At 45.6% G+C, this 72,089-nt stretch overlaps 2 protein-coding genes and 1 pseudogene across 2 annotated transcripts; 1 reads left to right on the top strand and 2 right to left on the bottom strand.

Moving 5' to 3' along the window:
* The first annotated feature begins 48,745 nt into the window (after positions 1-48,745).
* LOC109774875 (protein ALP1-like) lies at positions 48,746-50,291 on the top strand. The gene is made up of 2 exons (XM_073498999.1): positions 48,746-49,177; positions 49,250-50,291. The coding sequence occupies exons 1-2, from the start codon at positions 48,942-48,944 to the stop codon at positions 50,289-50,291; spliced, it is 1,278 nt and encodes a 425-aa protein (XP_073355100.1). The 5' UTR covers positions 48,746-48,941.
* Positions 50,292-50,361: 70 nt separating this feature from the next.
* LOC109774874 (uncharacterized) lies at positions 50,362-51,644 on the bottom strand (annotated as a pseudogene).
* A 2,120-nt stretch (positions 51,645-53,764) lies between these two features.
* On the bottom strand, positions 53,765-55,849 carry LOC109774872 (uncharacterized). The gene has a single exon (XM_020333640.4). It carries the CDS (start codon positions 55,296-55,298, stop codon positions 54,351-54,353), a length of 948 nt encoding a protein of 315 aa, XP_020189229.1. The 5' UTR covers positions 55,299-55,849; the 3' UTR covers positions 53,765-54,350.
* Positions 55,850-72,089: the final 16,240 nt, after the last annotated feature.

Raw genomic sequence — 72,089 nt, 5'->3', positions numbered from 1 at the left:
TGATCGGGGGATGACGTGGTGAGTACCCCCTAGTCCAGGACACCGTCAGCCGCCAGCCCACCGTCGACCGCCGGGATCATCACCCGCTCCTCCACCGCCACCCGAAGGAGGGAGGCGGAGGTGGAGGCCCGCACATGCGTCGGCGACCTTGCGCGCTACATCGAGTTCCTGCGGGAGGAGGAGGAGTGCCTCATCGAGCACGCAAAGAGCCTTACCGCAGCCGTGGCCACAGCACACGCCGACGCAGAGGCGAGGAATCAGGAGGTCTACGAGCAGTTCGGCCGCTTCGAGAGGGATCGACTGGAGCGGCAGTGGGCGTACGAGCTGGCGAGCGTCGCTGAACGTGCGGCAGCAGCAGGCACCGTATTGCATTTGTCCAGTTCGTCGGTAGGCTCCTGCTCCTCCTCTGCCTCTTACTGAGCGCGCTCGGCATAGGAGAGGCTGCCGGAAGTAACACAAAGCCCCTCCGTGGTAGTTGTAGTATTTAGGGGCTATTTTGTTTAGTTCATCTGACGATAAATGTGTGGTCGAACTATATAACGTACTTAAAATTAGCTAGTATATATAGTTGAACTAGCTATTGATGCCGCTCCATGATAGCATGACAAGTTTCATGAATTTCAGACGAGTTTTGGATTTACTAGAATTTAAAAACCAGGCATCTCAATGTTTTGCCCGCAATCAACAGTGCCCTGGTGTTTGAAATTCATTCCCATTTCTTGCATGGGACCTAAGCATGCACCCAAGGACACAGATTTGATTTTTCAACCAATTTATATGCACTCGAGCATGTGCATGTAGTTCAAATTTGAATTATGCACATAAATGCATTGACAGTTAAAGCATAAAAATGTCCAAACAAACCCCGAAAAATCACAAAAATTCACACAACACTCGTGTTGTTCTATGTTGACACGAGAAAAAAAATGAAAGCAATAGGAGGCAATGGATATCATTTCGTCCCCAAAGGTGGGACGTTCCCTACCGAAAACCATCATGCTTGTTGTGAGAAGCTCCGGTTTGTGAGAAGCATATACCCAAACCTGCCCCAAATGGGACAAAATTTGTACCACGGCATGTTGATGCCGCTCCATGATAGCATGCCAAGTTTCATGAATTTCAGACGAGTTTTGGATTTACTAGAATTTAAAAACTAGGCATCTCAATGTTTTGCCGGCAATCAATGGTGCCCTGGTGTTTGAAATTCATTCCCATTTCTTGCATGGGACCTAAGCATGCACCCAAGGACACAGATTTGATTTTTCAACCAATTTATATGCACTGGAGCATGTGCATGTAGTTCAAATTTGAATTATGCACATAAATGCATTGAAAACTCAGTTAATGCATAAAAATGTCCAAACGAACCCCGAAAAATCACAAAAATTCACACAACACTCCTGTTGTTCTATGTTGACACGAGAAAAGTATTTGAAAGCAATAAGAGGCAATGGATATCGTTTCGTCCCCAAAGGTGGGACGTTCCCTACCAAAAACCATCATGCTTGTTGTGAGAAGCTCCGGTTTGTGAGAAGCATATACCCAAACCTGCCCCAAATGGGACAAAATTTGTACCACGGCATGTTGATGCTGCTCCATGATAGCATGCCAAGTTTCATAAATTTCAGACGAGTTTTGGATTTACTAGAATTTAAAAACCAGGCATCTCAATGTTTTGCCGGCAATCAACGGTGCCCTGGTGTTTGAAATTCATTCTCATTTCTTGCATGGGACCTAAGCATGCACCCAAGGAAACAGATTTGATTTTTCAACCAATTTATATGCATTGGAGCATGTGCATGTATTTCAATTTTGAATTATACACATAAATGCATTGAAAACCCAGTTAATGTATAAAAGTGTCCAAACAAACCCCGAAAAATTCCAAAATTGAACACAACACTCTTGTTGTTCTATGTTGACACTCGAAATTTTTTGAAAGCAATAAGAGGCAACGGATATCGTTTCGTCCCCAAAGGTGGCATGTTCCCTACCGAAACCATCACGCTTGTTGTGAGAAGCTCTGGTTTGTGAGAAGCTTATACCCAAACATGTCCCAAATGGGACAAATTTTTTACCATGGCATGTTGATGCCGCTACATGATAGCATGCCAAGCTTCATGAATTTTAGACGAGTTTTGGATTTACTAGAATTTAAACACCAGGTATCTCAATGTTTGCGGCTGAGTGACGGTGGCAGGGTGTTTGAAATTCATTCCCATTTCTTGCATGGGACCTAAGCATGCAACCAAGGACACATATTTGATTTTTCAATAAGTTTATATGCACTAGAGCATGTGCATGTAGTTCAAATTTGAATTATGCTCATAAAATGTCTGGAAAACCCAGTTAATGTATAAAAATGTACAAACGAACCCTGAATAATTCCATTTTTTGATGACACATCTATAGTTGCATGTTCATTGCAGATAAAAGTTCTAACAATTCAAACACCATCCTTTCTAGCTGTGACCCCATTACGTAATTCAAATGATCAAGACGATAAATCAAGTAGATCGCACACAGTTTATTATCACCAACCGTGTGAGATGCAACACAAAATATCTTGGAGCACCATCGGTGTATAGTACGCCCATGGCTTACAAGAGAAGGTGCGTCGGCTACAGTCCATAGCCGGCGTGTCAGGCACACTAGCTCACTCCCCAAATATCATTCACTGTTCATTCATCGCCGGTGAAAGATGGGGACGTGGACCCACGTCATGAGGGCAACTTCGGCGGCCCACTCCGGCGAGAGCGCGGCCGCAGCCGCTCTGCGCGTGCTAACAAGCTTCGTGAGGCCGACCGCAGTCTGCATCCGGGCGGCCAAGGAAGCCCAAACGGCCGCTGTTGCTTCTCAGGCGGCGGCAGCAGCATCTGCCTGGGGGATGGCAACTGGCGAGAGCGGCGCAGCAGCTGTCCGTTCCGCAGCGGCGGCCTTAGCCCTGCTGAAGGCCGCCCACTACCATGTCGAGGCCGTCCACGCCCAGCTCGTGGTGGTCACTGCACACATATCGAACGAAGCTTCTCCGACAACGGTCGGCAACCCACGGTCGAAGAGCTGGCAATCGCCGAGAGAGTTCGAGCAGCCGTCCGTTCCTGTGTGGCATACCTTGCCACGACGGAGCCCGCCAGAGCCCAGATCGCGGCCGCCCACGCCCAGCTTGTGGCGGCCCATTCCAAAGATATGGCGGACGCGGATGGCGAGATGCTTGGCGAGTATGGTGCAATTGATGCCATGGAGCCCCTTCCCCGGGAGACCGTCGGGCGCTAGCTGGACATGGAGGCGGCAGCGGAGATCGACGAGCACCGGCCGTAGTAGTACTCTTTATTTTGTTTAATTAAGAGCGTCGGTCTTTAATTTATTAGAGTAATGTTTAGGTCAGCTAGCTCTATTTAATTGCTGAACTTGCTCGATTAAGAAGTTAGTCTCCTTTGTGTACCCAAATTATGCAATGACGTGGATGACCACTGTAACCAGGGAAATTCGAACCAAAATTTTAACGTTCAAACTCAACACACACGGGTTAAGCTATCTAAATCATTTGTGATGACACTTTGCGCGCCAGTTTTTTGGCTGAAGCGATTCCAAATTTTCGGCTTCCGCGGAAATGTCTACCTCCCCGCCCCCTCGCCCTTACCAATAGCCACATTTCCCCTCTTTTCGCCTTCCTTTCCAAGTTGAAACCTTCACTCCTTGCTTGCAGCGCCGCCGCCTCCTCGCCGGCGACCCTCCTTCACGCTCCTCGGCCTCGCCTATCCAGGTAGGTAATCCACACCCGACCCCCATCCTCCTCCTCCTTCCACATCCCACATGCCCCTACCGCCGGCGCGAGCACGACACCTTCCATCCAAATCACCGACCCCTCCACCAAATAAGCGCCGGCCTAAGCCATGGTGCACGCAGTATAGCCAGAACCTCAAGGAGCATTTGGCAGCGGAGAAGCAAATCACGGCCGCACACGCGGATGAGGTCGCGATGGCTGCCATTCGTGCCGACCCCCAGATCTTGAAGGAGCACCTTGCCATTTGCTAGCTACGCCAGTTAAGAATGCTCGGTTTACCCGTTGCGTGTGCTGCTCTTGCCTTTCCTTCACAAATTCTAGTGAATTGTGCTATCTAATTTTACCATGCAATCTTTTGCTCTAGTGTATATGTTCTATATGTCGTGCAGTGTGGTGCTCACTTATTAAATGTTTTGTTAATTAGTTGTCGTCTTCAGTTAACTGTTTGGTTCAATTCTGCAAATGTGATGTTCAATTCTTCAGGCTGCAATTTTGTATTGTCTTCCATGTGAGAAATAAATCAAATTTATCTATACAAAATTGTGGGTGCATTCTGTTATTGTATACCATGAGAGGAATAAATTGAATTTGGCTGTAGTAAATACATGAGAAACAAATACAATTGCTACAATTGGCTGTAGTTAACTGTTTGGTTAACTGTCTGATCTTCTATTAGGAGTATGTTATATTGTGCAATGTGGTGCTGAGTTAATGTTTGGTTCATTTTTTGTGGTGTTTAGTTAATTGCTTGGTTCAATTCTGCAATGCGATGTCCAATTGTCGTGGGTAGAATTTTGTATTGTTGTGCATGTGAGGAATAAATCGAATTTGGCTGCACTTAATACATGGGAAACATATACAAGTGCTATATTTCCTAGTTCTTAATCATGCTTGGTTTGGATAAATGGGTTTCCTTGTGGCTTGAATTAATCTAATGAATCTGCAATGTGATTATTTTTCATCAACATATTTTACTGATAGCATGCGAACCCTTACTTAACCTGATGACTAACTACCTTATATGTGTTGCAGTGAAACAATGGGAAGCACTGAGGTTTACAATCGAGGTTGCAATGGTCCGTTGTCTAATAGCACATTATTGTGCAATTGCGGGAACCATTATAATATTTAGGTTTTTAACAATTTGGTCTTGCACATGTAGGTCCTGGTGTCAGAGGTTTTGACCCACTGTTCGACCCTTTTTGCATATGGGGAAATGAGTTGTCCATGAATATCAGTCAAGTCAAGAAACTCAGAAAGATTGTTAGGATAAAGAAATTAGCGACAAAAAACAACAAGATCTTTGTCTGCACAATGAAGAAGACATCAGTTCACTACAGGATGGTACTAACTATTATACCTTGCCTCTTTTTTATTCCTTTGCCCCATTTCCAATATAGAGAAGATATTTATGCACATCCTTGTTTTCAGGCCTTTCCAAAGCAGTTCACTGATGATTACCTCTCAAACCACCTGTATGGTCAGGAGGCGAGGAAGGTATTCATACAACACCCACGGTTCAATATTGAAGTGTTCCTGAAGAGGACGAAGGATGGACGGTTAATCATCCACAGGCATTGGCCTAAAGTTACAAAGACCTTCAACATCAATGAAGGCTCAATATTCGCCTTCTGCTTCAGCAGTTTTCCAGATGAGATACATCTGTCTATGTACCGTCTATGATGCTAAATTCGAAAGGTTATAGATGTTGCATGTGAAACTTGGTCCTGGTGTAGTTGTGTAATGGGGTAGCTGAGTGTTGAAGCTATATGATGTTGTACTCTGATGTATTTCAATTATGAAAGTGAAATATATTGTGTGCTTAATATGAACTGTCAATAAGATTAATAAATGGATTATGAATAATTGGATAATTAGCCTGCTAGTGGCGAATTAGCCTGCTAATTGGGTTTTGCTATTGCAAACGGTTGTTGAAAACATACCGTGGGCGATGACCTCACGCAATGCACATAGTTTCTAGGAATAAACCGTGTTGGATCAATGAACAATCACACACGACTTTCTCTTGAAAACTGCTTGCATTAGGACACCTTGCGCAAACGTTTACCACATGAAAACTGTGTGTGATGGACAGCCTTTGCCACACAGTTTCTTCCATGGACCATGTGTGATATATTCAATAACGCAAGTGATTTAACGAGAAAAATTGTGTGTGATGTACCTGTGAATGGAAACGTTTTCCTTGGAGCGACTGTGTGGGATGTACATACGACCGGAAACGTTTAGCGGGGACTGACTGTGTGGGATGTACTTGCGACCGGAAACAATTTCGTCGTATAAAATAATTTTTTGCTCTACTGTACGTATTTCCGTATTTGAGTGCTCGCCAGTCGCACACGACCTCATTTTGCCGAACGTGTGTGCCAGGAGGGCATATCCCCGACGGTTTCTGGTCGTGTGGGAAGGACCCCCCTATCGCCCACACTCACTTGGCGCCGGTTCCAAATGCCGTCGCAGAAAGGGGTTAAAAACCGTTTGTTTAGGAGCTCGTTGTACTAGTGTATGAAGTTGAGTAAGACTCAAAACCCGACCACGGCAGAAGATAGAGAGAGAATGAAAGTCATTCCCTATGCCTCGGCCATAGGTTCTATAAAGTATGCCATGTTGTATACTAGACCTATTGTGTACCTTGCCATGAGTTTGGCAATGGGGTACAATAGTGATCCAGGAGTAGATCACTGGACAGCGGCCAAAATTATCCTTAGAGGACTAAGGAAATATTTCTCTGTTGTGGAGGTCATAAAGAGTTCATCGTAAAGAGTTACGTCAATGCAAGCCTTAACACTGATCTGGATGACTCTGAGTCTCAATCTGGATACATATTGAAAGTGGGAGCAATTAGCTAGAGTATCTCCATGCAGAGCATTATAGACATAGAAATTTGCAAAATACATACGGATCTGAATGTGGCAGACCCGTTGACTAAACTTCTCTCACAAACAAAACATGATCACACCTTAGTACTCTTTGGGTGTTAATCACATGGGGATGTGAACTAGATTATTGACTCTAGTAAACCCTTTGGGTATTGGTCACATGGCGATGTGAACTATGGGTGTTAATCACATAAAGATGTGAACTATTGGTGTTAAATCACATGGCGAGGTGAACTAGATTATTGACTCTAGTGCGAGTGGGAGACTGAAGGAAATATGCCCTAGAGGCAATAATAAAGATGTTATTTATATTTCCTTATATCATGATAAATTTTTATTATTCATGCTACAATTGTATTAACCGGAAACTTGATACATGTGTGGACACAAAGACAACACACAGTGTCCCTAGTAAGCATCTACTAGACTAGCTCGTTAATCAAAGATGGTTAAGTTTCCTAACCATAGACATGTGTTGTCATTTGATGAATGAGATCACATCATTAGGAGAATGATGTGATGGACAAGACCCATCCGTTAGCTTAACATAATGATCGTTAAGTTTTATTGCTATTGGTTTCTTCATGACTTATACATGTTCCTTTGAATATGAGATTATGCAACTCCCGAATACTGGAGGAATACCTTGTGTGCTATCAAATGTCACAACGTAAAAGGGTGATTATAAAGATGCTCTATAGGTATCTCCGAAGGTGTTTTGTTGGGTTGGCATAGATCAAGATTAGGATTTGTCACTCCGAGTATCGGAGAGGTATCTCTGGGCCCTCTCGGTAATGCACATCACTATAAGTGAAGGAAATATGCCCTAGAGGCAATAATAAAGTATTATTTATTTCCTTATATCATGATAAATGTTTATTATTCATGCTAGAATTGTATTAACCGGAAACATAATACATGTGTGAATACATAGACAAACAGAGTGTCACTAGTATGCCTCTACTTGACTAGCTCGTTAATCAAAGATGGTTATGTTTCCTAGCCATAGACATGAGTTGTCATTTGATTAACGGGATCACCTCATTAGGAGAATGACGTGATTGACTTGACCCATTCCGTTAGCTTAGCACTTAATCGTTTAGTATGTTGCTATTGCTTTCTTCATAACTTATACATGTTCCTATGACTATGAGATTATGCAACTCCCGTTTACCGGAGGAACACTTTGTGTGCTAACAAACGTCACAACGTAACTGGGTGATTATAAAGGTGCTCTACAGGTGTCTCCAAAGGTACTTGTTGGGTTGGCGTATTTCGATATTAGGATTTGTCACTCCGATTGTCGGAGAGGTATCTCTAGGCCCACTCAGTAATGCACATCACTATAAGCCTTGCAAGCATTGTAACTAATGAGTTAGTTGTGGGATGATGTATTACGGAACGAGTAAAGAGACTTGCCGGTAACGAGATTGAACTAGGTATTGAGATACCGACGATCGAATCTCGGGCAAGTAACATACCGATGACAAAGGGAACAACGTATGTTGTTATGCGGTCTGACCGATAAAGATCTTCGTAGAATATGTAGGAACCAATATGAGCATCCAGGTTCCGCTATTGGTTATTGACCGGAGAGGTGTCTCGGTCATGTCTACATAGTTCTCGAACCCGTAGGGTCCGCACGCTTAACGTTACGATGACGGTTATATTATGAGTTTATGTGTTTTGATGTACCGAAGGAGTTCGGAGTCCCGGATGAGATCAGGGACATGACGAGGAGTCTCGAAATGGCCGAGACGTAAAGATCGATATATTGGACGACTATATTCGGACTTCGGAAAGGTTCCGAGTGATTCGGGTATTTTTCGGAGTACCGGAGAGTTACGGGAATTCGTATTGGGCCTTAATGGGCCATACGGGAAAGGAGAGAAAGGCCCCAAAAGGTGGCCGCACCCCTCCACATGGACTAGTCCGAATTGGACTAGGAAGGGGGGGCGCCCCCTTCCTTCTTTCTCCTTCTCCCTTCCCTTCTCCTATTCCAACAAGGAAAGGAGGAGTCCTACTCCCGGTGGGAGTAGGACTCCCCCCTTGGCGCGCCCTCCTCCTTTGCCGGCGGCCTCCCCCTTGCTCCTTTATATACGGGGGCAGGGGGCACCCCATAGACAATTGATATACGATATTTTAGCCGTGTGCGGTGCCCCCCTCCACCATATTACACCTCGATAATATCGTTGCGGAGCTTAGGCGTAGCCCTGCGTCGGTAGAACATCATCATCGTCACCACGCCGTCGTGCTGACAGAACTCTCCCTCAACACTCAGCTGGATCGGAGTTCGAGGGACGTCATCGAGCTGAACGTGTGCTGAACTCGGAGGTGCCGTGCGTTCGGTACTTGATCGGTCGGATCGTGAAGACGTACGACTACATCAATCGCGTTGTGTTAACGCTTCCGCTTTCGGTCTACGAGGGTACGTGGACAACACTCTCCCCTCTCGTTGCTATGCATCACCATGATCTTGCGTGTGCGTAGAATTTTTTTGAAATTACTACGTTCCCCAACAATAAGCCTTGCAAGCAATGTGGCTAATGAGTTAGTTGCGGGATGATGCATTGCGGAACGAGTAAAGAGACTTGCCAGTAACGAGATTGAACTAGGTATGAGGATACCGACGATCGAATCTCGGGCAAGTAACATACCGATGACAAAGGGAATAACGTATGTTGTTATTGCGGTTTGACCGATAAAGATCTTCGTAGAATTTGTAGGAACCAATATGAGCATCTAGGTTCTAATGTTGGTTATCGATCGGAGATGTGTCTCGGTCATGTCTACATAGTTATCGAACCAGTAGGGTCCGCACGCTTAACGTTCGGTGACGATTTGTATTATGAGTTATGTGTTTTGGTGACCGAATTTTGTTCGGAGTCCCAGATGAGATTACGTACATGACGAGGAGTCTCGAAATGGTCAAGAGGTAAAGATTGATATATTGGAAGGTAGTATTCGGACACCGGAAGGGTTCCGGAGTGTATCGGGTACATACCGGAGTACCGGAGGGGTTACCAGAACCCCCGGGGAAAGATATGGGCCATAGGAGGGAAGCTAACCAGCCTACAAGGGGCTGGCACACGCCCCACAAGGGAGGAGGCCAAATTGGATTAGGTAACGGGGCGGCGCCCCCCTTTCCTTCTCCTACTCCCTCTCCTTTCCCCCTTTCCCCCTCCGGAAGAAGGAAAAAAGGGGGCGAATCCTACTAGGACTGGAGTCCTAGTAGGACTCCCCTCTCCCTGGCGCGCCCCTGGTGGCCGGCCTCATCCCCTCCTCCTTTATATACGGGGGCAGGGGCAACCCAAAGCACAATAGTTGTTCTCTTAGCCGTGTGCGGTGCCCCCTCCACAGTTTACTCCTCAGGTCATAGCGTCATAGTGCTTCGGCGAAGCCCTGCGTGGATCACATCACCATCACCGTCGCCATGCCGTCATGCTGACGTGACTCTCCCTCGACCCTCTGCTGGATCAAGAGTTCGATGGACGTCATCGAGCTGAACGTGTGCTGAACTCGGAGGTGTCATACGTTCGGTACTAGATCGGTTGGATCATGAAGATGTTCGTCCACATCAACCTCGTTAACCTAACGATTCCGCTTTCGGTCTACGAGGGTACGTGGACATACCCTCCCCCTCTCGTTGCTATACATCTCCTAGATAGATCTTGTATGGTCGTAGGAATTTTTTTGAAATTGCATGCTACGTTCCCCAACAGTTCCAAGAGTTGAAGTTAATATTTCAAGCAAATGCCCGGGTTGAGAGATATGAAATCTCCAACGAGTTCTATAGCTGCAAGATGGAAGAGAACAGTTCTGTCAGTGAACACATACTCAAAATGTCTGGGTATCATAATCATTTGACTCAGCTGGGAGTTGAACTTCCAGTTGATATTGTTATTGTCTGAGTTCTTCAATCACTGTCACCAAGCTACAGAGGCTTCCTGATTAACTATAATATGCAAGGATGAATAAAACGATTCCTGAGCTCTTCGCAATGCTTAAGGCCGTGGAGGTAGAAATCAAGAAAGAGCATCAAGTGTTGATGGTTAACAGGACCACTAGTTTCGAGAAAAAGGGCAAGGGCGAGAAAGAGAACTTCAAGAAGAATGGCAAGCAAGTTGTCACTCCCGGGAAGAAGCCCAAAGCTGCACCCAAGCCTAAAACCGAGTGCTTCTACTGCAAAGGGACTGGTCACTAGAAGCGGAACTGCCCCAAATACTTGCCGGATAAGAAGGATGGCAAAGTGAACAAAGATATATTTGATATACATGTTACTGATGTGTACCTTACTAATGCTCGTAGTAGCGCCTGGGTATTTGATACTGGTTCGGTTGCTCATATTTGTAACTCGAAACAGGAGCTACGGATTAAATGAAGATTGGCTAAGGACGAGGTGACGATGCGCGTCGGGGATGGTCCCAAGGTCGATGTGATCGTCGTCGGCACACTACCTCTATATCTACCTTCGGGATTAGTTTTAGATCTGAATAATTGTTATTTGGTGTCAGCGTTGAGCATGAACATTATATCTGGATCTTGTTTAATGTGAGACGGTTATTCATTTAAATCAGAGAATAATGGTTGTTCTATTTATATGAGTGATATCTTTTATGGTCACGCACCCTTGATGAATGGTCTATTCTTGTTGAATCTCTATCGTAGTGATACGCATATTCATAAAATTGATGCCAAAAGATGCAAAGTTGTTAATGATAGTGCAACATATTTGTGGCACTGCCGTTTAGGTCATATTGGTGAAGGAAATATGCCCGAGAGACAATAATAAAGTTGTTATTTATATTTCCTTATATCATGATAAATGTTTATTATTCACGATAGAATTGTATTAACTGGAAACTTAGTACATGTGTGAATACATAGACAAACAGAGTGTCCCTAGTATGCCTCTACTTGACTAGCTCGTTAATCAAAGATGGTTAAGTTTCCTGACCATAGACATGTGTTGTCATTTGATCAACAGGATCACATCATTCGAGAATGATGTGATGGACAAGACCCATCCGTTAGCTTAGCATAATGATCGTTTAGTTTTATTGCTATTGCTTTCTTCATGACTTATACATATTCCTTTGACTATGAGATTATGCAACTCCCGAATACCGGAGGAACACTTTGTGTGCTATCAAACGTCACAATGTAAATGGGTGATTATAAAGATGCTCTACATGTGTCTTCGAAGGTGTTTGTTGAGTTGGCATGGATCGAGATTAGGATTTGTCACTCCGTGTATCGGAGAGGTGTCTCTGGGCCCTCTCGGTAATGCACATCACTATAAGCCTTGCAAGCAATGTGACTAATGAGTTAGTTATGGGATGATGCATTACGGAACGAGTAAAGAGACTTGCCGGTAACAAGATTGAACTAGGTATGGTGATACCGACGATCGAATCTCGGGCGAGTAACATACCGATGACAAAGGGAATGACATAGGTTGTTATGCAGTTTGACCGATAAAGATCTTCGTAGAATATGTAGGAGCCAATATGAGCATCCAAGTTCCGCTATTGGTTATTGACCGGAGATGTGTCTCGGTCGTGTCTACATAGTTCTCGAACCCGTAGGGTCCGCACGCTTAACGTTCGATGACGATTTGTATTATGTGTTATGTGTTTTGGTGACCGAAGTTTGTTCAGAGTCCCGGATGAGATCACGGACATGACGAGGAGTCTCGAAATGGTTGAGAGGTAAAGATTCATATATTGGAAGGTTGTATTCGGACATCGGAATGGTTCCGAGTGATTCGGGTATTTTACCGGAGTACCGAGGGGTACCGGAACTGTTGGGGAACGTAGTAATTTCAAAAAAAAATCCTACGCACACGCAAGATCATGGTGATGCACAGCAACGAGAGGGGAGAGTGTTGTCCACGTACCCTCGTAGACCGATAGCGGAAGCGTTTAACACAACGCGGTTGATGTAGTCGTACGTCTTCACGATCCGACCGATCAAGTACCGAACGCACGGCACCTCCGAGTTCAGCACACGTTCAGCTCGATGACGTCCCTCGAACTCCGATCCAGCCGAGTGTTGAGGGAGAGTTTCGTCAGCACGACGGCGTGGTGACGATGATGATGTTCTACCGACGCAGGGCTTCGCCTAAGCACCGCTACGATATTATCGAGGTGTAATATGGTGGAGGGGGCACCGCACACGGCTAAAAGATCGTTGATCAATTGTCTGTCGAGAGGTGCCCCCCTGCCCCCGTATATAAAGGAGCAAGGGGGAGGCCGCCGGCCAAAGGAGGAGAGGCGCGCCAGGAGGAGTCCTACTCCTACCGGGAGTAGGACTCTCCCCTTTTCCATGTTGGACTGGGAGAGGAAGGGGGAAAAGGTGGAGGGGAGGAAGGAAGGGGGCGCCGCCCCCCTCTCCTTGTCCTATTCGGACTGGGGGGGAAGGGGCGCGCGGCCCTACCCTGGCCTCCTCTCCTCTCTTCCACCTAGGCCCAATAAGACCCATTAAGTTACCGGGGGTTCCGGTAACCTCCCGGTACTCCGGAAAAATCCCGATTTCACCCGGAACACTTCTGATGTCCAAACATAGGCTTCCAATATATCAATCTTTATGTCTCAACCATTTCGAGACTCCTCGTCATGTCCGTGATCACATCCGGGACTCCGAACAACCTTCGGTCGATCAAAACATATAAACTCATAATATAACTGTCATCGTAACGTTAAGCGTGCGGACCCTACGGGTTCGAGAACTATGTAGACATGACCGAGACACCTCTCCGGTCAATAATCAATAGCGGAACCTGGATGCTCATATTGGTTCCCACATATTCTACAAAGATCTTTATCGGTCAGACCGCATAACAACATACGTTGTTCCCTTTGTCATTGGTATGTTACTTGCCCGAGATTCGATCGTCGGTATCTCGATACCTAGTTCAATCTCGTTACCGGCAAGTCTCTTTACTCGTTCCGTAATACATCATCCCACAACTAACTCATTAGTAACAATGCTTGCAAGGCTTATAGTGATGTGTATTACTGAGTGGGCCCAGAGATACCTCTCCGACAATCGGAGTGACAAATCCTAATCTCGAAATACGCCAACCCAACAAGTACCTTTGGAGACACCTGTAGAGCACCTTTATAATCACCCAGTTACGTTGTGACGTTTGGTAGCACACAAAGTGTTCCTCCGGTAAACGGGAGTTGCATAATCTCATAGTCATAGGAACATGTATAAGTCATGAAGAAAGCAATAGCAACATACTAAACGATCGAGTGCTAAGCTAACGGAATGGGTCAAGTCAATCACATCATTCTCCTAATGATGTGATCCCGTTAATCAAATGACAACTCATGTCTATGGCTAGGAAACATAACCATCTTTGATCAACGAGCTAGTCAAGTAGAGGCATACTAGTGACACTCTGTTTGTCTATGTATTCACACATGTATTATGTTTCCGGTTAATACAATTCTAGCATGAATAATAAACATTTATCATGATATAAGGAAATAAATAATAACTTTATTATTGCCTCTAGGGCATATTTCCTTCAGGAACCCCCCGGGGAAGTAATTGGGCCTTATTGGGCCATAAGGGAGAAGAGGAGGCAGGCCAAGGGAGGAGGGGCCCCCCATGGAGTCCGGATTGGACTAGGGGAGGGGGCGGCGCCCCCTTGCCCTTTCCTACTCCCTCTCCCTTTCCCTCTTTCCCCCTCCGGAAAAGAAAAGGGGAATCCTACTAGGACTTGCGAGTCCTAGTAGGACCCCCCACACTTGGTGCGCCCCTCTCCTCCTTTATATCCGGGGGCAGGGGGTACCCCAAAGCACAACAGTTGTCTCTTAGCTGTGTGCGGTGCCCCCGTCCACAGTTTACCACCTCGGTCATATTGTCGTAGTGCTTAGGCGAAGCCCTGCGCGGATCACATCACCAACACCGTCATGCTGACGGAACTCTCCCTCGACCCTCTACTAGATCAAGAGCTCGAGGGACGTCATCGTGTTGAACGTGTGCTGAACACGGAGGTGCCGTACATTCGGTACTTGGATCGGTTGGATCGTGAAGACGTTTGACTACATCAACCGCGTTAACTAAACGCTTCCGCTTTCGGTCTACGAGGGTACGTGGACACATTCTCCCGTCTCATTGTTGTGCATCTCCTAGATAGATCTTGTGTGATCGTAAGAATTTTTTTGAATTACTACGTTCCCAACAGTGGCATCCGAGCCAGGTCTATGTGTAGATGATATATGCACGAGTAGAACACAAAGAGTTGTGGGCGGTAATAGTCATACTGCTTAGCACCAACGTCTTACTTTGATTTGGCGGTAATGTTGGATGAAGCGGCCTGGACCAACATTACATGACCACGTTCATGAGACTGGTTCTACCGACGTGCTTCGCACACAGGTGACTGGCGGGTGTCTGTTTCTCCAACTTTAGTTGAATCGAGTTTGACTACGGCCGGTCCTTGTTGAAGGTTAAAACAGCACACTTGACGAAAAAACGTAGTGGTTTTGATGCATAGGTAAGAACGGTTCTTGCTAGAAGCCCGTAGCAGCCACGTAAAACTTGCAACAACAAAGTAGAGGATGTCTAACTTGTTTTTGCAGGGCATGTTGTGATGTGATATGGTCAAGACGTGATAAGATATAAATTGTTGTATGAGATGATCATGTTTTGTAAAAGTTATCGGCAACTGGCAGGAGCCTTATGGTTGTCGCATTATTGTATGAAATGCAATCGCCATGTAATTGCTTTACTTTATCACTAAGCGGTAGCGATAGTCGTAGAAGCAATAGTTGGCGAGACAACAACGATGCTGCGATGGAGATCAAGGTGTCAAGTCGGTGATGATGGAGATCATGACGGTGCTTTGGAGATGGAGATCAAAGGCACAAGATGATGATGGCCATATCATGTCATGTATTTTGATTGCATGTGATGTTTATCTTGTATGCATCTTATTTTGCTTAGTACGGCGGTAGCATTATAAGATGATCCCTCACTAAATTTCAAGGTACAAGTGTTCTCCCTGAGTATGCACCGTTGCTACAGTTCGTCGTGCCGAGACACCACGTGATGATCGGATGTGATAAGCTCTACGTTCACATACAATGGGTGCAAGCCAGTTTTGCACGTGCAGAATATTCGGGTTAAACTTGACGAGCCTAGAATATGCAGATATGGCCTCGGAACACTGAGACCGAAAGGTCGAACGTGAATCATATAGTAGATATGATCAACATAATGATGTTCACCACTGAAAACTACTCCATCTCACGTGATGATCGGACATCGTTTAGTTGATATGGATCATGTGATCATTTAGATGACTAGTGGGATGTCTATCTAAGTGGCAGTTCTTAAGTAAGATGATTAATTGAACTTTAATTTATCATGAACTTAGTACCTGATAGTTTTGCATGTCTATGTTGTTGTAGATCAATGGCCCGTGCTACCGTTCCCTTGAATTTTAATGCGTTCCTAGAGAAAGCTAAGTTGAAAGATGATGGTAGCAACTACACGGACTGGGTCCGTAACTTGAGGATTATCCTCATTGCTGCACAGAAGAATTACGTCCTAGAAGCACCGCTAGGTGCAAGACCCGCTGCAGGAGCAACTCCGGACGTTATGAACGTCTAGCCGAGCAAAGCTGATGACTACTCGATAGTTCAGTGTGCCATGCTTTACGACTTTGAATCGGGACTTCAAGGACGTTTTGAACGTCATGGAGCATATGAGATGTTCCAGGAGTTGAAGTTAATATTTCAAGCAAATGCCCGAATTGAGAGATATGAAGTCTCCAGTAAGTTCTATAGCTGCAAAATGGAGGAGAATAGTTCTATCAGTGAACATATACTCAGAATGTCTGGGTACCACAACCACTTGACTCAACTGGGAGTTAATCTTCCTGATGATAGTGTCATTGACAGAGTTCTTCAATCACTGCCACTGATACGTCTCCAACGTATCTATAATTTTTTATTGTTCCATGCTATTATATATTCTGTTTTGGACGTTTAGTGGGATTTATTATACACTTTCATATTATTTTCGGGACTAGCCTATTAACCGGAGGCCCAGCCCAGATTGCTGTTTTTTTTGCCTATTTCAGTGTTTCGCGGAAAAGGAATACCAAACGGAGTCCAAACGGAATGAAACCTTCGGGAACGTGATTTTCAGAACAAACGTGATCCAGAGGACTTGCAGTGGACGTCAAGGAAACAACGAGGAGGCCACGAGGCAGGGGGCGCGCCTACCCCCCTGGGCGCGCCCTCCACCCTCGTGGGCCCCTTGTAGCTCCACTGACCTACTTCTTCCTCCTATATATACCTACGTACCCCAAAAACATCAAATACGGAGCAAAAACCCTATTTCCACCGCCGCAACCTTCTGTACCCGTGAGATCCCATCTTGGGGCCTTTTCGGCGCTCCGCCGGAGGGGGCATCGATCACGGAGGGCTTCTACATCAACACCATAGCCTCTCCGATGATGTGTGAGTAGTTTACCTCAGACCTTCGGGTCCATAGTTATTAGCTAGATGGCTTCTTCTCTCTCTTTGGATCTCAATACAAAGTTCTCCTCGATTCTCTTGGAGATCTATTCGATGTAATCTTCTTTTGCGGTGTGTTTGTTGAGATCCGATGAATTGTGGATTTATGATCAAGATTATCTATGAACAATATTTGAATCTCCTCTGAATTCTTTTATGTATGATTGGTTATCTTTGCAAGTCTCTTCGAATTATCAGTTTGGTTTGGCCTACTAGATTGATCTTTCTTGCAATGGGAGAAGTGCTTAGCTTTGGGTTCAATCTTGCGGTGCTCGATCCCAGTGACAGTAGGGGAAACGACACGTTTGTATTGTTGCCATCGAGGATAAAAAGATGGGGTTTATATCATATTGCATGAGTTTATCCCTCTACATCATGTCATCTTGCTTAAAGCATTACTCCATTCTTATGAACTTAATACTCTAGATGCATGCTGGATAGCGGTCGATGTGTGGAGTAATAGTAGTAGATGCAGGCAGGAGTCAGTCTACTTGTCACGGACGTGATGCCTATATACATGATCATACCTAGATATTCTCATAACTATGCTTGTTCTATCAATTGCTCGACAGTAATTTGTTTACCCACCATAATACTTATGCTCTTGAGAGAAGCCACTAGTGAAACCTATGGCCCCCGGGTCTATTTTCCACATATTAATCTCCCGTCAACAAGTTATTTCTATTAACGTTTATTTTGCTTTCTTTACTTTTAGTCTTTATCATAAAAATACCACAAATATTATCTTATCATCTCTATCAGATCTCACTTTTGCAAGTGACCGTGAAGGGATTGACAACCCCTTTATCGCATTGGTTGCAAGGTTCTTATTTGTTTGTGTAGGTGCATGGGACTTGAGCGTGGTCTCCTACTGGATTGATACCTTGGTTCTCAAAAACTGAGGGAAATACTTATGCTACTTTACTGCATCACCCTTTCCTCTTCAAGGGAAAACCAAAGCAGTGCTCAAGAGGTAGCAAGAAGGATTTCTGGCGCCGTTGTCGGGGAGTCTACGCACAAGTCAAGACACACCAAGTACCCCTCACAAACTCTTATCCCTCACATTATATTATTTGCCATTTGCCTCTCGTTTTCCTCTCCCCCACTTCACCCTTGCCGTTTTATTCGCCCTCTTTTCTGTTCGTCTTTTTTTCCACTTGCTTCTTGTTTGCTTGTGTGTTGGATTGCTTGCTTGTCACAATGGCTCAAGACAATACTAAATTGTGTGACTTTGCCAATACCAACAACAATGATTTTCTTAGCACTCCGATTGCTCCTCTTACCGAAGCTGAATCTTCTGAAATTAATGCTGCTTTGTTGAATCTTGTCATGAAAGATCAATTCGCCGGCCTTCCTAGTGAAGATGTCGCTACTCATCTAAATAGCTTTGTTGATTTGTGTGATATGCAAAAGAAGAAATATGTGGACAATGATATTGTTAAGTTGAAACTATTCCCGTTTTCGCTTAGAGATCGTGCTAAAACTTGGTTTTCGTCTTTGCCTCAAAATAGTATTGATTCATGGAATAAATGCAAAGATGCTTTTATCTCTAAGTATTTTCCTCCTGCTAAGATCATCTCTCTTAGAAATGATATTATGAATTTTAAGAAACTTGATCATGAACATGTTGCACAAGCTTGGGAGAGGATGAAATTAATGATACGTAATTGCCCTACTCATGGTTTGAATTTGTGGATGATTATACAAAAAAATTATGCCGGACTGAATTTTGCTTCTAGAAATCTTTTAGATTCAGCCGCGGGAGGCACTTTTATGGAGATCACTTTAGGATAAGCTACTAAACTCCTAGATAATATTATGGTTAATTATTCTCAATGGCACACTGAAAGATCTACTAGTAAAAAAGTGCATGCGATAGAAGAAATTAATGTTTTGGGTGGAAAGATGGATGAACTTATGAAATTGTTTGCTAATGAGAGTGTTTCTTCTGATCCTAATGATATGCCTTTGTCTACTTTGATTGAGAATAATAATGAATCTATGGATGTGAATTTTGTTGGTAGGAATAATTTTGGTAACAACGCGTATAGAGGAAACTTTAATCCTAGGCCGTTCCCTAGTAATTCCTCTAATAATTATGGTAATTCCTCCAACAATTCTTATGGAAATTTTAATAAGATGCCCTCTGAATTTGATACTAGTGTTAAAGAGTTTATGAATTCACAAAAGAATTTCAATGCTTTGCTTGAAGAAAAATTGCTTAAGGTTGACGAATTGGCTAGGAACGTGGATAGAATTTCTCTTGATGTTGATTCTTTGAAACTTAGATCTATTCCACCTAAGCATGATATCAATGAGTCTCTCAAAGCCATGAGAATTTCCATTGATGAGTGCAAAGAAAGAACCGCTAGGATGCGTGCTAAGAAAGATTGCTTTGTGAAGGCGTGTTCTTCTAGTTTTTATGAGAATAAAGATGAAGATCAAAAAGTTATTGATGTGTCTCCTATTAAATATTTGTTTTGCAATATGAATCTTGATTATGATGGGACTGGAGATGAGTCAACTTTAGTTAAAAGGTGTCCCAATAATTCAGAGTTTTTAGATCTTGATGCAAAAATTGGTAAAAGTGGGATTGAAGAGGTTAAAACTTTACATAGCAATGAACCCACTATTTTGGATTTCAAGGAATTTAATTATGATAATTGCTCTTTGATAGATTGTATTTCCTTGTTGCAATCCGTGCTAAATTCTCCTCATGCTTATAGCCAAAATAAAGCCTTTACTAAACATATCGTTAATGCTTTGATGCAATCTTATGAAGAAAAACTTGAGTTGGAAGTTTATATCCCTAGAAAATTTTATGATGAGTGGGAACCTACAATTAAAATTAAAATTAAAGACCATGAATGCTATGCTTTGTGTGATTTGGGTGCTAGTGTTTCCACGATTCCAAAAACTTTGTGTGATTTGCTAGGTTTCCGTGAAATTGATGATTGCTCTTTAAACTTGCACCTTGCGGATTCCACCATCAAGAAACCTATGGGAATAAGTAATGATGTTCTTATTGTTGCAAATAGGAATTATGTGCCCGTAGATTTTATTGTTCTTGATATAGATTGCAATCTTTCATGTCCTATTATTCTTGGTAGACCTTTCCTTAGAACGATTGGTGCAATTATTGATATGAAGGAAGGGAATATTAGATTCCAATTTCTGTTAAGGAAAGGCATGGAACACTTCCCTAGAAAGGAGATTAAATTACCTTATGAATCTATTATGAGAGCCACTTATGGATTGTCTACCAAAGATGGCAATACTTAGATCTATCCTTGCTTTTATGCCTAACTAGGGGCGTTAAACGTTAGCGCTTGTTGGGAAGCAACCCAATTTTATTTTAGTTTTTTGCTTTTTGCTCCTATTTAGTAATAAATCTTTGATCTAGCCTCTGTTTAGATGTGTTTTTATGTTTTAATTAGTGTTCGTGCCAAGTGAAACCTATAGGATCTTCTTGGATGGTAGTTATTTGATCTTGCTGAAAATTCCAGAAACTTTCTGTTCACAAAAACAATTGTTTAAAATCACCAGAACGTGATACAATACTTATTCCAATTGCAGTAGATCAATAAACAAATTATCTAGGTCATCCTATTTTGGTAGATTTTTCTGAGTTCCAGAAGTTTGCGTTAGATACAGATTACTACAGACTGTTCTATTTTTGACAGATTCTGTTTTTCGTGTGTTGTTTGCTTATTTTGATGAATCTATGGCTAGTAAAAGAGTTTAAAAACCATAGAGAAGTTGGAATACAGTAGGTTTAACACCAATATAAATAAAGAATGAGTTCATTACAGTACCTTGAAGTGATGTTTTGTTTTCTTTCGCTAACGGAGCTCACGAGATTTTCTGTTAAGTTTTGTGTTGTGAGGTTTTCAAGTTTTGGGTAAAGATTTGATGGATTATGGAACAAGGATTGGCAAGAGCCTAAGCTTGGGGATGCCCAAGGCACCCCAAGGTAAAATTCAAGGACAACCAAAAGCCTAAGCTTGGGGATGCCCCGGAAGGCATCCCCTCTTTCATCTTCGTCTATCGGTAACTTTACTTGGAGCTATATTTTTATTCACCATATGATATGTGCTTTGCTTGGAGCATCTTGTATGGTTCGAGTCTTTGCTTTTTAGTTTACCACAATAATCCTTGCTGTACACACCTTTTGAGAGAGACACACATGATTCAGAATTTGTTAGAATACTCTATGTGCTTCACCTATATCTTTTGAGCTATATAGTTTTTGCTCTAGTACTTCACTTATATCTTTTAGAGCACGGTGGTGGCTTTATTTTATAGAAATTATTGTTCTCTCATGCTTCACTTATATTATTTTGAGAGTCCTACAAAACAGCATGGTAATTTGCTTAAATAGTGAAATTAGTCCTAATATGATAGGCATCCAAGATTAGTAAAAACTTTCTTATAAGTGCGTTGAATACTAGGAGAAGTTTGATACTTGATAATTGTTTTGAGATATGAATATGGTGATATTAGAGTCATGCTAATTGAGTAATTGTGTATTTGAGAAATACTTGTGTTAAAGTTTGTGATTCCCGTAGCATGCAGGTATGGTGAACCGTTATGTGATGAAGTCGGAGCATGATTTATTTATTGATTGTCTTCCTTATGAGTGGCGGTCGGGGACGAGCGATGGTCTTTTCCTACCAATCTATCCCCCTAGGAGCATGCGTGTAGTACTTTGTTTCGATAACTAATAGATTTTTGCAATAAGTATGTGAGTTCTTTATGACTAATGTTGAGTCCATGGATTATACGCACTCTCTCCATTCCACCATTGCTAGCCTCTCTAGTATCGCGCAACTTTCGCTGGTACCATACACCCACCATTACCTTCCTCAAAACAGCCACCATACCTACCTATTATAGCATTTCCATAGCCATTCCGAGATATATTGCCATGCAACTTACCACCGTTCCATTTACTATGACACGTTCCATCATTGTCATATTGCTTTGCATGATCATGTAGTTGACATCGTATTTGTGGCAAAGCCACCGTTCATAATTTTCATACATGTCACTCTTGATTCATTGCATATCCCGGTACTCTGCCGGAGGCATTCACATAGTGTCATATTTTTGTTCTAAGTATTGAGTTGTAATTCTAGAGTTGTAAGTAAATAAAAGTGTGATGATCATCATTATTAGAGCATTGTCCCAGTGAGGAAAGGATGATGGGGACTATGATTCCCCCACAAGTCGGGATGAGACTCCGGACGAAAAAAAGAGGCCATAAAAAAGGGAGAAAAGGCCCAAATAAAAAAATGAGAGAAAAAGAGAGAAGGGACAATGCTACTATCCTTTTACCACACTTGTGCTTCAAAGTAGCACCATGATCTTCATGATAGAGAGTCTCCTATGTTGTCACTTTCATATACTAGTGGGAATTTTACATTATAGAACTTGGCTTGTATATTTCAATTATGGGCGTCCTCAAAATGCCCTAGGTCTTCGTGAGCAAGTGAGTTGGATGCACACCCACTTAGTTTCTTTTGTTGAGCTTTCATACACTTATAGCTCTAGTGGATCCGTTGCATGGCAATCCATACTCACTCATATTGATATCTATTGATGGGCATCTCCATAGCCCATTGATACGCCTAGTTGATGTGAGACTATCTTCTTCCTTTTTGTCTTCTCCACAACCACCATTCTATTCCACATATAGTGCTATGTCCATGGCTCACGCTCATGTATTGCGTGAAGATTGAAGAAGTTTGAGAACATCAAAAGTATGAAACAATTGCTTGGCTTGTCATCGGGGTTGTGCATGATTAAATACTTTGTGTGATGAAGATAGAGCATAGCCAGACTATATGATTTTGTAGGGATAACTTTCTTTGGCCATGTTATTTTGAGAATACATGATTGCTTTGTTAGTATGCTTGAAGTAGTATTGTTTTTATGTCAATATTAAACTTTTATCTTGATTCTTTCGGATCTAAATATTCATGCCACAATAAAAAGAATTACATTGAAAATTATGCTAAGAAGCATTCCACATCAAAAATTCTGTTTTTATCATTTACCTACTCGAGGACGAGCAGGAATTAAGCTTGGGAATGCTTGATACGTCTCCAATGTATCTATAATTTTTGATTGTTCCATGCTATTATATATTCTGTTTTGGACCATTAATGGGCTTTATTATACACTTTTATATTATTTTTGGGACTAACCTATTAATCGGAGGCCCAGCCCAGATTGTTGTTTTTTTTGCCTATTTCAGTGTTTCGCAGAAAAGGAATACCAAACGGAGTCCAAACGAAATGAAACCTTCGGGAACGTGATTTTTGGAACAAACGTGATCCAGAGGACTTGGAGTGGACGTCAAGCAATCAACGAGGAGGCCATGAGGTAGGGGCGCGCCTACCCCCTGGGCGCGCCCTCCACCCTCGTGGGCCCCTCGTAGCTCCACCGACCTACTTCTTCCTCCTATATATACCTACGTACCCCGAAAACATCAGATACAGAGCAAAAACCCTATTTCCACCGCCGCAACCTTCTATACCCGTGAGATCCCATCTTGGGGCCTTTTCCGGCGCTCCGCTGGAGGGGGCATCGATCATGGAGGGCTTCTAAATCAACACCATAGCCTCTCCGATGATGTGTGAGTAGTTTACCTCGGACCTTTGGGTCCATAGTTATTAGCTAGATGGCTTCTTCTCTCTCTTTGGATCTCAATACAAAGTTCTCCTCGATTCTCTTGGAGATCTATTTGATGTAATCTTCTTTTGCGGTGTGTTTGTCGAGATCCGATGAATTGTGGGTTTATGATCAAGATTATCTATGAACAATATTTGAATCTCCTCTGAATTCTTTCATGTATGATTGGTTATCTTTGCAAGTCTCTTCGAATTATCAGTTTGGTTTGGCCTACTAGATTGATCTTTCTTGCAATGGGAGAAGTGCTTAGCTTTGGGTTCAATCTTGCGGTGCTCGATCCCAGTGACAGTAGGGGAAACGACACATATTCTATTGTTGCCATCCAGGATAAAAAGATGGGGTTTATATCATATTGCATGAGTTTATCCCTCTACATCATGTCATCTTGCTTAAAGCATTACTCCGTTCTTATGAACTTAATACTCTAGATGCATGCTGGATAGCGGTCGATGTGTGGAGTAATAGTAGTAGATGCAGGCAGGAGTCGGTCTACTTGTCACGGACGTGATGCCTATATACATGATCATACCTAGATATTCTCATAACTATGCTCGATTCTATCAATTGCTCGACAGTAATTTGTTTACCCACCGTAATACTTTTCTCTTGAGAGAAGCCACTAGTGAAACCTATGGCCCCGGGGTCTATTTTCCATCATATTAATCTCCCGTCAACAAGTTATTTCTATTACCATTTATTTTGCTTTCTTTACTTTTAGTCTTTATCATAAAAATACCAAAAATATTATCTTATCATCTCTATCAGATCTCACTTTTGCAAGTGGCCGTGAAGGGATTGACAACCCTATATCGCGTTGGTTGCAAGGTTCTTATTTGTTTGTGTAGGTGCGTGGGACTTGAGCGTGGTCTCCTACTGGATTGATACCTTGGTTCTCAAAAACTGAGGGAAATACTTACAGTACTTTACTGCATCACCCTTTCCTCTTCAAGGGAAAACCAACGCAGTGCTCAAGAGGTAGCAGCCACCAACCTATAAAAGCTTCGTGATGAACTATAATATGCAAGGGATGGATAAGACAATTCCCGAGCTCTTCGCGATGCTAAAGGCTGCAGAGCTAGAAATCAAGAAGGAGCATCAAGTATTGATGGTTAACAAGACCACTAGTTTCAAGAAAAAGGGCAAAGGGAAGAAGGGGAACTTCAAGAAGAATGGCAAGCAAGTTGTTGTTCAAGTGAAGAAGCCCAAGTTTGGACCTGAGCCTGAAATTGAGTGCTTCTACTGCAAAGGGACTGGTCACTGGAAGCGGAATTGCTCCAAGTATTTGGCGGATAAGAAGGATGGCAAAGTGAAAGGTATATTTGATATACATGTTATTGATGTGTACCTTACTAATGCTCGTAGTAGCGCCTGGGTATTTGATACTGGTTCTGTTGCTCATATTTGCAACTCGAAACAGGGGCTACGGATTAAACGAAGATTGGCTAAGGACGAGGTGACAATACGCATGGGAAATGTGATCGCCGTCGGCATGGTACCTCTACATCTACCATCGGGATTAGTTTTAGACCGAAATAATTGTTATTTGGTGCCAGCGTTGAGCATGAACCTTATATCTGGATCTTGTTTGATGCAAGATGGTTATTCATTTAAATCAGAGAATAATGGTTGTTCTATTTATATGAGTAATATATTTTATGGTCATGCACCCTTGATGAGTGGTCTATTTTTGTTGAATCTCGATTGTAGTGATACACATATTCATAGTATTGAAGCCAAAAGATGCAAGGTTAATAATGATAGTGCAACTTATTTGTGGCACTGCCGTTTAGGTCATATTGGTGTAAAGCGCATGAAGAAACTCCATGCTGATGGGCTTTTGGAATCACTTGATTATGAATCACTTGATGCTTGCGAACCATGCCTCATGGGCCAGATGACTAAGACTCCGTTCTCCGGAACAATGGAGCGAGCAACTGACTTATTGGAAATAATACATGCTGATGTATGCGGTCCGATGAGTGTTGAGGCTTGCGGCAGGTATCGTTATTTTCTGACCTTCACAGATGATTTGAGAAGATATGGGTATATCTACTTAATGAAACATAAGTCTGAAACATTTGAATAGTTCAAATAATTTCAGAGTGAAGTGGAAAATCATCATAACAAGAAAATAAAGTTTCTACGATCTGATCGTGGAGGTGAATATTTAGTTATGAGTTTGGTCTTCATTTGAAACAATGTGGAATAGTTTCGCAACTCATGCCACCTGGAACACCACAGCGTAATGGTGTGTCCGAACGTCGTAACCGTACTTTATTAGATATGGTGCGATCTATGATGTCTCTTACCGATTTACCGCTATCGTTTTGGGGTTATTCTTTAGAGACGGCTGCGTTCACGTTAAATAGGGCACCATCTAAATCCGTTGAGACGACACCATATGAACTGTGGTTTGGCAAGAAACCTAAGCTGTCGTTTCTTAAAGTTTGGGGCTGCGTTGCTTATGTGAAAAAGCTTCAACCTGATAAGCTCGAACCCAAATCGGAGAAATGTGTCTTCATAGGATACCCAAAAGAGACTGTTGGGTACACCTTCTATCACAGATCCGAAGGCAAGATATTCATTGCTAAGAATGGATCCTTTCTAGAGAAGGAGTTTCTCTCGAAAGAAGTGAGTGGGAGGAAAGTAGAACTTGATGAGGTAATTGTACCTTCTCCCAAATTGGAGAGTAGTTCATCACAGAAATCAGTTCCAGTGATTCAACACCAATCAGTGAAGAAGCTAATGATGATGATCATGAAACTTCAGATCAAGTTACTACCGAACCTCGTAGGTCAAGCAGAGTACGATCCGCACCAGAGTGGTACGGTAATCCTGTTCTGGAGGTCATGTTACTTGACCATGACGAACCTACGAACTATGAGGAAGCGATGATGAGCCCAGATTCCGCAAAATGGCTTGAGGCCATGAAATCTAAGATGGGATCCATGTATGAGAACAAAGTGTGGACTTTGGTTGACTTGCCCGATGATCGGCAAGCCATAGAGAATAAATGGATCTTCAAGAAGAAGACTGACACAGACGGTAATGTCACTATCTACAAAGCTCGACTTGTTGCGAAAGGTTTTCGACAAGTTCAAGGAGTTGACTATGATGGGACCTTCTCACCCGTAGCGATGCTTAAGTCTGTCTGAATCATGTTAGCAACTGCCGCATTTTATGATTATGAAATTTCGTAAATGGATGTCAAAACTGCATTCCTTAATGGATATCTTAAGGAAGAGTTGTATATTATGCAACCAGAAGGTTTTGTCTATCCTAAAGGTGCTAACAAAGTGTGCAAGCTCCAGTGATCCATTTGTGGACTGGTGCAAGCCTCTCGGAGTTGGAATATACGCTTTGATAGTGTGATCAAAGCATATGGTTTTATACAGACTTTTGGAGAAGCCTGTATTTACAAGAAAGTGAGTGGGAGATCTGTAGCATTTCTAATATTATATGTGGATGACATATTGTTGATTGGAAATAATACATAATTTCTGTATAGCATAAAGGGATACTTGAATAAGAATTTTGAATGAAAGACCTCGGTGAAGCTGCTTATATATTGGGCATCAAGATCTATAAAGATAGATCAAGACGCTTAATTGGACTTTCACAAAGCACATACCTTGATAAAGTTTTGAAGAAGTTCAAAATGGATCAGTCAAAGAAAGGGTTCTTGCCTGTGTTACAAGGTGTGAAGTTGAGTTAGACTCAATGCCCGACCACTGCAGAAGATAGAGAGAAAATGAAAATCATTCCCTATGCCTCAGCCATAGGTTCTATCATGTATGCAATGCTATGTACCAGACCTGATGTGTGCCTTGCTATAAGTTTAGCAGGGAGGTACCAAAGTAATCCAGGAGTGGAGCACTGGACAGCGGTCAAGAACATCCTGAAAAACCAGAAAAGGACTAAGGATATGTTTATCGTTTATGGAGGTGACAAAGAGCTTGTCGTAAATGGCTACATTGATGCAAGCTTTGACACTGATCCGTATGACTCTAAGTTGCAAACCGGATACGTATTTATATTGAATGGTGGACCTGTCAGTTGGTGCAGTTCCAAACAGAGCGTTGTGGCAGGATCTACGTGTGAAGCGGAGTACATAGCTGCTTCGGAAGCAGCAAATGAAGGAGTCTGGATGAAGGAGTTCATATCCGATCTAGGTGTAATACCTAGTGCATCGGGTCCAATGAAAATCTTTTGTGACAATACTGGAGCAATAGCCTTGGCGAAGGGATCCAGATTTCACAAGAGTACCAAACACATCAAGAGACGCTTCAATTCCATCCACGATCAAGTCAAGGAGGGAGACATAGAGATTTGCAAAATACATACGAATCTGAATGTTGCAGACCCGTTGACTAAGCCTCTTCCACGAGCAAAACTTGATCAACACCAAGACTCCATGGGTGTTAGAATCATTACTATGTAATTTAGATTATTGACTCTAGTGCAAGTGGGAGACTGAAGGAAATATGCCCTAGAGGCAATAATAAGGTTGTTATTTATATTTCCTTATATCATGATAAATGTTTATTATTCATGCTAGAATTGTATTAACCGGAAACTTAGTACAGGTGTGAATACATAGACAAACAGAGTGTCCCTAGTATGCCTCTACTTGACTAGCTCGTTAATCAAAGATGGTTAAGTTTCCTGACCATAGACATGTGTTGTCATTTGATCAACGGGATCACATCATTGGAGAATGATGTGATGGACAAGACACATCTGTTAGCTTTGCATAATGATCGTTTAGTTTTATTGCTATTGCTTTCTTCATGGCTTATACATATTCCTCTGACTATGAGATTATGCAACTCCCGAATACCGGAGGAACACTTTGTGTGCTATCAAACGTCACAACATAAATGGGTGATTATAAATATGCTCTACAGGTGACTCCGAAGGTGTTTGTTGAGTTGGCATAGATCGAGATTAGGATTTGTCACTCCGTGTATCGGAGAGGTATCTCTGGGCCCTCTCGGTAATGCACATCACTATAAGCCTTGCAAGCAATGTGACTAATGAGTTAGTTACAGGATGATGCATTACGGAACGAGTAAAGAGACTTGCCGGTAACGAGATTGAACTAGGTATGATGATACCGACGATCGAATCTCGGGCAAGTAACATACCGATGACAAAGGGAATGACGTATGTTGTTATGCGGTTTGACCGATAAAGATCTTCGTAGAATATGTAGGAGCCAATATGAGCATCCAGGTTCCGCTATTGGTTATTGACCGGAGATGTGTCTCGGTCATGTCTACATAGTTCTCGAACCCGTAGGGTCCGCACGCTTAACGTTCGATGACGATTTGTATTATGAGTTATGTGTTTTGGTGACCGAAGTTTGTTCAGAGTCCTGGATGAGATCACAGACATGATGAGGAGTCTCGAAATGGTTGAGAGGTAAAGATACATATATTGGAAGGTTGTATTAGGACATCGGAATGGTTCCGAGTCATTCGGGTATTTTACCGGAGTACCGAGGGGTTACTAGAACCCCCTGGGCAAGTAATTGGGCCTTATTGGGCCATATGGGAGAAGAGGAGGCAGGCCAAGGGAGGAGGTGCCCCCCATGGAGTCCGAATTGGACTAGGGGAGGGGGCGGCGTCCCCCTTGCCCTTTCCTACTCCCTCTCGCTTTCCCTCTTTCCCCCTCCGGAAAAGAAAAGGGGAATCCTATTAGGACTTGGGAGTCCTAGTAGGACTCCCCACACTTGGCGCGCCCCTAGGGGCCGGCCTCCTCCCTCTCCTCCTTTATATACGGGGGCAGGGGGCACCCCAAAGCACAACAGTTGTCTCTTAGCCATGTGCAGTGCCCCCCTCCACAGTTTACCACCTCGGTCATATTGTCATAGTGCTTAGGCGAAGCCCTGCACGGATCACATCACCAACACCGTCGCCACGCCGTCATGCTGACGGAACTCTCCCTCGACCTTCTACTAGATCAAGAGCTCGAGGGACGTCATCATGCTGAACGTGTGCTGAACATAGAGGTGTCGTACATTCGGTACTTGGATCAGTTGGATCGTGAAGACGTTCGACTACATCAACCGCGTTAACTAAACGCTTCCGCTTTCGGTCTATGAGGGTATGTAGACACATTCTCCCATCTCGTTGTTGTGCATCTCCTAGATAGATCTTGTGTGATCGTAGGAATTTTTTTTGAATTACTACGTTCCCAACAATTGGTGTAAAGCGCATGAAGAAACTGCATGCAGATGGACTTTTGGAATCACTTGATTATGAGCCATTTAATACTTGCGAACCATGCCTCATGGGCTAGATGACTAAAACTCTGTTCTTCGGAACAATGGAGTGAGCTAATGACTTATTGGAAATAATACATACCGACGTATGCGGTCCGATGAGTGTTGAGGCACGCGGCGGGTATCGTTATTTTCTAACCTTCACGGATGATTTGAGTAGGTATGGGTATGTCTACTTGAGGAAACACAAGTCTGAAACATTTGAAAAGTTCAAAGAATTTCAGACTGAAGTGGACAATCATCGTAACAAGAAAATAAAGTTTGTACGATCTGATCGCGGAGGCGAATATTTGAGTTACGAGTTTGGCCTTCATTTAAAACAATGTGGAATTGTTTCACCACTCACGCCACCTGAAACACCACCATGTAATGGTGTGTCCGAACGTCGTAACCGTACTTTATTAGATATGGTGCGTTCTATGATGTCTCTTACTGATTTACCACTATCGTTTTGGGGTTATGCATTAGAGACAGGCGCATTCACGTTAAAGAGGGAACCATCTAAATCCATTGAGACGACACCGTATGAACTATGGTTTGGCAAGAAACCTAAGCTGTCGTTTCTTAAAGTTTGGGGTTGCGACACTTATGTCAAAAGGCTTTGGCCTGATAAGCTCGAACCCAAATCGAAGAAGTGCGTCTTCATAGGATACCCTAAGGAAACAATTGGGTACACCATCTACTACAGATCTGAAGGCAAGATCTTTGTTGCCAAGAATGGAACATTTCTAGAGAAGGAGTTTCTCTCGAAAGAAGTGAGTGGGAGGAAAGTAGAACTTGATGAGGTAATTGTACCTTCTCTCAATTTGGAAAGTAGAACATCAGAGAAATCCGTTCCCGTGATGCCTACACCAACTAGAGAGGAAGCTAATGTTGATCATGAAAATTCAGATCAAGTTACTACTGGACCTCGTAGGTCGAACAGAGCATGTTCCGCACCAGAGTGGTACAGTAATTCTATCCAGGAAGTCATGTTACTAGACCATGACGAACCTACTAACTATGAAGAAGCTATGATGAGCCCAGATTCCGATAAATGGCTTGAGGCCATGAAATCTGAGATAGGATCCATGTATGAGAACAAAGTGTGGACTTTGGTGGACATGCCCGATGATCGGCAAGCCATTGAGAATAAATGGATCTTCAAGAAGAAGACGGACGCTAATGCTAATGTCACCATCTACAAAGCTCGACTTGTCGTGAAAGGTTTTTGACAAGTTCAAGGGTTGACTACATGAGACCTTCTCACCCGTAGCGATGCTTAAGTCAGTCCGAATCATGTTAGCAATTGCCGCATTTTATAATTATGAAATTTGGCAAATGAGCGTCAAAACTGCATTCCTTAATGGATTTCTTAAAGAAGAGTTGTATATGATGCAACCAGAAGGTTTTGTCGATCCTAAAGGTGCAAACAAAGTGTGCAAACTCCAGCGATCCATCTATGAACTGGTGCAAGCATCTCGGAGTTGGAATATACGCTTTGATGAGGTGATCAAAGCATATGGTTTTATACAGACTTATGGTGAAGCCTGTATTTACAAGAAAGTGAGTGGGAGCTCTTAGCATTTATGATATTATATGTGGATGACATATTATTGATTGGAAATGATATAGAATTTCGGGAAAGCATAAAAGGATATTTGAATAAGAATTTTTCAATGAAAGACCTCGGTGAAGCTGCTTATATATTGGGCATCAAGATCTATAGAGCTAGATCGAGACACTTAATATGACTTTTACAAAGCACATACCTTGATAAAGTTTTGAAGAAGTTCAAAATGGATCCGTCAAAGAAAGGGTTCTTGCTTGTGTTACAAGGTGTGTGAAGTTGAGTCAGACTCAAAGCCCGACCACTGCAGAAGATAGGGAGAAAATGAAAGTCATTCCCTATGCTTCAGTCATAGGTTCTATCATGTATGCTATGCTGTGTACCAAACCTGATGTGTGCCTTGCCATCAGTTTGGTAGGGAGGTACCAAAGTAATCCAGGAGTGGATCACTGGACAGCGGCCAAGAACATCCCGAAGTACCTGAAAAGGACCAAGTATATGTTTCTTGTTTATGGAGGTGACGAAGAGCTCGTCGTAAATGGTTACGTCGATGCTAGCTTCGACACTGATCCGGATGACTCTAAGTCACAAACCGGATACGTGTTTATATTGAATGGTGGAGCTGTCAGTTGGTGCAGTTCCAAGAAGAGCGTCGTGGCGGGACCTACGTGTGAAGCGGAGTACATAGGTGCTTGAGAAGCAGCTCATGAAGGAGTTTGGATGAAGGAGTTCATATCCGATCTGGGTGTAATACCCAGTGCATCACGTCCAATGAAAATCTTTTGTGACAACACTTGAGAAATTGCCTTGGCGAAGGAATCCAGGTTTCACAAGAAGACTAAACACATCAAGAGACGCTTCAACTCCATTCGTGAAAAGGTCAAGGATGGAGACATTGAAGTTTGCAAAATACATACGGATCTAAATGTAGCAGACCCATTGACTAACCTCTTCCGCGAGCACAACATGATCAGCACCAGGACTCCATGGGTGTTGGATTCATTACAATGTAATCTAGATTATTGACTCTAGTGCAAGTGGGAGACTAAAGGAAATATGTCCTAGAGGCAATAATAAAGTTGTTATTTTATATTTCCTTATTCATGATAAAGGTTTATTATTCATGCTAGAATTGTATTGATCGGAAACTTAAATACATGTGTGAATACATAAACAAATACCGTGTCCCTAGTAAGCATCTACTAGACTAGCTCGTTGATCAAAGATGGTTAAGGTTTCCTAACCATAGATATGTGTTGTCATTTGATAACGGGATCACATCATTAGGAGAATGATGTGATGGACAAGACCCATCCTTTAGCTTAGCATATTGATCGTTCAGTTTATTGCTATTGCTTTCTTCATGTCAAACACATATTCCTCTGACGATGAGATTATGCAACTCACGGATACCGGACGAATACCTTGTGTGCTATCAAACATCACAACATAACTGGGTGATCATAAATATGCTCTACAGGTATCTCCAAAGGTGTTTGTTGAGTTGGCATAGATCGAGCTTAGAATTTGTCACTCCGAGTATCGGAGAGGTCCTCTCGGTAATACACATCATAAGAGGCCTTGCAAGCAAAGTGACTAATGAGTTAGTTGCAGGATGATGTATTACGGAATGAGTAAAGAGACTTGCCGGTAACGAGATTGAACTAGGTATGAAGATACCGATGATTGAATCTCGGGCAAGTAACATACCGATGGAGAAAGGTAATTACGTATGTTGTCATAATGGTTTGACCGATAAAGATCTTCGTAGAATATGTAGGAGCCAATATGGCCATCCAGGTTCCGCTATTGGTTATTGACCGGAGAGGTGTCTCGGTCATGTCTACATAGTTCTCGAACCCGTAGGGTCCGCACGCTTAACGTTCATTGACGATATAGTGCTATATGAGTTATATGATTTGGTGACCGAATGTTGTTCGGAGTCCCGGATGAGATCACGGACATGACAAGGTGTCTTGAAATGGTCAAGAGGTAAAGATTGAAATATAGGACGATGGTATTCGGACACCGGAAGTGTTTCAGAGTGTACCGGGTAGTCATCGGAGTACTGGACGGGTTACCGGACACCCCCGGGAGGTTAGTGGGCCTATTGGGCCATTAGAGGGGAGCACACCATCCCACAAGGGGCTGGAGCACCTCCTATGGCAGCCACCCAAGTGGGGAAAGGAAAGGGGGGAGGATTCGGTCTCCCCTTCCTTCCCTCTCCCCCTATCATTTCCCCCTCCGACAAATAAGGAAAGGGGGGCGCCACTTGGGGAGGAGCCCAAGTAGGACTCGGCCTACTTGGGGCGCCCTCCAGGCTGCTCCCTCCTCCCTCCCAACTATATATATGTGGGAGGGGGCGCCTAGCACACCCAGAACATTATCTTAGCCGTGTGCGGCGCCCCCTCCACCGTTTACACCCCCAGTCATATTTTCATAGTGCTTAGGCAAAGCCCTGTGGAGATAGCTTCACCATCACCGTCACCACACCGTCGTGCTGCCGGAACTCATCTCCTACCTCGCCGTCTTGCTGGATCAAGAAGGCGAAGGACGTCACCGAGTTGAACGTGTGCAGAATGCGGAGGTGCCTGATACGTCTCCAACGTATCTACTTTTTCTCGCGCTTTTCCTCTTGTTTTGGACTCTAATTTGTATGATTTGAATGAAACTAACCCCGGACTCACGCTATTTTCAGCAGAACTACCATGGTGTTGTTTTTGTGCAGAAATAAAAGTTCTTGGAATGGAACGAAAAACTTTGCGAGGATTTTTTATATCAATAATAAGAATTTCTGGAGCCAAGACCCACCAGAGAGGGGCCCCTGGTTGGGCACAACCCACCAGGGAGCGCCCCCCTCTCCTGGCGCGCCCAGGTGGGTTGTACCCACCTGGTGGCCCCACTGACGACCCCCTGATACTATAAATTCACATATGAGGGAGAAAGAATTACTGCGATCCACGAGACGGAGCCGCCGCCAAGCCCTGTTCTTCCTTGAGAGGGCAGATCTGGAGTCCGTTTGGGGCTCCGGAGAGGCGGATCTTCGTTCTTCGTCATCACCAACCCATCTCCATCGCCAATTCCATGATGCTCCCCACCGGGAGTGAGTAATTCCTTCGTAGGCTCGCTGGTCTATGAGGAGTTGGATGAGATTCATCATGTAATTGAGTTTGTTTTGTTAGGGCTTGATCCCTAGTATCCACTATGTTCTTAGATTGATGTTGCTATGACTTTGGTATGCTTAATGCTAGTCACTTTGGGCCCGGGTGCAATGAACTCAGATCTGAATCGTTTTTGATTCATCATTATATCCATGTTTTAGATCCAATCTTGCAAGTTATAGTCACCTACTACGTGTTATGATCCGGCAACCCCGGAGTGACAACAACCGGGCCCACTCCCGGTGATGACCGTAGTTTGAGGAGTTCATGTATTCACTATGTGTTAATGCTTTGTTCCGGTTCTCTATTAAAAGGAGGCCTTAATATCCCTTAGTTTCCAATATGGACCCCGCTGCCACGGGAGGGTAGGACAAAAGATGTCATGCAAGTTCTTTTAATAAAGCACGTATGACTATTTACGGAATACATGCCTACATTATATCGATGAACTGGAGATAGTGTCGTATCGCCCTAGGTTATAACTGTCACATGATGAATATCATCCAACAAGTCACCGATCCAATGCCTACGAATTTATCCTTATTGATCTTGTTGCGTTACTACTGCTATCATCACTGTTACACTTGCTACAAATTACTGTTATCACTATTATTGTTACCGTTGCTGCTGTCATTACTATCAAAACTATCAAACTACTTTGCTACTGATCACTTTGCTGAAGATAATTACTGTCCAGGTGTGGTTGAATTGAAAAATCAGCTGCTAATACCTTCAAATATTCTTTGGCTCCCCTTGTGTCGAATCTATAAATTTGGGTTGAATATTCTACCCTCGAAAACTGTTGTGATCCCCTATACTTGTGGGTTATCAGTGCCGTACGTTTGGTACTTGATCGGTTGGAGCGCAAAGAAGTTCGACTACATCAACCGTGTTGTTAAACGCTTCCTCTTTCGGTCTACGAGGGTACGTAGACACACTCTCCCCTCTCGTTGCTATGCATCTCCATGGATAGATCTTGCGTGTGCGTAGATTTTGTTTTTATTTTCCATGCAACGTTTCCCAACACTTTTGCCTTACCCTCCCGTGGCAGTGGAATCATAATGGAATGTCGCTCCTTTCAAAAAAGAACCGGATCAAAGCATTAATATATATGCTGAATACATGTAATCCTCGAGGTAAAGTCATCCCTGTTGATATCCCAGTTGTTGTCACTTTGGGTCCAGGGTTCAGAACAATAACAGGTGCATACAACTTGCAGATATGATCAAGAACACAAATATATTCATGAAAACATAGAGGGTTCAGATTTGAAATCGTGACACTCGGACCTTAGTGGCGAGCATTAAGCATGCGAAGGTAATAACAATATCAAACTCAAAACATAGTAGATACTAGGCATCAAGCCCTAACAAATCTGACATCTACTCCCTCTATTTCTAAATATAAGTCTTTTTAGAGATTTCAATACAAACTACATACAGATGTACATAGACATATTTTAGAGTGTAGATTCACTCATTTTGCTCTGTATGTAGTACCTTATTGGAATATCTAAAAAAGACTTACATTTAAGAATGGAAGGAGTATTACATAAGAAATCTCATCCAATTCCCATCTACCTCCATGGCTCCATGTGTCTACCGAGGAATTACTCACACATGGATGTCAGCATCGTGAAATTATTGTTGAAGAAGGGTTGGTGATGAGATGGCGACGAATCCCCCTCTCTGGAAGTAGAAACAGACTCCAGTTCGGATCTCTGAAGGAAGAACATGAGGTGGCGGTGACTCCACATTGTAAAACGCGCCTGTGATTTTCTTTGAACTTTTTATGCATATATAGGATTCTTGGGCACTGGAATCGTCGAAGGCGATGGCCAGGGGGCACGCCCTCGGGGGTGGCTGCGCCAGCAGGCCGTGTGGAGTCCTGGTGCTCTGGTCCATCTTCTTTCTTTAATTCATCATATATTCTAAAACAATTCTCAAAAATACCCCGTCCAAATCTAAGCACTTCTATTTATGAACACAAATAACACCATGATAATTCTGCTGAAATAACGTCAGTCCGGGCTAGTTTAATTAAAATCATGCAAATTAGAGGCCAAAATAATAGGAGAAACTGTTTGGGAAAGTAGATACGTTTGAGGCGTGTCATGGATCCCGATGACCCATTCCACATCGTGCTCGAGGTTACCGCTCCTGAGTTCGACCTCTATGCCTGGATGGGGGATATCTCCTCCGAGGTGGAGGAGGTTGCCGACATCGATGCCTATGTGGAGGACGACGACGACTAGACAGCGCCAGCCGTTGAGTATTGTAAGTAGTCTTGGTAGGGGGTGACATTGCTTATTTTTTAAATACCATTAGACGACATTTGTAGTCGCATATTATATGTAAATGCGATGGATTTTGTCCACTGTTATAATTTTATCACAGTTTCTATAAATTTATTGTGTTGAAACATGCCTTGTATGTCTAATTTGAGCTTAAATTGCCCGTGCATTTTTTTAATAAAATGACAATAAAATCAAATAAAATGAAAGGATATAGAGGCTGCATTATGTTGACTTTATATTTCCACACATCTGTCGTGCCCTTCGTATCTGTATCGAGGGTACTCCATATGGCGGATGACGATCACAGATATGATGAATCACCATACGTACTCCATATGTGCACACACTCACAGAGCGTACTCCATATGGATGACGATCTTGTGCCGCCTCCCTATGCCAAGGTAGTTCCTGTACCATGACATGTCACTAGGCACAAGATCGTCATCCTAGGCACAGAAGCTACCTTGGCATTCATTGTGCCGCCTCCCTAGGCACAAGATCGTCATTGTTTACTCTTTGTCATGTCATTGGGTTCATCCTTGCCTAGTTTGAGCACTGTCGTCGTGCTTTTACAGGCAACTCATGTGCCCCCTTGAGGCTACTATATTGATGCTCCAGTCAATTTGTCGAAAACTCCAAACAGATGAGAGAGGTGTGCAATATATTTCAACATGCCCATTACGTCTAATTTTTTTAGTCCTTAGACATGGGAAGGCTGTAGGCCGCATTTTTTTAATATTGCGTTGGCAGAGTCTTAAACTCCTCACCTGTTGCCTCCAATACCAAATGGAACTCATGCTCCAGCCAATTGCTCCAAAAGTTAGAACTATGCGAGAGGGCCGAACATCATACTCCAACACAGGTTATCTCTTGTTTCACCTATCACATCTTCGTATTCGTTTATCATACGATCGTCACCAGCTGGCACCGTCTATTAACCTACTACTTCGCCTTCTCGGACAACCGTGGGCAACATTCGCACTCTCTACCCCCATGTCGTTTTGCACCACAACTGTCATGGATGCCTCCTTTGCTAGTCCCTTTGACATGGTGTAAAATTCGTGCTGGTCCACATGTATGCACGTCGGGTGCTGGCAACATTGACGCTGCCTTCGTCTCCGACCGTTCCTCGATCTTAGTAAACCTGGTGCGGCACCTCGTCTACGGGCAGGGAGGAGTGAAAGCCACGTGTGGCATCCAAGGTTTTTGGGTGGGTCCAGACTATTGGAGTCCGATGTGGCAGGTGTCTAGACTCCACTAATCCTCCCTAGGTTTGTGGTCGGACTGGGGATTTGGTACATTAGAACTGATCTGACCCAATACGAACATCTATGTTGAATGTTTGAACTGACCAGTCCAAACATATAGGGAGAAACGGGTGTCCATTTTGGAGATGCCCTCATACCCAAGTTTGCGCCGTCCCATAGACTATGTATACCCTTATGAGGTCCTAGAGTTGCAAATTTGAAGCCTTTAGGGTACCCTCCGACTCTGTTTAGTTTAACCAAATGAATTAAAAATTCAAAAAAAAGTGAATTCTAAAAAGTTAGTTCATCTAATTGAACTAAAGAGGTGGGAGGGTACCCTCAAGGTTTCAAATTTGCAATGCCTATGAGGTTTCATTTGATTTCTCTAAGTGTCAAGGCTGCTGAAGGTAAATCACGATTCACGTACGGTCGCTAATTCGAGACTTTTCTTGCATGCATGCATGCTCTGATTGAGATTAACAAACAAACTTGTACGTATCTTCTTTACATGATGCGTGGTGTGGACTGGATGATGCTATATCGAACCCTGGGCATCTTTGTCCCTTTGCATGTGGTCAAGATCGATCGTGGTGTGGGAACCAAGATTGCGCTTTTGTTTTGTAGCTCAGGATCCAAGGCCAGCCACCAAGGGGCCACATGCATCCGTATGCTGCTCTGCTCTGGTGCGGATAGGAGCTAGCCCTTTTTGGCTTAGGAGCAAGTGCCGGGAAGCAGCTCACAAGTCCAAAATCTGTGAGCTTGTGATTTCAGTTCACATACATACTTACAACCAGAAAAGGGAGAGAAAGAATGAGACAAAGAAATTCTGGGTTGCTTCATTTCGGACCTACTCTACTCCTACTTCAAGAACAGTCCTTCTTGATCGGCCCCAAACTTGATGTGTCTCGTTTCAGGATGCTTAAACGTGGTTGGAATGGCTCCAGACGTGACAATTTCGGAGTGTATGTTCAATCGGAGGCGGCTCCCCTGCTGTGGCGTTGTGTGCCGTTGGACCACTGACATATGAGCCAGGTTCCCAATGAGCATAGTGGCAAAACGGCAGGGTACCGTATGTCAGACGATCCGCTTCCTGTTCAATCGAGTATGGGAATACGGATCGTTATCAGAGGCTCGGCCATGTGGTATAATAAAGCAGGACGAGGATTTACGGCAAGCAAGTGCGAGGCCACTCAGGTATCTGGTGCCAACTTTTTATTTTGGCTTTCGATTTTTAAAGTTTTATATCTTTTAAACAAAAAAACTAAATTAAGTTCTGTTTTTATATTCTTGTTTCTCGCGACCAGCGTTTTTAAATAAGATCCATTTTGAATATATTTTAACGACTTTTGAAAAAGAAAATGCTAAGTTTCAATGTTTGAAACTTAGTATGAGTGACCGATAAAAATCAATTATTTTGTGTCTATGACCGACAAAAAAATTGCTTAAAATTATATCTCTGAAACTTGTTGAGGCTGAGCATTTTTTAAAGCGAAAACGATAAGTTTCATCATTGAAACTTAAAGCTTTTTGAGGGATTTTCTTTCTTAGGCTGGTCATAGTGGGGAGTAACTTATACTAGTGTCATGCATATGACACTAGTCTAAGTTACTACCTTCATAGTGCAAAGTAACATAGTAGTAGTGTCATAGAAAACTTCATTTATTAGCTTGTAGACTCATCTTGTCTTGGAAAACGCTATGTTACAGTAACATATTATGTTACCACTTATCATTAACTACATGCCACGTAAGCAAAATTTTCTTGGAGTGCGCTATGTTACTAGCTAAGTTACTCCCACTATGACTAGCCTTACTGTGCCTAGTGCGGGTTCATCTACTTCGTGAATCGTGAGGCAAATCAAGCCAAATGGCAGGATTTGACAGGTGAGTGTCCCCGCACTTACGTGCCCTTGCGAGTTTCTGTAATAGAGCAAGATGAACACACCAACCGTTCAAAAAAAAATACACAGATTTCTCAAACGTATGGATGGAAGCTGCAGGCAAAAGCTGAGGGCAACAGAGAGTTTTTTTTTTGTGAGGGCGACAGAGAGATTTCCTTTTTGAGGGATTTTTTAGGGCAACAGAGAGATGGCAGGGTGGGGAGCTCCTATTGGGCGCTACAGGCGCCGCGCAACCTAACGGGCGCTCGCAGCGACGTCTGGGTGGGCCGGCCCAGGACCGTGCACTGCGAAAAAAACCCGCAAAAAGTTGCGGTCAACGAGATTCGAACTCACGACACAGCACTTACATTCAGAGCAGCTGACCACTCGCCAACTAACTACACCCGACTATTGACAGCGCGGAAGTTTTAAGAACAGCAAGTTAGACGTGCTATTTATATTACATAACGTTTAGATGTTTCAATTATTGCAAAACATGTTCATATATTTCAACTGAAGTTCACGAACATGCAAAAAGGTTCACCAAATCAAAAAGTTCATGTGTTCAAAAAAAGTTCACGAATTCAAAAGAAGTTCATCTTATAAAAAAAGTTCAATATATTTTGAAAAAATTAGCAAATTCAAAAAGAGTTTATGAGTTAAAAAAAGTTCATTTATTATGAAAAAAAGTTCATCAAATTTGAAAAAAATTCATTGAATTGGAAACAAGTTCATCGGATTTGAAAAAAGTTCATTGAATTTGGAAAAAGTTCATTCAAATTCATAAAAAGTTCATCGAGTTCGAAAAAAAGTTCATCGAATTAGAAAAAAGGTTCACAATTTTGAAAATAGTTCATCGATTTGAAGAAAAAAGTTCATCGAAAAATGAAATAACTTCAGGAATTTGAAGAAAAATTCATCAAATAAGGAAGAAAAAAACAGACAAACGAAAAAAATGGAAAAAAAGAAAAGCGGGACAAAATAAATAAGGGAAAGGATGGAAACATCCAAAGTTGCCTATGTGGCCTAGTGGTTAGCGTATTGTTTTAGCAAACAGGAGGTCAGCGATCGAATCTTTGTTTGCGCTCCATTCTTTGCGTGTTAGAAAGACGAAGGGACACTGAGTTGGGCCGGCCCAGCATGGAGGTCTACAGGCGCCAGTTTGCAAAATGCATACAAACTGGCGTCTGCAGCGCTAAATAGGAAGTGCCGGCAGGGTGTTTCATTTGTGATTTTTATTTGGGCCAGAACGTGCGGCTTGTAGCCTGCATGGGCAGCCCATGTTGATAACATACTTCATGGGGCAGCCCATGAAGTACTACATGGGCTCACTTGGGGCTGTCGGGCTCAAATCATGTTGAGATTGAAAGAAAATCTGAAGTTCCATCTGCCAAAAAGAAGAAGGACAAGAATCTTCTAAAAAAGGACAAGAAAGAAATACTTCTTTTTTCGAAAAGGGGGGCTCCCCGGCCTCTGCATCAGAACGATGCATACAGCCATATTTATAAATAAAATAGGTTCAACAAGGTCTTAAAGTCTGGAAACAAAATGAAGGCTAGCTCACAGAGAGCCTCAACGCCAAATATAAAAAGGCCATAGAGCCACAACCGGCTGGCAAAACAAAGATAGAAAAACTAATCGCCTATCCTATTACATGACCGCCATCCAAACCGGTTGAAAATATCCCGCGCTACCATCTCCCACCGGACAGATCCAGTAACCAAACGCTCCCTGGCCTCCGTCGGAGTGAGTAAGGACCACATACGGATCAGCGCCGTAGCTCGGAATAAAACCTGCAAAAAATGAATAGTTGTTGTTCTGTTAAAAGCCAAATCATTTCTGCAGTTCCAAATTGCCCATAACAACGCACATACTCCTACACAGATGTGTCTAGCTGTATCGGACTCTATCCCATCAAGCCACGTTCCAAATAACGTACCGACCGAATTCGGAGGAGTAATGTTAAAGGCAATTTGCACGGTGCGCCACAAAACTCTCGCCAACGGGCACTCAAAGAAGAGGTGCTTAATGGTCTCGTCCCGATCACAGAAACTACACCTAGTAGATCCTGTCCAATTGCGCTTAACCAAGTTGTCCTTTATTAAAATGACTTGTTTATGTACAAACCACATAAACACTTTAATCTTCAAAGGAACTTTTACTTTCCAAACATGTTTGGAACTAGGAATGACACTAGAGTTAATGACATCGATATACATCGACTTAACCGTAAATTCTCCAGACCTAGTAAGTTTCCAACACAACTGATCGGGCTGATGAGCTAGCTGAACCTCCATCAGTCTACTCACCAAATGAAGCCATGCTTCCCATCTATCACCAACAAGCACCCTCCGAAACTGGATATTAAGGGGAATGGACTACATAATCGTTGCAACTAGCGCATCACGTCGTTGAACAATACGATACAGGGACGGGTACTGGAGCGCCAATGGCGTATCACCAAGCCAAGTATCCTCCCAGAAACGGGTATTGTTGCCATCACCGACTATAAACTTTGTTCTATTAAAGAAGGCTGCCTTAACTCTCATAAGCCCCTTCCAAAACAGCGAATCAGTTGGTCTCACTGTCACCTGTGACAAAGTTTTGGACTGCAGATACTTGTTACGGAGAATCTACGCCCATGTTGCGTCAGTCTCAACTGATAACTTATACAACCACTTACTGAGAAGGCATCTGTTCTTGACCTCAAGATTCTCAATACCCAGACCCCCTTGGTCCTTTGGTCTACAGATGATATCCCATTTGGCAAGTCGGTACTTTCTCTTTAGTTCATCACTCTGCCAAAAAAATCTTGATCGGTAGAAGTCCAGCCTTTTCCTAACCCCAACTGGAACTTCAAAGAAAGATAGTAGGAACATCGGCATACTCGTGAGCAGCGAATTGATAAGAATCAACCGGCCTCCATAAGACATAAGTTTGCCCTTCCAGCAACTAAGTTTCTTCTCAAACCGATCCTCGATGCATTTCCACTCTCTGTTTGTTAGCTTACGATGGTAAATGGGTATACCTAGGTAAGTAAAAGGTAAAGCCCCTAATTCACAACCAAACAATTGCCTATAAGCCTCTTGTTCCTCCTTGGCTCTACCAAAGCAGAACAACTCGCTTTTATGAAAGTTAATCTTTAATCCGGTCAATTGTTCAAATAAGCATAACACCAGCTTCATATTTCTCGCTTTTGCCAAGTCATGCTCCATAAATATGATTGTATCATCAGCGTACTGCAAAATGGACACACCCCCATCAACTAGGTGAGGCACCAAGCCACCCACCTGACCGGCCTCCTTTGCCCTACCTATGAGAATTGCCAACATGTCAACCACAATGTTGAACAAAATAGGGGACATTGGATCACCTTGCCTCAGGCCTTTGTGTGTCTGGAAATAATGACCTATATCGTCATTCACTTTAATTCCAACACTCCCTTTTTGCGTGAAGGATTCTACCTGGCGTCACCAAGCTTCATCAAAACCCTTCATGCGTAAGGCCTGTTGAAGGAAGGGCCATTTGACTTTGTCGTACGCTTTCTCGAAATCCACTTTGAAAACAACCCCATCCAGCTTTTTCGTGCGGATCTCATGGAGCGTTTCATGAAGGACCACAACCCCTTCAAGGATGTTCCTGTCTGGCATGAAAGCAGTTTGGGTAGGCTGCACCACAGCATGCGCGATCTGTGTGAGCCTATTAGTCCCGACCTTGGTAAATATTTTGAAACTTACATTAAAAAGACAGATGGGCCTGAATTGCTCAATTCTCACAGCCTCTGTTTTCTTAGGAAGAAGGGTTATCGTTCCAAAATTCAGCTGAAAAAGCTGAAGCTGCCCAGAGAAGAGATCATTGAACAAAGGCAACATATCCCCTTTAATAATATGCCAGCACTTTTTATAAAACTCCGCAGGAAATCCATCGGGCCCGGCGCCTTGTTATTTTTCATTTGCGAAATGGCCTCAAACACCTCTTTCTCAGAAAAAGGAGCCGCTAGAATATCATTCTCCACCGCTGTGAGTTGAGGAACATCCTCAACCCTGGACTCATCCAGAGACACACAGTTATCCTCTGGAGGACCAAACAGTTGCTTGTAATACTCTGTAATGTACAGTTTTAGGTTTTCCTGTCCTAAAATTGTTCCTTCATCTTGCTCAAGCTGAAAGATCCTCTTCTTTCTATGTTTACCATTAGCGATCATGTGAAAGAATTGAGTGTTCGCATCCCCCTGGACTACTCGCCGGACCTTGGCCCGCAACGCCCACTTCAATTCCTCTTCTCGAAGAAGTTCTTTCAGCCTCATCTCCGCGTCAAGCTTGGCATGAAGCTCCGTGGCCGGCAGCACCGTGGTTTCTGCTTTTACATCTAGGGACTGAATAAGGGAAAGGACCCTTTCCTTTTCGACCTTATAAATCCCGCTAAGATGCTTAGCCCACCCACGCAGGAAACTTCTCAAATGCCTAATCTTATTCTGCCAGCGCTGAAGCGCAGTCTTCCCTCCTGAATCCTTAGCCCACTCTCTGGCTACGAGATCAAAGAAACCTTCTCGTTCAAACCAAGCCAACTCAAAGGAGAATGAGTTTTTGTTTCCCAGGTGGGTGGCCTCACCAGAGTCCACAAATAACGGCGTGTGATCAGAAATTCCACGGGACAAAGCCTGAACTGTGACTAGCGGAAACTTCTGTTCCCAATCGACACTAGCCAACACTCGATCCAACTTCTCATACGTCGGATTTGGCAGCGCGTTAGCCCAGGTGAATTTTCTACCCGAGAACTCAATTTCTCTCAGGTCAAGACTTTCAATGATAGTATTGAACATGAACGACCATCTGTCGTCAAAGTTATCATTGTTCTTATCCTCACGCCTTCTAATGATATTGAAATCACCCCCCACCAGGATAGGAAGCTGCTCGGAACCGCAAATCCTAACAAGATCAGCCAAGAACTCGGGCTTGAGTTCGGGCTGTGCGGCACCATATACCGCAACCAAAGCCTAATTAAACCCATCATCCTTCGAACGCACCCGAAACTTGACTACAAAGTCACCCATTACCACACTTCGAACCTCGAGCGCTTCGCATCGAACGCCGAGTAAGATTCCACCCGATCTCCCTCTCGGTGGCAGGCTATGCCAATCAAAATCAATACCTCCCGACAAAGTATTTAGAAATTGTGGCGCAAAATTATCTCTACCTGTCTCCGATAGAGCGATAAAATCTAATCGATGCTCGACAGACGCCTCAGCAAGAAACCTTCTTTTAGCCAAGTCCTTTAGACCTCTGCTATTCCAAAAGATTCCTTTCATAGTTCATCATGGAATTTTTTAGCCGTACGAATCCTAGCACTCCTACGCACTGCGGACACCGGGTACACCTTCCGTTTCCACTTGCGTTTAGAGACATTTTGACTCTGCAACCGGTCCTCACAACCTGTCTCAGAAGGTCCAGCCATAACCATCTCAGTAGTATCATCCTCTTCTTCCGCCTCAGGTATGGGAGGAATAAGATCCGCACAAAAATTGTCGAGCACCCTGACCCCCAACGCATCAACCTCAGAATCACTCATGGTTTTAACCGCCGCTAAATTACGAATCATCTCTAAGGCCCGCTCAGCCTCTAGATCTAGAAGATCATTAACAGAATTAGAGATGTCAGTAACATTACTACCTAGTGAAACTCCTAATTGATTTGCATTTTCAACAATCTCATCATTAGAAAAATGCAGAATGGAATTAGAAGTATTAACCGACATACCAGTAGTGACCTCAACGTCACGGAGCTTGGCCGCCCTCATGGCGCACCGCTGCTGAATGTCGTCCACATCCGGCTGAGTCTGGAGACGGCCACTCACCCGTCGCCCCTCAGACATCGGATCCTGGATCCCAACAAACGCAATAACCTCCTCCCGAGAGATCCTGGTCAGGGTAGGGCCTCCTGCCTCACCCCAACCGCTAGGCCGGTCCGCCTGCACGGACTCCCCAGCAGACTCGCCAGGAAGTGGAAAGGCAGTCACCATGGCCTCACACGACTGGCGCGCCCCCCAGGACGGAGCCGGCGGCGAACGAGGTGAAGGGAGTGCATGGGCCGCCTGCCCTAACTCCCCACCCAGCACCGGAGAGGCCACCACCATAGGCGCCTCAGGAGAAGAGGGCTCCGAGGCCACCTGCCCCGAGCCCCCTCCCGATGGCACAGTCGCCACCAGCAGAGAGGTAGACGCGACGGGAGAGGAGGTATCCGAGGCCACCTGCGCTAGACCCCCTCCCAATGTAGAGAAGGACACGGATGCCACCTGCCCCGAATCCCCTACCTCTGCAGGAGAAGAGCAACCCGAGGCCGCCTACCCCGGGACCCCTCCCGACAAACCAGCCACGAACACCGGCGCCACGTCCTAAGGAGGGACAGCGTGCTGAGCACGAGAGGGAGTGGCCACCTGCCGACTCACCTCCTCCTCTCCCCAGACCGAGATCGACGAAGCCCCAGGAACCCCAGGAATAGTACACACAGTATCCTCAAACCCCAAAGCAGGCAACGCGAGCTCAAAAGCCTCCTCGGACTCAACCCGATCACTCCACAGCCTCGGGGGTGCAGAAGCGGGTTCGAAGGACCCAAATCTCAGAGTCGTCGTAGGCACCGAGGAGGGTGGAGCCGCTCCATCCCCAGTCATCGCGGTCTCAGACCCCGGTCCCTTGGACATCTGTCGTCCAGAGTCCTCGACCGGCGGCTCCTTTGCTCCCGCGCTGCCGTCACCCTCGTGCATATCCACGTCGGACCCGTGAGCCGCCGCAGCCAAAAGGCTCTCATCCTCAAACTCAATAACCAGATTATAAATCCTGCCTCGATAAGCCCACTTAACCACTTCCGGCACATACTCAATGTTCATAATACTAACCAGAACCCGAACAATCCCATGAGCTCTGGTGAACGCCATATCCACTCGCTCAGGCTTCCCCACCAAAATGCCCAAGCTGGCCACAACCCGAGCATCCTACATCGGCTTGGAGGGGGCCCCGGAAAATCGCAACCACGCCTGAGTAAGCGGCTTACCCTGAGGCTCCACCTGCTTCCACTCCTGAAACTCAAGGATGCAATCAGTTCCCGGCACTTTGCACATCCCAAAACTCAGCAACCTCTGCAGATCCTCCACCGAAGGAAACTCAACTCTGAACATCTTATCAGCGAGACTGACGAGGTCCCACTGGAAATCCCCAGGGGCCAGCTCCCGAAGCCTCTGCACGATCTGTGTCTCAGAGACCTCCCCTCTGGTTACCTTGACAATCCCCGTAGTCATGCTCAGGGTCTCATCAGTAACCTCTCGCTCATTCGGAGACTCAAAAAACATTAGCTCAGCACAGTATACTCCATACATCATAAGCGACGGTGCCTGATCTCGCAGAATCGGACAGTCCCCAGAGTCGTGTGCCGGCTTACTGCAGGTATCACATAACAGAGCCACACACTCCGCAATGAAGTGGCCCTTGTCGCCACATCGATAACAAAGCATCTTTTCCTTCTTGTGCGCCCATTTGGACGCCCTATCAGACTCAGCCCTATCCGTCATCTCCACAGACACATCAGCCATAACCTCGTTCTCAGGAACCTGAACAGTAGCAAGAGCCGTCACCACCTCCATAGCGTGACCGGTCAACACTGGCTCCTCGGCAGCCCCGTTATCTGTCATCTGCTCGACAACGACAGGTGGAGCCAGTTGTCGTGGACGGTACCGGCCCCCTCGACCGCCCCGACCACCATGATGGCCACGGAAACCTACCCGCTGCCGATTACCCGGACCAGAAGGCCCCTCAACGAAGCCACCGGAAGGACCCAAGAACGGCCTCTCAGCCGAACCGTCGCTTTGCCAAGCCTAACCACGACCTCCACCCGTGGACGAAGAACCACGGTGCTGACCAGCCCCATAGGCATCGTAGTCGTCATCCCCCCATTGACCCCGGGGCGCAGCCACAGTACCACCAACGTTGGACTGCGGCGGCGGAGACGGGCGAGCAACGACGTGGGGTGGAGGGGCCGGTCTAGGCTGCGGACCCGAAGACACAGGTGGCCTTGGTGGCGCAGCCCCCGGCCCGCAGCGGCCACCTCAGCACCGCCGGAAGCCACCGGCCGAGGACCAGAGCCCGGCCCGCCTCGCCCGCCCGACGGCAAGACCGGGACAAATGAATCTTGTACACGGATGAAGGCACCAAATCACAGCCAGTCCTCCATTCAAATACTGTATTACCAACCTGTCCAGTAGTACTTGTCCTTTTTGTCTAGGTCCCAGTGCAGCATAGTTTCAAAGCAAGCGATAGGATCACATACGCTGACTAAGAGCATCTCTAGTGGATGGTGTAAATTTGGACGTGTATATCTCCATATACACGTTCATATACACCTTGCTAAAATACACACCTCTCAGTTTTTCAGTGGAACGTGTAAATTTGGACGTGTATATTCCAACGGCTATATTTTCAAACGGCTATATTTTCAACGGCTATATTTTCAACGGTCGTATTTCTCTATATAAACCACCCCTACCATCTTTCTTCTAGCACTTCTATCTGTGACTTCTCTTCTCACCTAGATTTCTCTATCGTCTCTCACGCAACACAATGAACACATCCACTTTGGACATGAGTTCTTCGTCATCTTCATCTGGCGACGATGAACTCATACTTGCAGCATTCCCCGAGCGCGAGGAGGAAGAGAGGATGAACGCTCGACGCCATGGCGGTTCCAAGCATGGACGTCAAACAATCAATCGAGGAAGAGATGCCGGATTTGTTCTTCTGTGGGACGACTACTTCAAAGAAGTTCCTCGCTATCCCGAACATTTGTTTCGACGAAGGTTCGTAATTACTACACTTCTCTGCTTTAGCCCTTTTTTCATTTCCCTGTCTCATTTACTTTTTATGCACAGATTTAGGATGTCCCGTAATTTGTTCAAACGCATAGCCGATGGTATACTTGAGCATGATTATGATGGTTATTTTACTCAAAAAAGAAGTGCTTCTGGAGCTCTTGGGTTACATCCTCTACAAAAGATGACCGCGGCAATGCGGATGCTAACATATGGAATAGCAGCTGATGGTGCTGATGAGTACATCCGGTCCGCTGAGGCTACTAATTTAGAGTCTTGCAAGAAATTTGTGATCAAAGTTTGTGAAGTTTTTGGGGAAAGGTACCTGAGATCTCCAAATGAAGAAGACATTGCTAGGTTACTTGCAATAGGGGAGGAAAGAGGATTTCCTGGTATGTTAGGGAGCATAGATTGCATGCACTGGGGTTGGAAAAATTGCCCCAAAAAATGGCATGGCATGTTTAAAGGCCATGTCAGCGAGCCCACTATGATCTTGGAAGCAGTTGCTTCACAAGATCTTTGGATTTGGCATGCTTATTTTGGTTTACCAGGGTCTCTGAATGATATAAATGTTCTTCAACGTTCTCCTGTTTTTACAAAGCTAGCTGAAGGCCAAACTCCTCCAGTGAATTATAGCATCAATGGCCATCAGTACACAATGGGGTATTATCTTGCAGATGGTATCTATCCACGGTGGGCAACATTTGTGAAGAGCATACCAGCTCCAGATACCAGAAAACATAAAACTTTTGCCAAGAGGCAAGAGGGGGCTAGGAAAGATGTGGAACGAGCCTTTGGAGTTCTTCAATCCCGTTTTGCCATTGTTCGTGGACCTGCTAAAGGATGGAAACGTAAAGAAATCGGTGATGTCATGAAAGCTTGTGTCATAATGCACAATATGATAGTTGAAGAGGAGCGACAAACTGGTCGGCAAAGCTGCACTTTTGAGGCAATGGGAGAAAGAGTCACGGTCTCTCGTACTCATGCGGAACAACTGAGCTCTTTTATTCAGATGACTCACTGGATTAGAAATCAAGGTGAACATGATCAGCTTAAACTTGATCTAATTGACCATGTGTGGCAAAAATTTGGAAACGAGTGATGTCCTAGTTATAAGTCTGTAATCCGTTTCTTTTCATCTAGTTTTAATTTATTCAATGAGTGATGTAATCCATGAATTTATAGCTATCAATAAAATATTTATGCAATGAGTGATGTTATCAAATAGTTCATACAGCAACTAGCGGAAAGCAGTAAATAGTTCATATAGCTCACATATCAAATAGCTCACATTACTCTAGGCCTCGAGCAAGGATCTCATTCTGCTTAGCTTGGTAGAACTGCTTTTGCACATCAGTCATACCACTAGCGTCGATCAGCATGACCCTCTCATCTAATTCAAACTGTCTCCGTGCATCCTCCCTCTCGTTTCGTGCATCCTCCTTCTTTCTGAGTGCAATCTCCTCTTTTCGCAATTCAAATTGCTGTGCATAGCGAGCATTTCTTGCCGCTTCTTTGATCTCATCCTTCTCTTGCTTTGCTGCCCACACAGTTTCTAATGACAGCTTGCAAGCATTCTCATCAGCTTTACCTCTCTTGTCCTTCTTAACACCATCAGGTCTTTTCTCATGTTCAAGAGCATCAGTGTGTATCGAGGTTGCATCAGTGCGTACCGAGGATGCATCTGACGGATCATTGGTGGCTCTGCCTGGACTTTCATCAATGGTTTTCTTTTGTTTCTTAAGAGAAGTTTCAAGTTCTCTTGTCTGCCACTTTGGATACTTTGCAAACTCTATATAGCAATGCATCAATGTGAAAGGCCGTTTTTTTTAACATCCATTTCCTTAAACAGAATGTGTGCATCGTTTGTCTGCACATATAAATATATTGTTAACAAATGCACAACACATATAGAATATTGCACATCACATATTGCACAGCACATATAGAAGTAGAATATTGCGCATACCTTTTCTGCTATAGTCCTTCCACTTTCTTCCTTATTTAAAATCTGCTGAAGGCAACCACAAAATTTGGAGGTCTCTCTGTTAATCAATGTGTAACGGCAATTGATTGCATTAGGATTACGCTCCGGCCATGACGATTCCTTGTGTGTGTTGTAGTACTCTGAAATTCTAGCCCAATAAGCATCTCGGTTTTGATCAGTCCCAACAATATCCAAACTTGTATTTGCCCATGCTGCTATGAGAACCTTGTCCTCATCACTACACCAATTTTTTCCTTTGTTGGATTTTCCTTTCTCTATTATTGCAGAATGTTGCTGCGTTGATGGTGTTGCTTGATGCTGAGTTGATGGAGTTGCCTGCTCTCCAATTGGACTTTCTGGTTGTGTTTGCATGTAACCAAAACCAAGGGTGTCCAAGAAGCTTTGGTCAGCATCCATCTACAAGCAACCAATGCACAGCTATTTTAGACCACAATCTGGCATCAAATTGACAAGCAAAAAATTATTGAACGAGATGCAAAATATTAAGTTGACTGAAGGACAGCCAAATCACTCATTCCTGTCGCCCAGCCGCCCCTGCATCTCCCCCCTCCCCCCCACCCGGCCGTCGCCCAGCCCCCCGTCCCCGCGCCAGGGCGCGCGCCGGCACCGGCGCCGCCGCCAGATCGGGCTGCAGGGCGTGCGGCCGCCGCCCCTACATCTCCCCACGGCGCCGCTCGTCCGGCCGCTGCCCCTGCATCTCCCCCTTCCCCACGGCGCCGCTCGTCCGGCCGCTGCCCCTGCATCTCCCCCTTCCCCACGGCGCCGCTCGTCCGGCCGCCGCCCCAGCAGACAGGCGCGACCGGCCGCCCCTGCATCTCCCCCCTCCCCCCCACCCGGCCGTCGCCCAGCCCCCCGTCCCCGCGCCAGGGCGCGCGCCGGCACAGGCGCCGCCGCCAGATCGGGCTGCAGGGCGTGCGGCCGCCGCCCCTGCATCTCCCCACGGCGCCGCTCGTCCGGCCGCTGCCCCTGCATCTCCCCCCTCCCCACGGCGCCGCTCGTCCGGCCGCCGCCCCTGCATCTCCCCCCTCCCCCCCACCGCTCCGCCGCCCCTGCATCTCCCCCCTCCTCCCCACCGCGCGCCCGGCCGCCGCCCCTGCATCTTCCCCCTCCCCCCACCGCGCGCCCGGCCGCCGCCCCTGTATCTCCCCCCTCCCCCCCACCGCTCCGCCGCCCCTGCATCTCCCCCCTCCCCCCACCGCGCGCCCGCTCCGCCGCCCCTCTGCTCCCGCTTGCGAGAAAGGAAAAAATGGTTACCTTTGGCGGCGGCCGGAGAGGAGACGCGACGGCGACCTTGGGCGGCGGCCGGAGAGGGGCGACGGCGACCTTGGGGAGGCGGCCGGGAGCGGGAGCGGGAGGAACTGGAGCGGGAGCGAGCCCACGGGCGTGGTTCGGTCCTGTTTACTCCCACGCCAGGTACGCTCGTGGGAGCGACGTGTACAGCTACACGACCTGATACACGATCCACTGGGAGACATTTTTTGATTTTGATCGTGTATATTTAGCATCCACCTCCATATACACCATCCACTAGAGATGCTCTAATAGATGCAGGAGGATATCTCCTGTAGCACTCACTCATCTATTTTCATTCCATGCAATCTATATCAGCTCGAGCTCACATGAGCTCGGGTAAACAGTAAAATAAAATAAAAACTAAGATTTTTTTTAGCAAACATTGACAATGTTTACAACAAAAAAACTTTGATGAAACTTCACAAGCAAGCAAAACTTTTGTCAATGTTTACACAAAAGAAATCAGATTTAAAAAAAATTGTTTTCACTTTTTTACTGTGCATCCAAGCTCACATGAGCTCGACCTCAGATTAACCGCTTCCATATATGCGTTATATATGTTCCAGAATAAACCGATGCATTTGCTTGCAGATGCAGCATGTGCTACCAATTCCGCACTCCGGTTTGCTTCTGCCACACACCTTCAGCAAACACATCCACTGAAAACAGGGCACCTATAAAGAATGTGCACTCTCAACTTTGAAACTGGCAACTGGCAACACACATCTGGCAGCTAAAACATAATGATTTAAGTTATGACAACAGCTAATCATCGGTTTCCTCGAGACTGCATAATCTTCCAACACAAGAATAAACGTGTGCAAAGTATATAGTATATATGAAACACATGCTCAGAAAGTACTATGACCTGAAGCCAGCTCACAAGATGGAGGATGTTCAAGCCCACTTCCGAAGAAATTTTGGGACAAGAGGGCCTGGGAATGCATACTTTGATAAATGGCATTGTTAAAGCATAACAAGAATTACACTTTCATAAATCAGTCCGGGTACATATTAATTAAAAGTGAAGAGTTGTGTAACGATTCCGTACTGAATTATACCATGAATAAAATGCCTCTTGTTTAAACCGTCAGACATCTAAATCTTCAGTCAGCAATAGCCCTATTCCAGCATTGTTGATGCTAATTTCTGAACAATGATAATGCAACCTTTTTTTAGGGAAATGATAATGACACCCTAGTAAGCTTCGAGTATCATACTAATTTGGAATTAGACAATAACACCAAATCATCAACAGACTGCGGAACAAGAACTGTAACGAGAAGATAGCCGATAGTTCACACCACATACAGACTGTATCTTACAACAAGTAGCCATGAAAAATAAGTTATCAGGCTAATTACCAAAATGGCATGTACATCATCATGTAATCATCTCAACAGGTGTCTGAACAGGAAAACCAAAGAGTGCTAAAATGGAACTGATCCCAAACTAGAACTAATTTCAATAAAAACAACGTCGTTTGCAGTGAGTGTTACCCAGCTTTACCGCTAATCTACTTCCTCTGAAATACAGCGTCCCATTTTATTTTATTTTTGAGGGATTCCAAATCTGACTTGATACATTCACTTCTCCATTGCTTTGGAGATGAACAGAGCTCCTTGGTATGAACATGGCAACTATGAACATCAATTATAGCCATCGCATGAAAATTAACCTTCGAAATAAACCAACCAAAAGAATGCCTTCCCACAAGGGCGGAAGCTGAGCCCTGACTTCAGTAATTAGCAACCCCTGACTGATGGAACACTTGCCACCTTCAACCTGGGCAATTGGACAAATTCCATGTCTCCGGGCATTGTTAGTGATGGTTGAACTCAGCAGAAAATCCAAAACAAACTATGCAGCATACTCGCTCTCAATCACCGGTTTTGTTCGTGTCCACAGCGCTACAGGTGCTTGCGCCCGCCCAACCTGCGCCATGCGCAGTGTCTCCCCAACCTCTGAATTCCGTTCCATCACCTCCAACTTCTTGGCCCTTTTATGCCTCACCAGACACAGAAGAGCTGAAGATAACAGCCCCAATGCTATGGCGCCCCCAACCACGCCAACGGCGACCTTCCAAGCTTGCGAGCCCCCCTTGGTACGACCTCCGGCAGCCGGTATCGGCGGGGCAATTGCGCCTGGTGGCAATGGAGCAGGAGCAACCTCACTGGAGTTCACCACTATCGAGAAGTGCCCTTGGCGATACGTAGCACACACGTTGCTTGCCTCTTGGTCCCGGAACTGCGGCACACCATCCAAGTCAAACCACACACACCGTGGTGCTGGGCCGCCTGCCGGCGCCGCCCTGACATTGCTGAAATGTACAAGAATCGGGCTGCCTGACGCGACGATGTTCAGCTCCGGCAACCCCACTGCCGAAAGGTTGACAGCGTCATAGGCCAGCAGCCCAAGCACCGGCGAGAGGTAGGTGTACCCGGGGGGAGGCGGGTAGTAGTGCTGCGACCAATTGCCCAGGTTGTGGAACACGAGCACCATCCTCTCCACGCGAGGCTGCGCGATGACGCCGGTGGGCAGGCCGAAATGGAAGTACTGGGACAAACCTTTCCTCCGGAGGCTGCCGCTGCGCAGGCGGAGCGCGGACACCGAGACGCCGGTGAGGTTGCCGGGGACGGTGGCATTGTAGACAATGCCGGTGCGCGGACGGACGAGGGCCCGGTAGGCGTACTCCTGCAATTTTGCGTCCAGGGCCCTCGCCGGCGGCGGCGTCGGCTGCAGCGCCGCCACCGGAGAAGAGCGCAAGAACAGCAGTTGGAGGAGGCAGACGCATAATACGAAATCCATGGGCACCACGGCTCCGCCAGGAATCCAGGGGTGGTGAGAAAGCCAGGAGGGTGGGAGGCAAGCTCGAGAAGAAGAGTCAGGAGGAGCCGCTCGTCATCCACGAACGCGGCAAAGATTGGCGCGCGTACGAGAATCACCACCTCCGCCTCTTAACTCGGGGGGACAAGGACGAGATTCGGCGCGGAAACCTTGGGATTCTCTACAAGGACGCGCATTTATTGAGCCCAGCCCGCACGGGCGGGACAGCTCTCTACGGAGCAACCTCGAGCACAGCAGCAATGGAGATGGAAGCTACGACGGGACAAAGACAGGACTGTGAAAACAAGATTATTTTTATTTTACCCCCGAGAGAGTAAGAATAGGTTCTGGAGCGAATCAGTCTCGGAGGAATCAGAGCGGAGAGACCGGTGGCCACGGGATTTGAGACGATTGCGACGCGGGGGGAGGAGGAGAAGAGGGTTTGGGGATTGAGATCGAAGGAGAACGGGGAGTGAAGTGGAGGAGCGGAGAGAATTCTTGGTGAGGGTCATAGTGGGAATTTACATTTTTTTAAAGAGGTTTAGTGGGTACTCCTATTAAAGACGCGAGGCATACAGCTGTCACGGCCCCGGAAGTTACCCTTCTGGCCCTGGGAGGCTGAGCTGCGTGAAGCGCACTGTCTCCGACGGCTGGTGTGTGGGCCCCACGGTCGTGTGCCGTGCTTGTCCAGGGTGTCCCTTGCCGTGACGTTTGGATTATTCTGAGGGGCTTTGTTCAGTTTTGTTGCATGCAGGAGAGGTCTCGGTTCCACTGCAACGTCACTGACGGATGGGGCCCACCAGCCAGTCACGACCTCCTACCATAGAAATTGTTAAAACTTACTACTCCCTCCGATCCAAAATAGTTCTAGTTCAAGACTGTAACACTTATTTTAGGTTGGAGGTAGTAATATTTAGTTGCTATATGTTATATGAATTCGGGAGTTCAAAATACAGGAATTTTATAAAATGTCTCTTTGAATGTTGCACAAGAAATTGGAGGATTCAGGAGAGGGAGTAGAGTGAGATACTGTGCAAGCGCATGAGACTTCTAAAAAAAAAAATTTGAGCTTATGTTTAGATTCCTACCGAGAGCCTCTTTGATTCTTGGGATGGTAAAACAAAAGATTGAAATGTCATTCCCATTCGAATCCTACAAGATTTGAGTTTATTTGGTTGCATCATAGAAAAAATAAGATAATTTTTCCAAGAGATTGGAGTGGATGCTAGATTTTCTATGAAATCTACTTCAAGTGATTCCTTAACAAAAAATTTCCATAGGATTCAATCCTACGAATCAAATGACCAATATACAAAAAATATCTGAGGATTCTAATCCAAAACAACCCCTATGAAATTCATTTGAATCAAACAAATCCTAAATGAAACAGTATATGAAAGGATCCCATAACAATTTTGGTGAACCCATTTCCATGACCCAAAATGCTTCCATAGGAAAAAAAATCCTATCAATCCTATAAAATCCATTCAATCCAAAGAGGACCTAACTATGTCGAAGCTATTCCTAAAAAAATTCCTTCACTACAAAGAGGCCTCCTCTAAACTACCTTCTCTTCGTTTTACCAAAATTTTATACCAAAAAACTCGACTTGTATATGGTTTTTAGATTTCATGCCATACTGTAAACGAAAAACCATAAAATTGTGGTCGGTTCTGTTTTTCTTTGTATGGTTTTTCGAATCGATTTTGAAATGTGCAGAGTGTCTATATTCCCACATGTAGATTGGGGAAGTGAGAAATTTAAAATGGAGAAAAACATGCATACTTTTCTAAAAATGAACGTGTTCATGTCACCTAGAGCAACTCTAGCAGAGTCGACGTATGCTCTTCATTGCCATACGAATCTCTAACATGACAACTTTGGTCTAAAATGTCACTCTAGCAAAGTCGCCATCCCGCCTTGATGGCCATGATTTTTGGAGTACACTCCAAATCTAACCCGCGAGATCCGTATTGGGAGGTTGGGCGAGGCGTTATGGTGGTCCGCATCCACCCAAATATAACCGCAATGGACATTTCAGGAAGCACGTTCACTTACGCCGCCGCCAACATCCCCGTGCGATCGTTTAATCATGCCACATCCAACGTTCGGGGCGCCCGATTTGGCCTTTGTCACCTCCGCTGAGACATTTCCAGACCACCCGCACTTCATCGCAGCCCCGCGCCTTCTTCCCGCCGTCTGGTTGTGTCACCACTTCCGCCATGCGACCTCGGCATCTTGCCCAGAGGTAAATTTCCCAGGCATTTTCTTGTAGATTTAGTTTACGGGCTCATAGATTCAAGCATATAACATACGATTCACTTCATGTGCAAATGGATCTGACGGTGAAGCTAATGCTTCTTGAAGAATCTTTGCCAGATTCGAGCTCCGAGTCCGAGAGTGAAATCATGGACGTCGAAGAAGACGAGGTGATGTCGATGGTTGCTGAATGGATAACATCAACCAACGTGAAGAGTAAGCATTCAGGATCATAACTTGGTCATGCAAAAAATCACTGGAATAGATACACCAGCCACAAGTGGCTCATGCTCGACTAGTTTGTGTTCGGCTGTACTTTCTTGTCGTACGTGTCCTGGCGACGCTTCCGCATGAGTGAGTGACTATTCCGTCAAATTGCTGACGACATTGTGACGCCCGGATAATTAAGCTACAGTAACCCTCTACTAATGTTGCCACGTCACCACGATTACTATTAATAATCTCGCGATGATTCAAAACTCGTTCAAATTAAAATTTGAAATAAAGTCAAACTAGAAGAGTTTTCAAAAGTCAAAACTAAAATGCTCTAAATGTAGCAAGTAATTCATAATAAATATTGGTGGAGAAACCAAACCTTTAAAACATGTTTAAATGCTCAAAAGTAATTAACCCAGTGGCTAAAACAATTAAATAAATGACTTTTGTATTTTATAAAATCCTAAACTAATTTATTTGGAAGTCAAGCTTTTACGGCAGAGGCTTAATTTACAACACTAATTTAGGCGCTAATTATTTATCTTGATAGAGTTAAATTAAATTGGAAGATAAAAGAAAACAGAAAAGAAAATAAATAAAAGGGTAAAAGATAACAAACAAAGGAAAAGAAAAGAGACAACCCTCCCCCACTGGACTTCGGCCCACCGGGCCGCCTGGCTGGCCCAACCGGCCGCACCCCCCACTCCCTTATCTATCCCCATGGGCACCGGAACCCTAACCCCCCACGACCCCCACTCACTCCTCCCTCTCTCCCCGACTGGATCGGGATCGGGCGACCCCGATCCCGTCGCCGCGTCGTCGCAGCCCGCCGCATCGCCACCGCTCTGGATCGACGTCGCCTGCCGTCGCCGTTGCCCTCTCGCCCCTCCTCTCCCTCGCGCAAGCCAGCCTGAAGCCGTGGCCTCGCCTCGCCGTCGACCCGGACCTCCCTCGCCGGCCTGCTTCTTCTCCGCCGTCGTCCCCGTCGACCACCCCGACCCCCGCTGCCCCCGTCCCTACGAATCATAGTGAGCCCCCCTTCCTCCTTTCCCCGCGGTCACCGCAGCTCACGCGCGCGCTCGCGCGTGGCCTTGCCTTGCTGCTGCTCCCCGTCACCTCTGCCTCGCGCACGTCGCCCTGCGCGCCCCAGACGCGCCCGGCTCGCGCCGCGCACTTGCACGCTGCCGTGCTCCGCGTGCCCCGTGCCCCTCTCGTTGCTGCCTCGCACCCCCTCTGCTCCCCGCGCCGACGTCCGCGCTCGTCGCACCCCTGTGCGCATCCCCAGTCGTGCCCCACCACTGCTAGCCGACGGCCGCCAACTGCCCCGCGCCAGCACCCCCGCGACAACGGTGGCCGACCGCGCCTCCGCCGCCCTGTTCCCCTGCCACCGCAGCGCCCTGCTGCTGCCGCGCGGCCCCTGGCCGCCGGCGCTCGCGCCCGCGAGCCCCGTGGCTCTGCTCTGCTCCACCCCCCGTTAACCCGCGCCCGTTAGCGCCCAACCCGCTATGCCCCTCTGGGCCACTGCCAAATGGGGCCCACGCCCAGAATGTTTAAAAAAAGAAATGAATGAAAAAGATTTAAAAATAAATAAATAAATAAATACAAATATTAATTGATTAATTAATTAACTTAATTAATCCTGATTAGATGAACCTAATCACTAAGTAAACTAATTAATCATGTTTAGTTAACCTAAATAACTATTGTTAATTAATTAAACAGTAATTAGATTAGTTAAACCCTAATTAGAATAAACAGAGTATGACATGCGGGACCCACACGTCAGATTGACCAGTCAACGCCCTGTTGACTGCCGACGTCATGCTGACGTCATGATGATGTCAGCAGGCACTATTCTGGATAATGTTGAATTAAATAAATTCTAAAAATGATTTAAAACTTTAGAAAATCATATAAAATAAACCGTAGCTCAGATGAAAATACTTTCTACATGAAAGTTGCTCAGAACGACGAGACGAATCCGGATACGCAGCCCGTTCGTCCGCCACACATCCCTAGCATAGCAAACTCGCAACTTTTCCCCTCCGATTCATCTGTCCGAAAACGTGAAACACCGGGGATATTTTCCCGGATGTTTCCCCCTTCGCCGGTATCACTTACTACCGCGTTAGGGCTTACCTAGCACCGCGTATTGCCTCGTTATGTTTTGTGATGCTTTGTTTGCTCCGTATTTACTGTTTCTTCCCCCTCTTCTTCTCCGGTAGACCCCGAGACCGGCGCTGAGGCCACCGAGTACGACTACGTCACCGACGACCCTTCTCCCTGTACCACAGAGCTTCCAGGCAAGCCCCCCCTTGATCACCAGATATCGCATATTCTTCTCTATACTGCTTGCATTAGAGTAGTGTAGCATGTTACTGCTTTCCGTTAATCCTATCCTGATGCATAGCCTATCATTGTTGCTACAGTTGTTACCCTTACCTGCTATCCTACTGCTTAGTATAGGATGCTAGTGTTCCATCAGTGGCCCTACACTCTTGTCCGTCTGCCATGCTATGCTACTGGGCCGTGATCACTTCGGGAGGTGATCACGGGTATATACTATATACTTTATATACATGACACATGTGGTGACTAAAGTCGGGTCGGCTCGTTGAGTACTCGCAAGTGATTCTGATGAGGGGGCTGAAAGGACAGGTGGCTCCATCCCGGTAGAGGTGGGCCTGGGTTCCTGACGGCCCCCGACTGTTACTTTATGGCGGAGCGACAGGGCAGGTTGCGATCACCTAGGAGAGAGATGGGCCTGGCCCTGGTCGGCGTTCGCGGACACTTAACACGCTTAACGAGATCTTGGTATTTGATCTGAGTCTGGCCATTTGGTCTATACGCACTAACCAACTACACGGGAACAGTTATGGGCACTCGACGTCGTGGTATCAGCCGAAGCCTTCGTGACGTCAGCGACTGAGTGGCGCGCGCCGGATTGGACTGGAACGCCTGCTAGGCTAGGTCTGCTTCCGGCCGCGTTCGCAACATGCAGGTGTGCAATGGGCGATGGGCCCAGACCCCTGCGCCATAGGATTTAGACCGGCGTGCTGACCTCTCTGTTGTGCCTAGGTGGGGCTACGACGTGTTGATCTTCCGAGGCCGGGCATGACCCAGAAAAGTGTGTCTGGCCAAATGGGATCGAGCGTGTTGGGTTATGTGGTGCACCCCTGCAGGGAAGTTTATCTATTCGAATAGCCGTGTCCCTCGGTAAAAGGACGACCCGGAGTTGTACCTTGACCTTATGACAACTAGAACTGGATACTTAATAAAACACACCCTTCCAAGTGCCAGATATAACCCGGTGGTCGCTCTCTAACAGGGCGACGAGGAGGGGATCGCCGGGTAGGATTATGCTATACGATGCTACTTGGAGGACTTCAATCTACTCTCTTCTACATGCTGCAAGATGGAGGCTGCCAGAAGCGTAGTCTTCGACAGGATTAGCTATCCCCCCTTATTCTGGCATTCTGCAGTTCAGTCCACCGATATGGCCCTTTACACATATACCCATGCATATGTAGTGTAGCTCCTTGCTTGTGAGTACTTTGGATGAGTACTCACGATTGCTTTTCTCCCTCTTTTCCCCCTTTCCATTATACCTGGTTGTCGCAACCAGATGCTGGAGTCCAGGAGCTACAGATCCCGAGGATGATTCTACATGGAGTTCGGCTTCGAGGAGTAGTTAGGAGGTCCCAGGCAGGAGGCCTTGCCTTTTCGATCGTTGCTACTTTTGTGCTAGCCTTCTTAAGGCAAACTTGTTTAACTTATGTCTGTACTCAGATATTGTTGCTTCCGCTGACTCGTCTATGATCGAGCACTTGTATTCGAGCCCTCGAGGCCCCTGGCTTGTATATGATGCTTGTATGACTTATTTATGTTGTAGAGTTGTGTTGTGATATCTTCTCGTGAGTCCCTGATCTTGATCATACACATTTGCGTGCATGATTAGTGTACGGTCGAATTGGGGGCGTCACAAGTTGGTATCAGAGCCGACTGCCTGTAGGAATCCCCCTTTCCAACTCCTTGGCCGAAGTTGAGTCTAGTCATTGCTAAACTTTTACTGACATGGCTGTGTGGCTTACGGGTCCACGTCGCCATTGGGTGGTATTAGGATCTTTTACTCCTTGTCTATACCATGGGACTCTGATCTCTCTTCTATTCGGGTTAAGTGAGTTTTGCTAAATCTAACATTAGGATCTCGTTATCACTTTCACCTGGAGAGCCCCTTATTACTGATGATCGTCTGCTGCACGTGAAGACCCTGAAGATACTCTCCGCTGATAACCCGAGAACTTGTGTTCATCGCTTTTGCAATTCCCTTTCATCGATAAACTCCTATGGATAACCTCGTATACTCGCCATTCATACAATGTTTCCCAATTGATCTTGTTATTACAAGATACCCCGAAATTCTCTCTGTTGTTCCGAGAATCCTTTGAGCTTACTGCCTTGCTGTTCTTTGTCACCTGAATACCCCTACGGATAATTCTCGCACTTACCGAGTATCCGCTCATCCCCAGTTGATTCAAGTATTTCACAAAAGTGTTCAAAATACCATTCAATCTTCCGAAAATCCTCAGGAGCCTTTTGCTCTTGAAATTCTTGCTTACTTGCATTATGATTAATCTTAAGTCTCGTAATCTTATTGGCATCTCTTGTCATTATCATTTTGAGTCCGTTGATTCAATCTGTTGCGAATGCTCGCAATCCTCAATCAGAGCCTAGAATTCATCCTTCCAGCTCAGACGTCATTTGAAACGTGAGCTGGTTCTCGCCAATCAAATTGTTGTCGATTTTGCCCCTATGTCTATTGAACTTATCCATCCTTGATCAGAGCGTCTGTTTCCGATCCTTTGCTTTGTAAATCATAATTCCTTTGCAATTGAGCTCTAAGTTACTTAGTTGTTTCTATAATCCAAGGTCTTTGCATTGATTCTACCTCTGGTTGTGTGCCGATACTCACATCAGATCCTTTATGGACCATCAGAACCTTGTTGGATTTTATCCGACAACGTCCTTCATATTCAATCACTTTGGAAGTTCTTTCCCTGATACATAATGCCTTTAGTAAATTGTATCCTCTCGTTTTGTCACCCATGCTCTACTATCGAGCTTGAGTTATTTACCCCTGAAGCTTGTGGTATATGTTTCCACGATGCCCCGATGGGTTGAACCTATGCCTTTCATAGTATGTGTGAACTCGAAAGTTTTCATGAGTCATACTCTTCTGGTATTTTGCCAGATAAAAATTTTCAACACTGCAACTTCATCAAACGCGAGAAGTGAATGAAAGGGTATGCATTGGAGAAGTGGGAGTCGACCTTGAACTTTGTGTTCATGCCCATGGACACGATGTAGATCCTATCATAGAAGCTTCTTGTAATAATAACTATTTCCTTGATATGATATCGTCTAGTATCTGTGTATTGATCCTTTTGCAATCGTGGTTCCGACCATGTTCTCCTTTAAATACCATTTCTCGTGCAAGTTTAAGCACTTGTCCTCTGCAGAGCAATACCCTAGTCCAACCTCTACCTTGATCTGTCGTCGAGTATTACCCCCTGGTATCTCGAGATTATCATGGAACTGCATAACTTCTTATGAGTTCTTCATCAAGTGCTACATTCTCACTGATTCCAATTTTCCACGGGCTCTGAGTTATTAGTCACTCGAGAACACTGATAAGTGAATCGATTCCGCACTCTGATTCAATAACTATAAGTAATTCTTGTTGCTTACGAGTTTAATAATCCTTCAAGTCATTCCTAGCCTTATCAGCTATATCATTATCGTGCTAATCTTAACTATGCTACCGGGTCCTTAGTTCCGGAGCGCAACTTTAGATGATGAGCTAAGCTTACGCCGATTTCCTCATCTTATCGTTCCACCTTGAACGACATGCTTGAATTTGAGTTTGTGTCGTACCCTTGGTTCCAATAACCTTTCGCTTCATCATTCCTTTGACTTGATGTCATCGCCGACCGATTACATCTCCATGAAACCTCTCGACAAAATTTGTCATGATCATCATCAACATTCTGAGTTCCTCCAGGATATCAATTGAATTCATGATGAGAAATACCATCCTTGCCCCTCGATGATTTGTGTTACCATCGGCAACATTCTTGCTTTCCCTTCAACACAAACTTGTTCATGTTTTGTGTTGTACCTTGAGATCCTTGCTATCCAACTTATGATATGCTCTACCTTGGAGTATTGCTATCTTTTATGTCAAGAATGTCATGGGAAATTCACCACCCTTAAGAATTCTTGATACAAGTGATACTTATTTAACATCACCATTCTTTTCTTGGTCCCCGTGTTGTTTCTAAACGGAATACCGACAAATGGTCTGTGATGTGTAAACTCTAAACTTCTAGCAACCCTATTGCTTTGAAGTTATTGGTCTATAGTTTCATTCTACGTCTATGGCTTATTGAATTATCATTCGAACATTGATTGTGCTACCTAGACCATATTTCGGGTGCACATTTCAACCAATGTTTAACTGTGTATGTTTACCTTGAGCATACCTCAATATATCAGTTGATGTGACAAATGTTATCTCCTTGTTCACATAATTGTGGAAATCCATCCTTTGGGAATCTCAATGATTTGTCGCTGAGTCCATCAACCACCTCCCCATCCTCCCCTTGGCTTAATGATGAACCCTTGTTCGGAACTCGCTTCCATAGTTCATTTCCCGAGAATCATATAATGTCATCTCATCAATTATGTTGCACCTCTTCTTCTCAGGCATCCTGACACGAATCAGATCTGAATCTCGGTCAGATATGATGGTTGGAACATATTTCCAAGAGTTATAACATTGGTCTTTATATGAACCAGTAAGGTGATGACATGCCTAGCACACCTGGCCGGAGGACCTGTTGTTATAGTTTCCTTATTAGCAAGGTTATCCATTCTTCCATGAGGAAATTGTAAGACTTATTCTACAAGTTGTTCCTTATGGATCCTTCCTGTATCCAAAGTCTGACCTTTGCTTGAAGACCATGTCAATGCTATCTCGAAGCATGTCTGTGATAATCCGATTTTCAATAAGAGCATTTGAAGCACAATGCTAAATTTTCTTTATCATTTATCCTAACACCGTTGTATGGGTAATATCATGCGATTCCTCCCCACTTACCTAAATGGTTTTCTACTTTCTATCCTGTCATGGGTATCATGCTCCGCTTGTCCTTGGGAAGGATATACCCCTGAAATTTGTGTTTAAACACATTTTCCCTTCCATTGTTTTGTTTAATCTGATAAACATAATTTCCTTTCCATTGTTTCATTTCACCTTTCTTGTAATCTAACTTGTCTGAGCAGAGATAAATCCCTGCTTAAGTAAGCACCCCGATGTACAACCTTATCAGTCAGACCCTGTTACTATTGTTGATGACATTCCGGTAACCACCGATGGACGAGAACTTCGCCTATTGGTCCACCTCGTTTCAACGAGCAGGAGAATGGTTCTCATCGTCCCTCGCCCTTGGTACCGATGTTGTTGCCGACATAACTAACCGGCTATCCTCTGACATGCCTTGCTTGCATGATCGTGCAAGACATCACCGCCTTCCTATTTGTAACCCACATGGTGGGCCCATAACCCACAGTTCCACAAGATCGAAACCTGACTCTCCTGTACAACCCTGTTTCTAATGGTTATTCCTCACTCATGGCTTCGTAAGTACTTCACGAACCACCTCCCGAAAGATCATCAATTCTGGTATCAGACATAATACTTATTCCCATTGCTCTGAACCCGTTCACGCCCTGTTTCGGGCAATGAACGATTGCCTACCCGCTCGAAATTTCTTATTGCATCGTCTTACTTGCTCTCGATAATTTCTTAAGTTTCAATTCGAGAGTTACTTTCCGCCACCTTCCCCGATGTTATCCACCAGATACTCAACCTTGGAGAGGCCCGTTCTCCCGGAATACCCACCCTTTATTCCTTCATAAGTACGATGGAGTCCCCGAAGAAAGGATGCCGACTTCATCATGATGACCGAAGCAGAGAAATGAAGACATCACCATAATGGATCGGCCTCCTCGAGAAGAGCAACCAAGACCGAGAAGATTCGTTAGAATTTCGTAACAAAATCCTTTCCCCCTTACTCCCCCTCTTAAATCTCGGGACGAGATTTCTTGTAGTGGAGGAGAATTGTGACACCCGGATAATTAAGCTACAGTAACCCTCTACTAATGTTGCCATGTCACCACGATTACTATTGATAATCTTGCGATGATTCAAAACTCGTTCAAATTAAAATTTGAAATAAAGTCAAACTAGAAGAGTTTTCAAAAGTCAAAACTAAAATGCTCTAAATGTAGCAAGTAATTCATAATAAATATTGGTGGAGAAACCAAACCTTTAAAACATGTTTAAATGCTGAAAAGTAATTAACTCAGTGGCTAAAACAATTAAATAAATGACTTTTGTATTTTATAAAATCCTAAACTAATTTATTTGGAAGTCAAGCTTTTATGGCAGAGGCTTAATTTACAACACTAATTTAGGCGCTAATTATTTATCTTAATAGAGTTAAATTAAATTGGAAGATAAAAGAAAACAGAAAAGAAAATAAATAAAAGGGTAAAAGATAAAAAACAAAAGAAAAGAAAAGAGACAACCCTCCCCCACTGGACTTCGGCCCACCGGGCAGCCTGGCTGGCCCAACCGGCCGCACCCCCCCACTCCCTTATCCTATCCCCACGGGCACCGGAACCCTAACCCCCCACGACCCCCACTCACTCCTCCCTCTCTCCCCGACTGGATCGGGATCGGGCGACCCCGATCCCGTCGCCGCGTCGTCGCAGCCCGCCGCATCGCCACCGCTCTGGATCGACGTCGCCTGCCGTCGCCGTTGCCCTCTCGCCCCTCCTCTCCCTCGCGCAAGCCTGCCTGAAGCCGTGGCCTCGCCTCGCCGTCGACCCGGACCTCCCTCGCCGGCCTGCTTCTTCTCTGCCGTCGTCCCCGTCGACCACCCCGACCCCCACTGCCCCCGTCCCTACGAATCATAGTGAGCCCCCTTCCTCCTTTCCCCACGGTCACCGCAGCTCACGCGCGCGCACGCCCGCGCTCGCGCGTGGCCTCGCCTTGGTGCTGCTCCCCGTCACCTCTGCCTCGCGCACGTCGCCCTGCGCGCCCCAGACGCGCCCGGCTCGCGCCGCGCACTTGCACGCTGCCGTGCTCCGTGGCCTGCGTGCCCCGTGCCCCTCTCGTTGCTGCCTCGCACCCCCCTCTGCTCCCCGCGCCGACGTCCGCGCTCGTCGCACCCCTGTACGCATCCCCAGCCGTGCCCCACCACTGCTAGCCGACGGCCGCCCCCTGCCCCGCGCCAGCACCCCCGCGACAACGGCGGCCGACCGCGCCTCCGCCGCCCTGTTCCCCTGCCAGCGCAGCGCCCTGTTGCTGCCGCGCGGCCCCTGGCCGCCGGCGCTCGCGCCCGCGAGCCCCGTGGCTCTGCTCCGCTCCACCCCCCGTTAACCCGCGCCCGTTAGCGCCCAACCCGCTATGCCCCTCTGGGCCACTGCCAAACGGGGCCCACGCCCAGAATGTTTAAAAAAATGAAATGAATGAAAAAGAATTAAAAATAAATAAATAAATACAAATATTAATTAATTAATTAACTTAATTAATCCTGATTAGATGAACCTAATCACTAAGTAAACTAATTAATCATGTTTAGTTAACCTAAATAACTATTGTTAATTAATTAAACAGTAATTAGATTAGTTAAACCCTAATTAGAATAAACAGAGTATGACATGCGAGACCCACACGTCAGATTGACGTGTCAACGCCCTGTTGACTGCTGACGTCATGATGACGTCAGCAGGCACTATTCTGGATAATGTTGAATTAAATAAATTAAATAAATTCTAAAAATGATTTAAAATTTTAGAAAATCATATAAAATAAACCGTAGCTCAGATGAAAATACTTTCTACATGAAAGTTGCTCAGAACGACGAGACGAATCCGGATACGCAGCCCGTTCCTCCGCCACACATCCCTAGCATAGCAAACTCGCAACTTTTACCCTTCGATTCATCTGTCCGAAAACGCGAAACACCGGGGATATTTTCCCGGATGTTTCCCCCTTCGCCGTTATCACTTACTACCGCGTTAGGGCTTACCTAGCACCGCGTATTGCCTCATTATGTTTTGTGAAGCTTTGTTTGCTCCGTATTTACTGTTTCTTCCCCCCTCTTCTTCTCCGGTAGACCCCGAGACCGGGGCCGAGGCCACCGAGTACGACTACGTCACCGACGACCCTTCTCCATGTACAACAGAGCTTCCAGGCAAGCCCCCCCCTGATCACCAGATATCGCCTATTCTTCTCTATACTGCTTGCATTAGAGTAGTGTAGCATGTTACTGCTTTCCGTTAATCCTATCCTGATGCATAGCCTGTCATTGTTGCTACAGTTGTTACCCTTACCTGCTATCCTACTGCTTAGTATAGGATGCTAGTGTTCCATCAGTGGCCCTACACTCTTGTCCGTCTGCCATGCTATACTACTGGGCCGTGATCACTTCGGGAGGTGATCACGGGTATATACTATATACTTTATATACATGACACAAGTGGTGACTAAAGTCGGGTCGGCTCGTTGAGTACCCGCAAGTGATTCTGATGAGGGGGCTGAAAGGATAGGTGGCTCCATCCCGGTAGAGGTGGGCCTGGGTTCCTGACGGCCCCCGACTGTTACTTTATGGCGGAGCGACAGGGCAGGTTGCGACCACCTAGGAGAGAGGTGGGCCTGGCCCAGGTCGGCGTTCGCGGACACTTAACACGCTTAACGAGATCTTGGTATTTGATCTGAGTCTGGCCATTTGGTCTATACGCACTAACCAACTACGCGGGAACAGTTATGGGCACTCGACGTCGTGGTATCAGCCGAAGCCTTCGTGATGTCAGCGACTGAGTGGCGCGCGCCGGATTGGACTGGAACGCCTGCTAGGCTAGGTCTGCTTCCGGCCGCATTCGCAACGTGCAGGTGTGCAATGGGCGATGGGCCCAGACCCCTGCGCCATAGGATTTAGACCGGCGTGCTGACCTCTCTGTTGTGCCTAGGTGGGGCTGCGACGTGTTGATCTTCCGAGGCCGGGCATGACCCAGAAAAGTGTGTCTGGCCAAATGGGATCGAGCGTGTTAGGTTATGTGGTGCACCCCTGCAGGGAAGTTTATCTATTCGAATAGCCGTGTCCCTCGGTAAAAGGACGACCCGGAGTTGTACCTTGACCTTATGACAACTAGAACTGGATACTTAATAAAACACACCCTTCCAAGTGCCAGATATAACCCGGTGATCGCTCTCTAACAGGGCGACGAGGAGGGGATCGCCAGGTAGGATTATGCTATACGATGCTACTTGGAGGACTTCAATCTACTCTCTTCTACATGCTGCAAGATGGAGGCTGCCAGAAGCGTAGTCTTCGACAGGATTATCTATCCCCCCCTTATTCTGGCATTCTGCAGTTCAGTCCACCGATATGGCCCTTTACACATATACCCATGCATATGTAGTGTAGCTCCTTGCTTGCGAGTACTTTGGATGAGTACTCACGGTTGCTTTTCTCCCTCTTTTCCCCCTTTCCATTCTACCTGGTTGTCGCAACCAGATGCTGGAGTCCAGGAGCTACAGATCCCGAGGATGATTCTACATGGAGTTCGGCTTCGAGGAGTAGTTAGGAGGTCCCAAGCAGGAGGCCTTGCCTTTTCGATCGTTGCTACTTTTGTGCTAGCCTTCTTAAGGCAAACTTGTTTAACTTATGTCTGTACTCAGATATTGTTGCTTCCGCTGACTCGTCTATGATCGAGCACTTGTATTCGAGCCCTCGAGGCCCCTGGCTTGTATTATGATGCTTGTATGACTTATTTATGTTGTAGAGTTGTGTTGTGATATCTTCTCGTGAGTCCCTGATCTTGATCGTACACATTTGCATGCATGATTAGTGTACGGTCGAATTGGGGGCGTCACAGACATGCATGCTAGCAAATCTTTCTTCCAACAATAGAGAAATTTTGTCGCTCTCCTATTTTCTTTTCTTTTTAGAAGGTGACCACGACACGTAGGATACTTTGCAGATTCATAGGATGACACTCTTCAAATGGCTGAAGATACAATCCTTAAGTGCACAAACTTGTTCGCTGAAATTGTTGTGCGGATAAACTACAATATCTACGAGCATCTACCATGGCTACAACGTCCTCAAGATGCCTGGCTGCAGCGGCGTCATTACCGTCGCCTGCAATGACAAGGATGTGGTTTTCTCCCGCGAGCATGCCTATAGAACCACCATGGTCGACGACCCTGACGGCGAGAACGTCGTCGAGCCTCCTGAAGCCACCGCACGAGGAAGAAGCAGCTCCTTCCCAAGAGACACCCTGAAGCCAAGAAGCAGCAGGTTGGCAGTCACGCCTAGACCTCCGTCCAGGCCGCCGGGGCGTGCCTTCCTCCCGCGTAGGAAGGAGCGCCTCCCTCGGGGCAGGCTTGGGGGCTTCCGACTGGAGGGCGTCCGACCTGACCAGTGTGACGAGGGAGGTGCTCGGGCACCACTTGGAGGCGTGCTTCGACGCGCGCCCCCACAAGCAAGGAGCAAGGCGTCAGCCGCTAGGAGCACAAGAGTTCATCACCCAGGAGGTTCACAAGCCACAAGAGGCAAGGGCCATGCGTGGCGAGCATCGCCCCACGCACCCAGTCGGTTCAGCTGCCATTCCAGATGCGGGTAGCAAGTTGCGCATGTGCGTCGACGTTGCGGGCCTCAATAGGGCCAGCTCCCAGGACATCTTCTGGCCATCTTGCGTCGGCCGGAGCAGGGGCGTCCCCACCAACTATGTATGCATGCCCTTCGGTCTGTTGAACGTCGGCGCCACCTACCAGCGCTTCGCGCGCCTCGCATTGGCGTCTCACGAGGCGTCGGTCCCCCACGAGCCTACGGGGCCTCAGGAGCCGCCAGGCCCCCAAGGGGTGACCCTTCGCGACGCGCTTCGCCGGCCACCCCGATGCTTCCACATCATCATGATTGCTAGGTGACTTTTTGGTTTGTTCAATTGAGGGCGCCCCTAGGGCTGCATCATCCTCAGGCTGGTAAGGGTCCGCCACTGCAGCCATATCATTTTTGGTCATGTGCTAGACCTGGTTTTGCTTTGATGAAGTTCTCTTGCTGGCTTAAGTTGTGTCATTGGTGTCTCGACGCCATTTGGATCACCGCATCCTTGCAACTCTGCTCTTAACTGCCCCATGACCGGGACTGGATACGGCGTCTGTGCTTGGGTCCTATCCTGCACCGCTGCTAAACCCAAGCGACCAAGCTTGGTCTCGCGGGCCAGCTCCCGTGCACGTCACCTCCAAGGGTCCTTGGTTTCATGTCCCCTCATGGGACCATCACGAGTAGGAGAGTAAGGGTGCGGCCCAAGTTATACATCCGTGAGTATGGTGCTTCGTCGCCTCGGGTGCGATGGTCTCGGGGTGACTGCTTGGCGCACGTCAGCCCCACGTTATCGGGCCCGCAAACATGCAGGTACTGCCAAGGCTCCCTCGCGAGGCTCCCCCGCATGGCCGCCTCTCGAGATCGTAGCAGAATTCATCGTAGCCCAGAGCCCAACGTAACTCAGTTGCTAGCGGAGAATGGGGTCCTTTGCTTATCGCCTGGTACGCCCAATACCTCCAGTTCTGTCGTGCCTCCCACGCGTACGAACAAGATAGGGCCATACACGCCCCAGAGACTCTTAAACAGAGCTCATACCCACTCCCAGTGGAAGCCCCATGCTCCATGGTGGCGGGATAATCATACCCACACCCCAGTGGAAGCCCCATGATCCGCGCTGGTGGATAAACAACTGAGAAGCGCCCTCCGGGACGCTCTAACCTCAGGATGGCCCATGCCTGTCACGGCTGCCACTCATCTTTTCTACACCTTACACTCGTGGCTCCCCCCGAGCTTCATGATACGTATCCAACGTATCTATAATTTTTGATTGTTCCATGCTATTATATTATCAATCTTGGATGTTTTATATGCATTTGTATGCTATTTTATATGATTTTTGGGACTAACCTATTAACCCAGAGCCCAGTGCCAGTTTCTGTTTTTTCCTTGTTTTTGAGTTTCGCAGAAAAGGAAAACCAAACGGAGTCCAATTGACCTGAAATTTCACGGAGATTATTTTTGGACCAGAAGAAGCCCACGGAGTACCGGAGATGGGCCAGAAGAGTCTCGAGGCACCCACGAGGGTGGGGCGCGCCCCCTACCTCGTGGCTGCCTCGGA

Source organism: Aegilops tauschii, chromosome 5 (assembly GCF_002575655.3).
Source record: "Aegilops tauschii subsp. strangulata cultivar AL8/78 chromosome 5, Aet v6.0, whole genome shotgun sequence".
Lineage (NCBI taxonomy): Eukaryota > Viridiplantae > Streptophyta > Magnoliopsida > Poales > Poaceae > Aegilops > Aegilops tauschii.
Note: the sequence above shows the minus strand (reverse complement) of the source record. Positions and strands in the feature narration are given on the sequence as shown.

What these genes read in the sequence shown, in the direction of transcription:
- LOC109774875 (XM_073498999.1), top strand. Translation starts at nt 48,942, where the DNA reads ATGAACACATCCACTTTGGACATGAGTTCTTCGTCATCTTCATCTGGC. An exon ending in GAACATTTGTTTCGACGAAG is followed by an intron (nt 49,178 to 49,249) that starts GTTCGTAATTAC and finishes TTTTATGCACAG; the next exon opens with ATTTAGGATGTCCCGTAATT.
- LOC109774872 (XM_020333640.4), bottom strand. Translation starts at nt 55,298, where the DNA reads ATGGATTTCGTATTATGCGTCTGCCTCCTCCAACTGCTGTTCTTGCGC.